At 38.3% G+C, this 72,089-nt stretch overlaps 1 protein-coding gene and 2 long non-coding RNA genes across 3 annotated transcripts; all 3 read left to right on the top strand.

Annotated features, from left to right (window-relative positions):
- Nucleotides 1-12,089: 12,089 nt before the first annotated feature.
- LOC139192146 (uncharacterized) lies at nt 12,090-25,643 on the top strand. Its single transcript, XR_011576013.1, has 4 exons — nt 12,090-12,285; nt 21,794-21,976; nt 23,021-23,076; nt 25,357-25,643. It is a non-coding gene; the product is annotated as an uncharacterized lncRNA (long non-coding RNA).
- Nucleotides 25,644-46,815: 21,172 nt separating this feature from the next.
- Nucleotides 46,816-51,950, top strand: LOC103454203 (probable WRKY transcription factor 13). Its single transcript, XM_008393795.4, has 3 exons — nt 46,816-47,413; nt 47,590-47,835; nt 51,301-51,950. Exons 1-3 carry the CDS (start codon nt 47,022-47,024, stop codon nt 51,476-51,478), a joined length of 816 nt encoding a protein of 271 aa, XP_008392017.3. The 5' UTR covers nt 46,816-47,021; the 3' UTR covers nt 51,479-51,950.
- A 351-nt stretch (nt 51,951-52,301) lies between these two features.
- On the top strand, nt 52,302-54,560 carry LOC114821721 (uncharacterized). The gene is made up of 2 exons (XR_011576012.1): nt 52,302-53,007; nt 53,420-54,560. It is a non-coding gene; the product is annotated as an uncharacterized lncRNA (long non-coding RNA).
- Nucleotides 54,561-72,089: the final 17,529 nt, after the last annotated feature.

The raw sequence follows: 72,089 nt of genomic DNA, 5'->3' as shown, positions 1-72,089 counted from the left end.
CGTATGCATATGTTCATGTGTGGATAAGGAACCCTCTAACTAGTTTCTCACCATTCTATTTCATCACAATCTGTTTTGTTTGAAGTTTGTTTACAAGTCTCTGTTTTAATTTCAATTTCGTCAAAATCAATCCCCCATTTATTTTAAAGTGTTAGATTAGTTAGAAATCAATTTAGTTTGTGTTTCTAAGTGTCTTGAGTCAAGTTTTAGTCCAATTTCGTCCAAATTAGTGTTAGGTACTCAAAACTGCCCAGAAAGTGGTTTTAAGGCAGTTTTGAGTCTTTTAGTTGCTGTTTTGAGTTTTTGGTTGATTTAAGTGTTTTAAACTCTAGTTTTGCATTAATTGAGTCTAGTTTAGTGTTCTACATTATGTTTTTATGTTCTTGAGTCAGTTTCACATTGATTAGCATCCCTAGTTAATCCCCGGTTTAGAACGATCCCTATTTGCTCATATACTACAATTGTCATCCATAGGGTTTAATTTGTGTGTCAACATAATTTTCACATCAATTGAGTCCATACTAGATGTATGGACTCTAAAAAACAATCAATTAAAACATGACATTTAATTTTCGGTGGGGTTTTCAAAAGCCAAAACCGAAACCAAACCGTTTCACTACATTGCGGTTCGGTTTCAAAACCGCAAAACCGAACTATTCGGTGCGGTCTGATTTGGTTCGTGTTTTGGTTTCGGTTTTTGGTTCCAAGTGCCCACCTCTAATAGATACCATTTAGTTTCCCACTAGCTCTATAATTAACACAGCCAAATTTGTACAAATAAAAACCAGGACTTACCTCGAACGCCCATCCTAGGGAGTCACCCAAGTCACGGCAACGGACGAGGAATTGCATCAACATCAACTAATAACTTCTTGGGTATTCCTCCAGCCTCTTCAGATTCACAATTCTTTATTTCATGCAATTGCTCATTCTTCTTCCATAATGATGCGAGTTATCCACCCTAGAAATCTCTTCACACAAAAGGAATCGATTATGTGCAAAAGTCGAACCATCTAGCCCTAATTTTCTACTGCAACCAACACTAAGTGAAACTTTCACCCACCCTATTTATCAAACTAGTTAACCAAGGAACAACTAATAAGTTAGAATTTGCAAGAAAACACCAAATGGCTATGAGAATTGAACGAATTGGAGTAAACCCTAACCCTATAAGTTTTCCGCTTTTCCACTCTCATTCTTTTTTTTTTCTTTTTTTTAATATAATTATTATATAACCGTCGTACATAATTTATGTGATTATATAAATTGAGTAAATTGTAGCTATGATTCTTTAACTTTAACTCAATTGGAGCAATAGTCCCTCAACTAAAAATCCATTACCACTCTCAAAACGTGTAGCTATGGTCTCTCAACTAAAAATTTATTATCATTGGTCCCTCAACTTTCATTCAACTGAAGAAATTGTCTCTTAACTTTAACCAAATTGTAGCAATAATCCTTCCAACATAACTCGTTTTGACCAATTTTTTGACATAGTTGACGAAAATGACTATAATTACACACTTTGATGAGTTGAGGGACCCTAATTATATAAATGGTTATTCCAACATAACTTATTTTGACAAAATTTTGACGAAATTGATGAAAATGACTATAGCTACACATTTTGATAAGTTGAGGGACCAATAGGAATGGATTTTTAGTTGAGGGACCATTGCTCCAATTTGATTAAAATTGAGGGACCATTGCTACAATTTACTCATATAAATTTAATATAATTATTATAAACGTCCAGTTAATAATTGTATTAAATATATATAAGTTCATATTTATATCAAAAGGTAAGAAAGTGAATATATATATATATATACACACATATTCATATCAATATAAACGTTGAGATAATAATTGTATTAAATATGTATAAGTTCAAATGTATATCAAAAGGTAAAAAAATGAATTAAATATATATAAGTTCATATCTATATCACTAGTACAAAAACATGTTTACGCGACAGAGCAAATTTCGTCGCGCAAAGTATATGTCACATCTCGACCCGGGCCCCCACCACATTCCGGGTTCGACTCCGTCGTAGCACGATATTGTCCACTTTAGGCCCCGACCACGCCCTCATGGTTTTGTTTCTGGGAACTCACACGAGAACTTCCCAGTGTGTCACCCATCATGAGATTGCTCTCGCGCGAACTCGCTTAACTTCGAAGTTCTGATGGAACCCGAAGCCAGTGAGCTTCCAAAAAACCTCGTACTAGGTAGAGATGGGAATATACATATAAGGCTTACAGGATCCTCACCCCTGGGCGATGTGGGATCTTACAATCCACCCCCCTTAAGGGCTCGACGTCCTCGTCGGCACACTTCCAGCAAGGGATTGACTCTAATACCAAATTGTCACATCCCGACCTGGGCCCTCACCACATCCCGAGCTCAACTCTGCCATAGCACGATATTGTCCGCTTTAGGCCCCGACCACGCCCTCACGGTTTTGTTTTTGGGAACTCACATGAGAACTTCCTACTGGTCACCCATCATGGGATTGCTCTCGCGCAAACTTGCTTAACTTTGAAATTCCAATCGAACCCGAAGCCAGTGAGCTCCCAAAAGGCCTCGTCTTAGGTAGAGATGAGAATATACATATAAGGCTTACAGGATCCTCACCCCTAGGCGATGTGGGATCTTACAGTATGTTTGTTCAACGCTAAACACAAAACATCGCGTAAACAGCCTTTGCGACGAAGATTAGCGTCGTGCAAGATTTTGGCTCCAAACCAAGAATGCTTTCCATTTTTTCCCCAACATTGCGTGACGTAGGTACACCTTCGTCGTGCAAAACAACATAGTCGCGCAAAGCTGTTTTGCTATAGGGGAATTGTCAAGCTGAAATTATGATTTAATACAGTTTTTAAATTAAAATGTTGTTACCTCTTGGTCAGATTGGTTTATTTATGCATTGTGACGCCGCGCAAGGTATTTTTTTTATAAAAAAAAATTATTATAAAATTTATTGAAAATGTTACCTTACTCCTTCAAATTCAATTTTTTTTACATAAAACCCACAATAATATATTTTTATAACAAAAACCTGACCCGAACTACAATAAATTTAAAGCAACTTAATAAATATACATACCATTCAATCTCTTAAGTGTTAGACGTACAAAATAAATAAATTTGAATCTACTTAATAAATATATATACCATTGAAATTTAAATATACTTAATAAATATATATACGTGCAAAACAACTTTGTGTGACGTAGGTGGCGTTGCGCAAAGCTGTTTTACTATAGGGGAATTGTGAAGCTGAAATTATGATTTAATGTAGTTTTAAATTAAAATGTTGTTACCTCTTGCTCAGATTGGTTTATTTATGCATCTTTGAGTTATGAATTTTATTGAGATCCATTTAATTAATATTTACATTCACGTAAACCAGTCTACATATGTTGTTGATACTTGGTGGGGGAGGATCACTATCTTCATTTACTTTTCATTGATTCATTTATGTTTGAGGCGACGTAAACGATGTACCGGAAGTGAGGCATTTATGAAAAATAGTATTCATATGTTAAATAGCCACTTTGGCAAGCAAAGTTTTCAGATGTTAAGTAGAAACAAGTTGTATTCAGATGTTAGGTTTTGAACACAATTATTTTTAGAACTCATTGCCTCTAAGTTGTTTATTTGAATGGGTTTTAACTTTTTCCTAAGTAACTGTTGGCAACTAGCAGATATTAACATCCACAATTTGATTTATTTTTCATAAATTAACGATTGAATTAGTTCATTGTATTCATATAGGATCAAGGAGTGTAGCTGTAAAAAATCATCAAAATCGGAGTTAAAACTACGGTTAAATCATGATTTTTCATTTATAACTGTCGAAAATGATTGTTCCATTACTTAATCTCTAAATGTTTGTTTTTTGCGATTTTTTTTAATATGCGATCTCGAAGTATATACAAACAAGTTTGATGGTTGAATTGTTGAAATTAGTTTGTACAATGCATATTCTATCAAAACGATAGATTCACGAACACTTGGAGTTTATTTATACTTTCATTAAGTATAGCATAAGATTTTGTGGTATCCACTAGTGTAAATATTTTAAATTCAAGATCGAAATAGTTCATTGTATTCATATAGGGTCAAAGAGTGTAGTTGTAAAAAATCATCAAAATCGGAGTTAAAATAACAGTTAAATCGTAATTTTTCGTTTATAACCGTCGAAAGGTTTGTCTCGTTACTTGATCTCTAAATGTTTGTTTTCTGCGATTTTTTGCATAAGCGATCTCGAAGCATGTGCAAATAAGTTTGACGGTTCGATCGTTGAAATTAGTTTTGTACAATATGTATCATATCAAAACGATAGAATCACTAACAATTGAAGTTTATTTATACTTTCATTAAGTATATCATAAGATTTTGTGGTATCCACTAGTGTAAATATTTTAAATTGAAGATTGAATTATATCATTGTATTCATATAGGGTAAAGGAGTATAGCTGTAAACAATCATAAAAATCAGAGTTAAAATAATCGTTAGATTGTGACTTTTAAGTTTATAACCGTCAAAAAGGTTTGTCTCGTTAATTGATCTCTAAATGTTTGTTTTTGGTGATTTTTTGCATATGCGATCTCGAAGCATATACAAACAAGTTTGACGGTTGGATCGTTGACATTAGTTTCGTACAATGTGTATCCTATCAAAACAATAGATTCACTAACACTTGGAGTTTATTTATAGTTTTATTAAGTATAACATAAGATTTTGTGGTATCCACTAGTGTAAATATTTTAAATTGAAGATCGAATTATATCATTGTATTCATATAGGGTAAAGGAGTGTAGCTGTAAAAAATCATCAAAATCGGAAAATAATAGTTAAATCGTGATTTTTCGTTTATAACCGTCGAAAAGGTTTGTCTTGATACTTGATCTGTAAATGTTTGTTTTTTGCAATTTTTTGCGTAAGCAATCTCGAAGCATATACAAATAAGTTTTACGGTTGGATCGTTGAAATTAGTTCCATACAATGCGTATCCTATCAAAACAATAAACTCACTAACACTTGGAGTTTATGTATACTTTCACTAAGTATAACATAATATTTTGTGGTATCCACTAGTGTAAATATTTTAAATTGAAAATTGAATTAGTTTATTGTATTCATATAGGATCAAGGAGTGTAGCTGTAAAAAATCATCAAAATCAGAGTTAAAACAATTGTTAAATCGTGATTTTTCATTTATAACCGTCAAAAGATCTCTAAATGTTTTTTTTTTTTGCGTATGCGATCTCGAAGTATATACAAACAAGTTTGACGATTGGATCGTTGAAACTAGTTTCGTACAATGCATATCCCATCAATTTCAATGGTATATATATTTATTAAGTAGATTTAAATTTATTTATTTTGTACATATATGACACACCCCGATCCTAGAATCAAGGCGTGATGGCCGTCACGTGGGCGTGACGTAACCAAAAGTGCAACGCGGAAGCAATAGGTAAGAGAATTACGAAGAAATAAAAACCAAATACTAGCAATAATATCCAACTAGCATGCTAAAGTGAATTTAAGTATGAAACACACATATTCAGAGCATAAGTACTAGGTGCAGTCAAGTAGGACCATAACTAAATTACAACACCCGAAGGTGAGTCCTACATTTATGTAGTCTGTCATTATGCCGTGGAAATCCTCGTGGGCCACCAACGCTGCTAACTAGAACCTGGAGGGGCGCAAAACAAAATTGAGTGGGTCAGTAAAATAAAGCCTTTTGAAAACATTTCAATTAATAACATTCTAACCCCTCGCTGTAAAACCTGTATACTTTCCCAGAAAATAACATAATATACATATAAATCTTCATATATCTCAAATCACCAATCTATATCAAAACCAGAAAGTATGCCATGCTATAAATGTCAATAACAGAATAAGGATGCATCAATATAACAGGTGAAATAATGAATCAACCGGAGACCCTACAGTTGGTCCTGTACGGTTAATTCTAAAGCTCAATATCCAATCCAACCGGAGTCACTGCAGTGACCTGTACGGCGCTACTCTGCACATAAATCAGAACTACCTAAAGTAATCTGTACGATAAGAAAGCTGTAAGAATACGCTCTAGTGCTTCTCTCATCAACAGCTGTATAATAATCTAAAATCACCTACAGTCGGAACCACTCTATGGTCTGTACGACATGTCGGAACCCTCTCATGGTCTGTACGACATGTCAGAACCCTCTCATGGTTTGTACGACATGCACCTGGATCCAAGGTGAGCGTGTGGTGCGGGGTGAATAATATAAGCACTAACACCAGGGGTACAGGTTTGAGCTCTCAATACAATTCACATCATCAATAAACCATATGAATAACATAAAACTCACCTGTGCATCCACAGCACCAATTCACATATATGCATCAAATACTAATTCATATATTTCATATAATATGCATGCATGACATTTTAAAACATACTTTCATTTATTTTCAATTTCTGGGAAAAATCAATAGTATATAGGTAAATACAGAAAATACTGCCCACTCACTGGTAAGTCGAAGGGTCGTAACCCCCGTGACGTCCTTGAATGCGCTCATCCTCGGGATAGGTATCACCTATATACGAAACAACTATAAAAACGTTAATTAAAGCACATAACCGACAATTCGAAATAACTTCTCATACGATACTCAATTTGGGTATATGAATATACCACAGTGACCTACTTGACGTCACGGACATCGAGGTATTTTTAGAAAAAAATTTTGAGGCCGCACGCGCCGGGAGGGGCACGGACCCACGCGCGTCACCTTCTTTCTCCAGTCGCCGGACTGGTTTTGCCGGTTGCCGGAAAACTGGAGATTTTTCAATCTCCTTGTTCTCTGTCATTTCTCAACCATTTTTCACGCATTTTATATCAAAATGAAGCCCTAAGCATGAAGAATCACGTTGTACTAGTTTAAGGTTAAAAAACATACGAAATCTCACCAGAGAAATTCCAAGAAAACCGGCCAACTTCGAACCCGACAATCCCGACGTCCAAAACTTTCAAACTAAACACTCCAAGCTTCCTTGGGACCTCACTAAGCTCCCTATAAGCTTAGAATTCCCTGAAAGTCAACAATTCACGTGTGCATGAATAGTGACATCAAACTGGGATTCGGATTTCACGTGATTTCGAAGGTTCTAAGTTCCAAAAATGGTACCATTCAACTCAGGAGGTTGCAAGGATGAAGAAACTCACCTTATTGGCATCGATCCGTGATGTTTTGAGGGATTTTGGGTTCTTGTCTGTACGGTTCGAGAGAGAGAGAGAGAAACTGAGAGGGAAGAGAGAGAGCACGGGATAGGAGAGAGAGATGAGTCTGATAGTGAGGGTATATGGTCCACCTAAGTCCCTAACCACATAAAAATAATGCATACAATTTTAATCCAATTAAATTTCTAAAACTTAGAAAAGTATGCACTATTTAAATAATATGTCACACATACCTTAGCAACCGCTAAGGACAATTCTGTCATTTCACACCCACGATAACCGAATTTTTGGGACAGGCTGTGACATATAACATTTAAGAAATTGAATGATATGTAATTTATTAAGTAGCTTTAAATTTAGGGAGTTTTAACAAAACACTCCAGGTACTGTTTACTTTTAACGAAAAACCACATTTATACCTTTCCCTGGTACTATTCACTATACCTTTAAAAAGGGCTTTTCATTAAACCAAATTTTTTTTGGACTTTTCGTTAGTTTTCCTTTAAATTTATTGTAGTTTGGGTTGGATTTTTGTTATAAAATATATTATTGTGCGTTTTATGTAAAAAAAAGTTGAATTTGAAGGAGTTAAGTCACAATTCCAGTAAATTTTATAATAATATTTTTTTGGGACACTTTGGATGCAGTCCCTAGCTATCAATATTCTTTGATTGAAACCTTCTTAGTTTTTAGTTTTTTATTGAGGTCCCTGACATTAATGTAATAATGTAAGTTACTATATTTTTTTAATTAAAAATTAAAAACTGAAATTTGTAATTGTTTATATTAATGAGATTTTATGAAACCCATAATTTCTGGGATTAAAAATAATAAAATATAAATTATACTCTCTATTATATTGTGTGTGTGTGTGTGTGTGTGTGTGTGTGTGTGTGTGTGTACATATATGTATGGGTACATTAACCAAAATTAACAAAAAAAGTTATTGTACCAAAACATGGATACATTCTCAAATCAACGAAAAAGAATGTACCCATATAAGTTTAAACATGGATTAAAAAATTTGAATGGATTTTATATTAAAAAAAGGGTACATTTTACATATAACAAATTGATATATTTGAGAATGGGTACATTTAAGATTAAAAAAAATGAAAAATTATATGAATGTGTGACAGCCCGTCCCTGATTTTAAGAGTTTTAAAGTTTTAATAAAGGATTTTACAAAAATGCCCTTTCAGGCACGCGCATTATTCGAGGTTAATTGTTGTGTCGTGCCATCTAAGATTTGTTTTCTTGAAATATCCTCATAGTACTCGTCACTACGGACGCGTCGGCGCGACGGTGCGTGATTTGGAGTTATATCGAAGAATTTATTAACGTTTGAAATTTGGGCATTTTAGAAATTATAATTTAGTAAAATCTGGAATTTCTTTTATGAAAATGGACGGCCCAGATTTAATGAAGAATTAAATGGATGGTTGGAATGAGAGAAAGAAGGTTTTGTGTGTGTGTGTGTGCGTGTGTGAAAGAAGAAGCCGTCGGGGAGGAAGGAAATCAGAGGCAGAAACGGGATTGGGCAAGGCTGCCCAATCTGGAAGAAAAGATGAGGCCGAATGGGGAGAAGAGAGAGGAAGATGAGTGACGAATCAGGGAAGAGAACAAGAGGGAAAGGAGAGAAGAAGAAAATGAGGGAACCCAGCCGGGTTAACCCGTTCCTCCCACGGACCCGCACGACCTAGAAGGATTTCTGGCCAAATTAGGCCATTTTTCAGGCGATTTTTATCCAGTTTTCACTTGGTATCATCATGGAGTCATCCCAGCTTCCATTTCCACCTGAGTTTGATGGTTATTGGTCGTGATTTCACGACAAAAGTTCATGTCGAGCCCGAAGGCACCCACGGTGGAATCCGCCAATTCTGAAGCAATTTCTTCCAATTGACACTACACCTACACTTCCCTTGAGGCCTAGAACAATGCCCAATTTTTGGTTAGGACGACGGAGTTGATTTGAAGATGAATTGGAACTCACCAAATTCTAGGGTTCCGCACATATTTTGGTGAAATTGAAGTGTTTCCAGGAAACATTGGCCTTGGCCTCAGGTATAAAGTTTACTCTACTCATCGATATCTTCAATTCTGTATTTTTTGAGAATTTTTGGAAATAGTTGGATTTTCCGGCAAGCTGGGGCGGCCGACCGCCACCCGCAGCGGCGCTTGCGGCAGCGCATGGCCAATGGCCAGCCAATGTCATTCTTAGCATGTTTTTAAGGTTCTAGGTTCAGTTTTGATAATTGATGGACGTAAATTGAGTAATTGAACCTAAGTTCGTTACGATTCGTGGTTAGGCCAAAAGGTGAATCGATGATCCAACCGTCGGATCGTCACCAAAATTTGATACGTTGTAATACGTAATATTTGAGAATTATAGGAACTTACAGATCGGGAGTCCGATTTACGGATCTTTCGGAATTGGAGTTGTAAGTTCATAAAATAGAATGTTAACCGTCACTGGTTTTGGAAATTGACGGAGATCCGACCGTTGGATGGTAATGAAATTTTAGGATGTTGTCCTAGAGGTATATTGTGGACCTCTGGAAGTTATGGATTTGAAATCTAAGTTGCAGATCGTCCGGATCGAACTACGTAGCGACGTGTTTTATATAAGTTATATATTCTATCGATATGATTTCTGAGGTTGAATTTGTTTATTGTTTTAGGCGCCCATCGTCATGACGCCTTGATGTGTTGTGCTAGGGAGTTGTTGGGCGAACTCCAAGTGAGTGGGCAGTTATTTTCTGTATTTACCTATATACTATTGATTTTTCCCAGAAATTGAATTTAAATGAAGTATGTTTTAAAATGCCATGCATGCATATCATGAGATATATGAATTGATAATTGATGCATATATATATGTGAATTGGTGTTGTGGACGCACATGTGAGTATCAGGTGAGTTTTATGTTATTCATGTGAATCATTGATGATGTGAATTGTGTTGAGAGCTCATAACCTGCACCCCTAGTGTTAGTGCTTATATTATTCACCGCACCGCACGTTCACCTTGGATCCAAGTTGGTGCTGGTCGTACAGACCGATAGAGGGTTCCGACATGCTAGTTGTACAGACCACTAGAGGTGGTTCCGACTGGTAGGTGACCTTAGATTATGTGCACAAATGATTGATGAGAGAAGCACTAGAGCGTATTATTACACCATTCTTGTCGTACAGACTACTTCAGGTGGTTCCGACTTATGTGCAGAGTAGCGCCGTACAAGTCACCGTGGTGACTCCGGTTGGATTGGATATTGAGCTATAGAATTAACCGTACAGGACCAACTGCAGGGTTTCCGGTTGATTCCTTATTTCACCTGTTATATTGATGCATCCATATTCTGTTTTTGACATTATGACATGGCATACTTTCTGGTTTTGATAAAGATTGATGATTTGAGATATTTGAAGATATATGCTATTATGTTATTTTCTGGGAAAGTATACAGGTTTTACAACAAGGGGTTAGAAATGTTTTAAATGAAATGTTTTCGAAAAACTTTGTTTTACTGACCCACTCAATTTTGTTTTGCGCCCCTCCAAGTTCTAGATAGCAGAGCTTTGGTGGCCACGAGGAATCCAACGGTGTTCTGACAGAATTTACAAAAGTAGGACTCACCCTCGGGTGTTTCATCTTAGTAATTGTATTTTTAAAGCTTCCGAACTGTGTAAATGGTTACGTTACTCTCATGTGACGGCCAGCACGCCCTCCTTCGGGACGAGGTGTGTCAGTTGTTACATCCTGGCCTGGGGCGGACCACTTCCCAGGTGTGCTCCACCACCGTAGCACGATATTGTCCGCTTTGGGCCCCGACTACGCCCTCACGGTTTTGTTTCTGGGAACTCACCAGCAACTTCCCAATGGGTCACCCATCTTAGGAGTGCTCTGGCCTCCTTCTCGCTTAACTTCGGAGTTCTTACGGAACTCGAAGCCAGTGAGCTCCCAAAAGGCCTCGTGTTAGGTAGGGATGAGAATATACATTGAAGGATCACTCCTCTGGGCGATGTGAGATGTTACAATCCACCCCTCTTAGGGGCCCGACGTCCTCGTCGGCACACACGCGGCCAGGGTTATGCTCTGATACCAAATTGTCACATCCCGGCTCGGGGCGGACCACTTCCCGGGTGCGCTCCACCACTGTAGCATGATATTGTTCGCTTTGGGCCCCAACTACGCCCTCACGATTTTGTTTCTGGGAACTCACCAACAACTTCCCAGTGGGTCACCCATCTTGGGAGTGCTCTGGCCTCCTTCTCGCTTATCTTCGGAGTTCCTACGGAACCCGAAGCTAGTGAGCTCCCAAAAGGCCTCGTACTAGGTAGGGATGGGAATATACATTTAAGGATCACTCCCCTGGCCGATGTGCGATGTTACAATTGGGTACATTTAAGATTAAAAAATTGAGAATCTTTTTATATATAAAAAATACTAATAGGTACAAACTTAATTTAATTTAATTTTTTATTATTTTGGAAATGTTTGAATTGAAAATTAATTAGAAGTTTGATAGAGGTGTGAGTATTAAACCCTAAATTAATTACTAATTTTTATATTAAAAAAATTATATAATAAACATGTAAATTCATTATCAAATTAATGCTAGGAACTTAAATCAAAATTTGAGAACTAATAAGATCTTAGTTAATAAACAATAAAAACTAAGGATCAGATACTAATTTTTTCATATTATTTTTTTAAAATACCTTGTTCGACGTGACAAAGTTGTCGTCGCTCAAAAACACTTTGCGCGACAGTCAAAATGTATCCGTCTAGCCATTTGTAATAATTTTGGCGGTGCAGTTTTTAAAATTAGGCGTTGTTTTTAAAAGTTTCACAACTGGATACTAGTCTCTCTTCACTCTCGCTCATATCGCCCTCTCTCTTCCCTCTCACTCATATCGCCTTACTCCTCATCGTTCATCCTCATCCTCTCCTCATCCTCTCTCGACTGCACTACTGGATGTCAGAATCAAGCTTAATTCTTTTCCCGTAGCCAGCAGGTATAGACCCAGGTCAGAATCAAGCTTAATTCTTTATTTTTCTTCTTTCTAAGGTTAGAATCAAGCTTTAATGCCTTAATTTGAAGATTGTTGGTATTGTAATTAGATTCAATTTGGAAAATTAAATTAGAAATTGGGGGTTTTAGTGTTAAATCGAATTTTAGGGTGGTGGGTTTCTCTGAGTGTGTGTTAGGGAAGGAGGGGTAGATGATTTGTAGCTCACCATAGCCAGTTATGATTACATTATTCATGCTATTGAGAGACCAAGGTTTGTATTGTCTTGAAACTGTAAAAACAATTGCAAGTAGCAATTATGTATCGCGTGCGAATGGCCATTTCTGGTGCTGCCTCATCATGTTTTATTCTCAATTAGGGGAGATGAAGGACTCTTAGGTGGTCATGGTGCTAAGGCGCGGCATGACAGGTAGTGAGAAATGGTAATCTAAGAGATCTTGAATAGGCGAAATAAGGTTAAGTTATTTATGATAATCTAAAATTGTCAGCTGTGATAACTTGTTTTCTCAATTCAAGTAGTCCAAGCTCATTGAGCAAGATTTGACCAAAAAGAAAAAACTCATTGTGGGAGATGATTTTTTTGCTGTTGACCCAGTACCCTCATGCAAAGCTGCTAAACCAAAGTATGTTAAAATTTTGTGCACTTGACTGTCCTTTCAATAACTCCGCCTATGTCTTACATGGCCGGTCCCAAGCCCGGATAAAGGAGGAGGGGGAGGGCGTCAGGTAGTCGACAGCCGGCACTCCATGATCACGTCGAATCCTTATGAAAATGAATCCAGAACAAAATCGCGCTAAAGCTAGGGCGTCACCCGTAAGTGGCGCGCTGTGTGGCCTGAGCACAGTGATAAGTGAGCAAGGGTCGCTGCATCTCCATCGGCACCCGGATGCAGTGTTAAATGAGCAAGGGGGCCATAGAAACTTCTTTTCGAACGACTCCACTCAAAGTTGTTTGGGAGCATATGCTCCTATCAATTTTACCCGGGACACACAAAAGAAGTACTTTGATCCTATTAGACGGGGGAGGGTGAAGAAGCTAGGACAGAAGGGTAGAGTTCAAGAGAGCAAAATGCGTTTAGGAACGTGGAATATAGGAACCTTAACGGGAAAATCTATGGAAATAGTGGAAGTTATGGTGAGGAGAAGGATAAATATTATGTGCCTACAAGAAACTAAGTGGGTTGGTAGTAAGGCAAAGGATCTAGAAAACTCAGGGTTTAAACTTTGGTATTCGGGCACAAATAGAACGAGAAACGGTGTTGGCATCATCGTGGACAAGACCTTGGTACAAGATGTTGTAGATGTCAAGAGGGTAGGAGATAGAATCATGGCAATCAAGATTGTAATAGGACAAGAACTTATCAATGTGATTAGTGCGTACGCACCTCAAGTAGGGTTGGATACGAGTTCGAAGGAGAAATTTTGGGAAGATCTTGGAGACTTGGTGCAAGGAATTGCTCAGACGGAGAAGTTATTTATAGGAGGAGATTTAAATGGACACGTGGGCAGGGAGACAGGCAACTATGGAGGTTTTCATGGTGGCCATGGTTTTGGGGAGAGAAACGAGGATGGGGAAGCTATCTTGGATTTTGCAATGGCATATGATCTCTTCTTAGCCAACACCTTCTTTAAGAAGAGAGAAGAACATGTGATCACCTACAAGAGTGGGTCGTCAAAAACACAAATAGATTTTCTTCTAATGAGGAAAGGGGATCGTATAACTTGTAAGGATTGCAAAGTTATACCAGGAGAGAGCGTGGCTAATCAACATCGCTTGTTGGTGATGGATGTACATATCAAAAGAGTAAGACAAAAGAACAAGACTTGGAAGTGCCCAAGGACTAGATGGTGGAATCTAAAAGAAGAAAAACAAGTCATTTTCAAAGAGAAGGTAATCACCCAATGTGTGTGGGATAGAGAGGGGGAAGCTAGCCAAATGTGGGATTCCATGGCTAGTTGTATCCGAAAAGTAGCAAAAGAGGTATTAGGAGAGTCCAAGGGCTTTGCCCCACACCAAAAGGAATCTTGGTGGTGGAATGAGGAGGTACAAACAAAGGTGAAGGCTAAGAAGGAATGTTGTAAAGCCTTATACAAGGAGAGGACCGATGAAAATGGTGAAAAGTATAGAAAAGCGAAGCAAGAGGCGAAAAAAGCTGTCAGAGAAGCTAAGTTAGCGGCCTACGACGATATGTATAAACGACTAGATACCAAAGAAGGAGAGTTGGATATCTATAAACTATCTAGAGCAAGGGAAAAGAAGACAAGGGATCTAAACCAAGTGAGGTGCATCAAGGATGAGGATGGAAAGGTTCTTGCTACAGAGAACGCGGTTAAAGACAGATGGAGAGGTTATTTTCATAATCTTTTCAATGAAGGACATGAAATGAGCGATTCTTTAGGGGAGTTGAGTAACTCAGAAGAGTGTAGAAACTACTCTTTTTATCGTCGAATCCGGAAGGAAGAAGTGGTTGTAGCTTTGAAGAAGATGAAGCATAAAAAAGCAATAGGCCCAGACAATATACCAATCGAAGTGTGGAAACTTTTGGGAGAGACAGGTATAACATGGCTCACTGACCTTTTCAATAGGATTTTGAAAACGAAGAAGATGCCAAATGAGTGGCGAACGAGCACTTTGGTGCCTATCTACAAGAACAAGGGCGACGTACAAAATTGCATGAACTATAGGGGTATTAAGCTAATGAGTCATACAATGAAGCTCTGGGAGAGAGTCATTGAGCATAGATTGAGGCAAGAGACACGGGTTTCGGATAACCAATTCGGGTTCATGCCAGGGCGCTCAACCATGGAGGCAATCTATCTCTTACGAAGATTGATGGAAAGATATAGAGATGGGAAAAAGGATTTACACATGGTCTTTATAGATTTGGAAAAAGCGTATGATAGGGTCCCAAGAGACATTCTTTGGAGGATTTTAGAGAAGAAAGGAGTACGAGTAGCATATATCCAAGCTATAAAGGATATGTATGAAGGAGCAAAGACTGCCGTAAGAACTCATGAAGGACAAACCGAAAGCTTCCCCATAACTGTAGGATTACATCAAGGCTCATCCTTAAGTCCTTACCTTTTTGCGTTGGTAATGGATGAGTTAACAGGACATATTCAAGATGATATTCCTTGGTGTATGCTTTTCGCAGACGATATAGTGTTGATAGATGAAACTCAGGAAGGGGTAAATGCAAAGCTTAACCTTTGGAGAGAAGTGTTGGAATCTAAAGGTCTTCGCCTAAGCCGATCAAAGACAGAATATATGGAGTGCAAGTTCAGTGCAAATGGAGGCCAAAACGAGTTAGGGGTGAGGATCGGAGATCAAGAAATACCAAAAAGCGACCGTTTTCGTTACCTAGGATCTATCTTGCAAAAGAACGGAGAATTAGATGGAGATCTCAACCATAGAATACAAGCTGGATGGATGAAGTGGAAGAGTGCATCCGGTGTGTTGTGTGACCGCCGTATGCCATTGAAGCTCAAGGGAAAATTTTATAGGACGGCAATAAGGCCGGCGATGCTGTATGGCACAGAATGTTGGGCGGTGAAACATCAACACGTACACAAAATGGGTGTAGCGGAGATGAGGATGCTTCGTTGGATGTGTGGGCACACGAGAAAGGATAAGATTAGGAATGAGGATATCCGGGGTAAAGTAGGAGTAGCCGAAATTGAAGGAAAGATGAGAGAAAATCGGTTACGGTGGTTTGGACATGTGCAAAGAAGGCCTACTGACGCTCCGATTAGAAGATGCGACTATGGGACAGAGGTTCAGGGCCGAAGGGGTAGAGGAAGACCTAGGAAAACTTTGGAAGAGACTCTAAGAAAAGACTTAGAGTACTTGGATCTAACGGAGGACATGACACAGGATCGAGCACAATGGCGTTCTAAGATTCATATAGCCGATCCCACTCAGTGACTTGGATTTTCCAAGTCTCCAATCGAGAAGTTTTCCTCACTCGGGAAATTAAGGGAACACTACCCCAACCTACATGCTCCACTCAGAAAGCTTCAACATACAAGCTTCAACAAAAGAAAATTCAAAGAACTTAGCGAAGAAGGCTTTGGTGTATTTAACACAATACGTTGAAATGAAGGAAAGCTTATTTATTGATATCCCCGATCAGCTACAAATATGTACATATACATGAGTCAAAATAAACACACAAGACGGAGCCTTCACAAAGGTTGCTTAGGAGAAGTCTCAGCAGTCGGTAGAGCCCCAGAAAGAGAAGGCACCGGAGGGGGATCATTTGGAGCCTCAGTACTGGACAGAACCCTAGAAGGAGGAGGCATCAGAGGTTGATCATTCGGAGCTTCATTACGCGGTACAGCCCCAGAAGACGAAGGCAATAAATGCCTTTGGAACAAACCCACAAATCTCTGATGATCAAGTAAAACCTGACCATCAGTTTCCTTCATCTGGTCAAGCTTCCTCTTCATGTTTGTAGCATAGTCATGTGCGAGCCGGTGCAACTGTTTATTCTCATGCTTGAGCCCTCTAATCTCCTGTTTGAGACTCATCACTTCAGCCGCCAAGGATTCAACTTGGCGGGTTCGAGCAAATAGGCGTTGGGCCATATTAGACACAGAACCTGCACACTGAACACTGAGAGCCAACGAATCCTTAACAGCTAACTCATCAGACCGTTTGGAAAGTAGTCTGTTATCTTTGGGAGTGAGAAGGTTCCTGGCCACCACCGCAGCGGTCATATCATTCTTCATCACGGAATCCCCAACGGTAAGAGGACCAGTAGGGGAGACGAAGGATGGGCGCCATATGTTGTCTGGAGAAGGCGGGGCTGCCTCTTCAACAAGGTTCAAGTCAAAACGACGGTCGGAGGGGCCAGACATTTTCAAAGGTGTTGAAGAGAGAAGAGGTCGGACAAATCAAGATCTTAGAAGTGCAAGAATGAAGCTTCTACTGGTGGAGATTCAAGTGTGCTTTGGAACTTAATGTCAGCCTCTATAAAAATCTGCACTCGACGGAGCTTCGGAAATCGAAGAGGCGCCTGCTCAGAAATCGAAGAGGCGTTTGCTTTCTCAAAAGCTGGGCTGCTTAGAGATCACGAGGGTTGATCTCAGAAATCGAAGAGGCGTTTGCTTTCTCAAAAGTTGGGCTTCTCAAAGACCACGAAGGCCGATCTCAGAAATCGAAGAGGCGCTCGCTTTCTCAAAAGCTGGGCTCCCCAGAGACCACGAGGGCCGATCTCAGAAATCGAAGAGGCACCTACTTTTCCAGCCTTGTCAGCACCCGTCACACGCACACTCAGCTTTGCAGAAATTATGGGCATTCTGTCGAAGACTTCTAGGGAAGTAGAAAACACATGAATCTTACTGTTCAATCACCCACTTCCCACACGCAACAATAGCTCATGGGTACCACAGATAACTTTGCCAAAGTTCTCTGCCAAAGTTGAGCACGTGAAGCTTGCAGCTCCCACTACATCGCTCTGACCAAGAAGGGTAAAAGAATAGCAAAGAAACAGCACTAACAAAGTTTAGACCCATAAATTTTGAAGGTCTAGCTACCATATTATTACCCACAAGGGTAAAGGAACAGTATTATTGCTGGATAATTGGAAAGTCCCTGTGTGTCAACCTCTGTGCTTCGTGGCAAGGTAGACTAGCAAACATGCCCAACCTTTACTCACATTCGAGAAAACACTCCCAATAAGATTGCTTGCTCCAAAATCGAAGAGGCACCGTCCTCCGAATCTCGAGAGCCAGACTCCCAACATGACTACTTTCTTAAAAATCGAAGAGAGGGTAAAGGAACAGTACCATTGCTGGATAATTGGAAAGTCCCTGTGTGTCAACCTCTGTGCTTCGTGGCAAGGTAGACTAGCAAACATGCCCAACCTTTACTCACATTCGAGAAAACACTTCCAACAAGATTGCTTGCTCCAAAATCGAAGAGGCACCGCCCTCCGAATCTCGAGAGCCAGACTCCCAACGTGATTACTTTCTCAAAAATCGAAGAGACACTGCTCCCCGAATCCTCGAGAGCCAGACCCCCAGCATGATTGCTTTCTCAAAAATCGATGAGGCATCGTTCTCCGAATCAATCGAAGAGGCGCTCGCTTTCTCAAAAGCTGGGCTGCTCAGAGACCACGAGGGCCGATCTCAGAAATCGAAGAGGCACCTACTTTTCTAGCCTTGTCAGCACCTGTCACACGCACACTCAGCTTTGCAGAAATTATGGGCATTCTGTCGAAGACTTCTGGTGAAGTAGAAAGCACATGAATCTTACTGTTCAATCACCCACTTCCCACACGCAACAATAGCTCATGGGTACCACAGATAACTTTGCCAAAGTTCTCTGCCAAAGTTGAGCACGTGAAGCTTGCAGCTCCCACTACATCGCTCTGACCAAGAAAGGTAAAAGAATAGCAAAGAAACAGCACTAACAAAGTTTAGACACATAAATTTTGAAGGTCTAGCTACCATATTATTACCCACAAGGGTAAAGGAACAGTACCACTGCTGGATAATTGGAAAGTCCCTGTGTGTCAACCTCTGTGCTTCGTGGCAAGGTAGACTAGCAAACATGCCCAACCTTTACTCACTTTCGAGAAAACACTCCCAACAAGATTGCTTGCTCCAAAATCGAAGAGGCACCGTCCTCCGAATCTCGAGAGCCAGACTCCCAACATGACTACTTTCTCAAAAGCGAAGAGAGGGTAAAGGAACAGTACCATTGCTGGATAATTGGAAAGTCTCTGTGTGTCAACCTTTGTGCTTCGTGGCAAGGTAGACTAGCAAACATGCCCAACCTTTACTCACATTCGAGACAACACTCCCAACAGGATTGCTTGCTCCAAAATCGAAGAGGCACCGCCCTCCGAATCTCGAGAGCCAGACTCCCAACATGATTACTTCCTCAAAAATCGAAGAGACACTGCTCTACGAATCTCGAGAGCCAGACCCCCAGCATGATTGCTTTCTCAAAAATCGAAAAGGCATCGTTCTCCGAATCTCGAGAGCCAGATACCACAGACCACTTTTTCAAAGTGCTCTGACAGAGTTAAAACATGTGAAACTGGCAGCTCCCACTACCGTGCTATGACCAAGCAGGGTAAAGGAATAGCATTACTACTTGTTGTTAGGGAGACTCCTATATATGTCGACCTCCATCCCCAACGGACAGGCAGACCTGCAAAAATGCTCAACCTTTCATCATATCTGAGAGGGCACTCCCAACGAAGCCTTTCGAAATATTCAGCTTTCTTTCCCCCCGATAATACCTCTGCAAACAAGCTATACTAGAGCAAGAATATCTCATATCATCAGGGTTAAAAGCAAGAGTATCCCATATCATGCTTTTTCCCTGTCTTTTCCTTTGGCCTTGTTTTTACCTGCAAGACAAGGAGAAAGAGAGCAATCAGTCAGCACTTGGATCAAGCTTCCAGCCAGGAACTGACTGCCTGGAACCCCTTACCTGATTACTTACCTGGCATTGCTCTCGAGTACTCATCTTCAACATCTTATGTTTCCAGGGAAGATTCCGCATCTGCTTGAGGAACAGATAGGGCAAGTGCGAAGGATACAAGGAAGCATGTGGAGACAAGCGTAACAGCACACGTGCCGATACACCCATTACTCTGTCAAAAGCAAAAGTATCCCATATCAGTAGGGTGGAACGTACTCTAGATTTGATGGACTTGTTTTGACCCTCAAATTCTTCAGTCGGCCTTATACTCTGGAGGAAACCAGAAAACCCTCCAGCTCAGTTCAAGAATAAGCCTGTGGAAAGTTACTTCTTCAAAAGCAAAAGTATCTCATATCATCTCTTCTCATTTTTCTTCTCTTTATCCTTCATGCTGCTGCAAGATGGGGAGAAGGTGAACAATCAGTCGGAGCTCTGATTGCTTACCTTGTTTGTCACCTCTTTCAGCAGACCCCCTAGCTCGGCGACTTGGGGGACTCCTACTACATGGTTTGTATCGCGCTTGACCAAGCCTGAGACTACAAGTAAGCTTCAAGTGAAATTGATACATTACCTTGTGCATCTCCACCAGTTAAAGATACCACCCCTGGATGGAGGAAGAGTACTTCCAGAGAAGATGCCACATCTACCTATGAGACAGATAAGGCAAGTCAAGACGACACCACACTCCGATACTTAGAAGTTTCGTGATTACGAGATCATTCTCCCACAATATTTCCTAATGTCATTTGTACTAAATCATTCACTTGTACTCACTAAAGGAGAGCTTGAACCTATGTACTTGTGTAAACCCTTCACAATTAATGAGAACTCTTCTATTCCGTGGACGTAGCCAATCTGGGTGAACCACGTACATCTTGTGTTTGCTTTCCTATCTCTATCCATTTATATACTTATCCACACTAATGACCGGAGCAATCTAGCGAAGATCACAAAAAGCGACCGTTTTCGCTACCTAGGATCTATCTTGCAAGAGAACGGAGAATTAGATGGAGATCTCAACCATAGAATACGAGCTGGATGGATGAAGTGTAAGAGTGCATCCGGCGTGTTGTGTGACCGTCGTAGGCCACTGAAGCTCAAGGGAAAATTTTATAGGACGGCAATAAGGCCAGCGATGTTGTATGGCACAGAATGTTGGGCGGTGAAGCATCAACACGTACACAAAATGGGTGTAGCGGAGATGAGGATGCTTCGTGGGATGTGTGGGCACACGAGAAATGATAAGATTGGGAATGAGGATATCCGAGGTAAAGTAGGAGTAGCCGAAATTGTAGGAAAGATGAGAGAAAATCGGCTCCGATGATTTGGACATGTGCAAAGAAGGCCGACTGACGCTCCGGTTCGAAGATGTGACTACGGGACAGAGGTTCAGGGCCAAAGGGGTAGAGGAAGACCTAGGAAAACTTTGGAAGAGACTCTAAGAAAAGACTTAGAGTACTTGGATCTAACGGAGGACATGACACAAAACCGAGCGCAATGGCGTTCTAGGATTCATATAGCCGACCCCACTTAGTGGGAAAAGGCTTTGTTGTTGTTGTTGTTGTTGTTGACTGTCCTTTCAATGGACTATTACGTAGTGTCCTGTATAGTGGTTATAGTGTCACCCAATCCGACTTTACAAAAAGAAGATTTCTTTCTGTTCATTTTATGCATGTATAGAGTTGATAGTAGATCTATTACAAGCTTGTCGAATTTCAAACCTCTTCTTCTTTTCGGAATACCTTCATATTGAAGAATAATTACAGGCATCAACGTTTGTAAACCAATTCATGAATACATATTACTTTATATATCTTGGTGTTGTGAGCAGTAGGATTGAGGATACAGTAGGATTCATAAGCTGTTTTTCTGCTGATGCGTGGGAGACAACCTTCACCTTAATCTTAATCATCTTTGTTACTTGGATTTTGTTTGCCTTCATAATTTCATGCAAGAACATATGAATCATTGAACTTTGTACACAACTGTGTTATTTATACATCTCAATTTGGTATGCATTGACTTTAGATGATTGATTCCCTTAATCAAAATTATGTAAATCCACAGGAAAAGGGTGTACCGTTGCCAAAATTTGGTGAATGGGATGTCAATGATCCAGTATCAGCTGAGGGATTCACTGTAATCTTCAACAAGGCTAGGATTGAGAAGAAGACAGGTGGCAGACCTGACTCACCATCAAAGAAGGATCGCACATATAATCATGAAGCAGTTCTCAGAAAGCCTCCATCTGTAAGTTGGATTCGCTGACCTTATAGTTCTCCGCACTTTGGAACACCTTTATCTCTTTTATACTTGACATTGTGTGTATTACATAGTCATATCTTTCCCTAAAGCCTAGAGGGTGGTTTAGGTTGAGAACATAGAAGAATTACTTGAACCATTACGAGCTTTGGATGCACAGTACATTGGAATATTTACATCTTTAGCATCACATTTTGCATGTGACTAAGTTTGCATTTAATCCTTTAATTTCAAAATTAGATTGCTGAAACTCAAAATATGATTAACTACCCTTTTTTATCCTCCCTGGAAATTGCATTTTTATCACTTCCAACTTCATATTCTGATTTCTCTGAACTCTTCTCAACATGTTTTGTTTCTCTCTTAAATTTGGATTTTTTGGGTGCTGAGTAGTTCGTATTTTCCCAATCAATCTATGTGCAACTGGGAAATTATCCCTTTGTGGTTTCACAACATACATAATAATAATATTGTTCATTCATAGTAGTGAACTGCAAGTGACCTCAAAATGACTTGACAATTTCCTAATCCAAGCTTAGGGCTAGTTATAAATCTTTATTATACATGCCCCTGTGGATACTGCATATTACTTCGCTATCAGATCACTAAATCACCTTAGCACTTACTCTTTTCCTGTCTCATTAGTTTTTGTTACGTGCAACTTTTATTCTCTCAATTTTGAAAATGTCTGCATCCACCCTCACTGAACCATATTAAACAAATTTCTCTTTTGCTGTCCTCACTCTGGTGGCACCCATTGATTTTATATACGTATCTGTTTCATATTTTTATCTTTTCGCTTGCAAAATTTTAACATCCTGATTTTGGTAAAGCACGAATCTTGCTTTGCCGTTCCTCGCATTTTCTTGGGTCAAAACTAAAGTATGCAGATTCCTTTCATACTAAAATTTCCTATGTCCATTCCTGGATGGGGTATCACTTTCTTGGCAGCCAAACACATCTCTAGGTCCCTGAACTCTTTATAATAATGAAATTTTTTCTAATATTTGATTTGGGGTTATCGAATTTCAGGGTATCAGAAGGTAGCTAAAGGGAAATCTAGTCTCTAAGCTCTTATTTTTACTCAGGTACTCAATTTCTCTCCTCCTCTTTGTCTCTCTTCAATGTTGTCTCTGTAATTTCTTGAAGTATGGGTTCTTTAAATAATCTTGTATTGAAATATCACTGCTCTAATTAAACTGGTTTAGTTATTTTCTGAACATTGTATTTAACTGGGTTAATGTGCATGAACTTTTCAAGAATTTATTAGTGAATTTTGTTGTGTAAGAAAACCTAATTGTGGTTGGTAATAGAGTTAAATAGTTTGAGAATTTCAAGTAGAAATGAACAATCAATAGACAACCCGAGGCAATTTATATGGTTCCGCCATTGTTCTATGTTCATAGGCAAAAAAAATGGCATAAGCTAATTGTTGTTGAACTGTATGTTGGAAATGTGCCCTAAAGCCAATCATGTGATGATACTTTACGGACATTTCACATGTTAAACTAATCTAGTTTTACATATAAAGGGCAAAGATTATTGTTTGAGCCGTCTCATATAAATGTTATATGCTTAAACGATAAAGTCCAAGGAATATGTGATTGGGAGAATGTAATCTAATGAAGTTAGATTCATGAGACCATTCTTTCGTAGACACATCCTAAATGTTCCTGATCATAGGATTGCCAATTGGGCATTGACAGTCCGTTAAGATCAGTACGTACTATGTCTTCTCTCAGGGAGAGTGATCAGTCTCGAATCATTGGTGTGTGTGACATCAAGACAAGTACGGTAGGTGCTCAATAGAGAATGAGTTCACTGAACGCGATCAACGAAGAGTTCTCATATTCCATGTCACATGAGAACTCATGGTTGGGATAATGCAAAGTAGTCATTTGACCTGAGGCATCATAGTTGTCTTGTGGTTAAGTCCTTGATCTTTGATTATGTCAAAGTCACTCCATCAGGAGGGTGTCCACGGCATCGTTGGGGTCAAGCCACTTAGCTATGGAGACAAGTGAATGCGCAACAAGGGATCTCTAACCTTCAAACCGTTTGAGGGAGAATACTCTATGATATGATTTGAATCTCTGGCCAGAGTATGAATGAGATTGGGGAATGCGTTCCAAATCACATTCAAGGTAATCATATAAGCACAAGACACACATTGGATAGTAGACATGAGTAAATAAACTATCAAACCAAACAATGTGGTCAAGAGTATTAGATTAGAGAAAGACCGTATTGCATTTGTAATCCAGAACTGAATAGGTTCTCTAACCTCTTCTGATTAGCTTGGGTAACCATGATATGCTGCTAGGTGTCACTCATGGTTTGTGGAAGCCCTAAACGTGTGTAATCACTAAAGGGAGAATTGAAAATAGTTTCAATTCACAATCGATGTAAAATGGTTTTAATCGCCCACTACCTCGCTAAAAGGAACCTAATGGATCGCACACCATAAAAGGTAGAGATTGGAGATTAAACGGAAATGAGTAAGAATGATTAAATGGTTTAATCATTTATTTATGGCAAGGATTAATTAATATGTTAATTAATCAAACGAATAAGTTCGTTAAATGACTTCGGGATAGTTTTGGACCTTAAGGCCCAATGGGCTTCGAACGTCAAGCCCATTAACTTAAGTTGTATGACAATTTAATGAATAAAGATTCATTAAAGCCCAAAAGCCCAAAAATCCCTAAATGGCCGGCCATGAAGATGAATTAGGGTTTTGGTTGTTTAGGTCACTTAAAGAAGTGACTATATAAATGACTTTATAGCCAAATATTCAAAAAGGATTAAAAGGGTTTATTTTGGGGAAAATTGGTGAGAATTGTCTCTCCATTTTCTCTCTAAAGAGGCCAACACCTTGGAGGGTACATCTAGCAATCCTACTACTCCAAGGTCACTCATTTCTTCTACAATCTAACCTTGGTGAAGAGACTTAGAGGTTCTCAATTTTGGGAACTTAGAGAACCTATTCTTCCATCCAAATCCATGGATCTAAGAAGCAAGGAATGAAGGCCCTATCTCTTTGGGTGATTAGCCTTTGCTTATGCAAAGAGGAATCTACAAAGGTATTAATTTCAACTCACTTTGTTTTGAGTTGATTAATTGGTTCACCAATCTACTAGGCTTTGAATTTCATGGTAATGTTTTGTTTTTGAGTGCATACAAGCATGATTCCGCCTTTAATTGTTAATTGCATGCTATATGATGTTGCTCAAATGAACATGTTTTCCCAAAAGATTTCCTTCACTGTATAGGTTGGTTTAGTGGGTTTTTCTGTCCCTTAAAATGTAGGAGATGATGCACAAGATATAGTCGGACTGGTACTATGATATATTCCGGTTATGTTGCAGAAATAGATGCCTTGAAGGAGAAAGTGACAACTCTAGAAGGTCAGCTTGCGACCTAGGGCGAGCAGATGAGTATGATTGTACGGGCCTTATAGATGTCCGGCCTCTAAATCCTGATGCTAGCATCTGATCTTGCTCCACCTTCGACCTTCCAGCCATTTTGCCCAGTCGATACCCAGTAGCAGGATGTATAAAACCTAGAAGACTACTTGTTGTAACTTTTTCTTTTTTGTTCGGACATCTTGTATGTACATTTTTATATATTTTATATTAAATACTTTTTTGGTTTATTAATTATTGTTTAGAATTTAATTATAATATTTATTTAAAATTAAATAAAACATATTTTTGCCAAAAAATGAAAAATAAACACAAGGGTTTGCGGGACGAAGAAGTTGATAACCAGACCAAAGGAATTGAATGAAGTACTAAGGTTAGAGAGAAACATGAAAGCTCGAGAGAAAGAAAGAAAGAGAGAGAGAGAGAGAGGAATATGATCTTTGTATTATTTTCCAGAATACTACAAATGAATCACAATCTGTTCTTTTATATCCCAAGTCAGTCGGCTACAATGCTAACTAACTCTTTAACAAGCTTCTAACAATTCTAACAACTACTGCTAACATGGCTGTGCTGATGTGGTTGATGTGTCATCCCAACATCCCCTCTCAATCTCAACTGGGATTCCCAGGCTTGAGATTGTAACAGTGTCGAATAAACGTAGGATTGTGAAGGCCTTTTGTTAAAATGTCTGCAGTTTGGTCATCAGTAGGAATGTATACCACTTCCAAATCTCCGTTTTGAACTCGCTCTCGAACAAAGTGATAATCCGAGTCTAAGTGTTTAATTCTTGAATGGAAGACATGATTGGCACTTAAGGCTATAGCTGACATGTTATCACAGTGTATAACCGGAGGTGTAAGCAACCCAACACCTAAATCTTTCAAAATATTTCGCACCTAGGCAACATCCGTTGCAGTGTGAGCTAATGCTTTATACTCAGCTTCTGTAGAACTTCTGGAAACTAAGTTCTGTCGTTTTGACTGCCAAGATATCGGATTGTTTCCCAAGTATACAACATAGCCAGTAACTGATCGTCTAGTATTGAGATCAGATGCCCAATCCGAGTCTGAAAATGCATTAAGATCAGGCACCGTGTATGAGGAATATAGAATGCCATTGTGCATTGTACCGTGAAGATATCGCAATATTCGTTTGACAGCTGCAAAATGTGTTTCTGTTGGCAAAGAAATAAACTGACAGACTGTATTAACTGCATATGCAATATCTGGCCTTGTGAAGGTCAAATACTGCAATGAACCAACCAGACTCCTATACAATGTGGGATTGGTCAAAACAGTGCCTTCTGCATCAATTAACTGCTAATGTGGCTTACATGGAGTTGTTGCAGGTTTACAGGAATCCATTCCTGCCTTGTGAATCAAATCTTTAATGTATTTAGATTGATTTAGAAATATGTCTCCATGGGTTTTGTAGTCAACTTGCAATCCCAAGAAATAAGTCAGTTTGCCCATATTTTTGAGCTCAAACACAACAGACAATTCTTGAATAACTTCTTGAACCTTTGAAGAATTTGACCATGTGAGAATGATGTCATCCATATAAAGTAATAGGATTATCTTATCTGCGCCATCTGTCTTGACAAACAAACTCGTATCAGATGATGAAGCAACAAATTGTAGAGCTGTCAAATAACTAGTGAACTTGGAATTCCATACCCATGGGGCTTGCTTTAATCCATATAAGGACTTTATTAACTTACACACATGTGTAGGATGAGAAGCATTGACAAATCCCTGAGGTTGTTTCATAAACACCTCATCTTGCAAATCACCATGCAAGAATGCATTTTTGATATCAAGTTGTCTAAAATCCCAATGCTTTATTGTTGCCAAAGTTAGAATCATTTGAACAATTGTATGCCTTACCACAGGGCTAAAAGTGTCCGAATAATCAATACCATGCTCTTGTGAGAACCCCTGAGCCACTAATCGTGCCTTATATCTTGCAATACTCCTATCTGGATTCTTTTTAACCTTGTATACCCATTTACTCCCAACAATTGCCCTATTCTCTGGAGGTGGTACCAAAGTCCAAGTTCCTTGTGCTCTAAGTGAATCATACTCCTCTTGCATTGCTGCCTGCCATTAAGGCAATGTTGCAGCTTTTCTAAATGATGAGGGCTCTGAAGCATCAACAATCTCAAATATGAAGGAAAAACCACCAACAAATGGTGCATCCTCAGTTAATTGAAGAGAATGTAGTTCAGGACATGATGCAATTAATGCTGCATAATTCTTTCTAAACATAGTACCACTCTTTAATCTTGTGGTCATAGAGTGTGTAGATAACCCATTGTCTGTAGATGAATTAGATTGCATAGAGACAAGAAGAATTGCCTCGAGTTGTGTGGAGGAATGGACAGGCAACATTGATGATGTACCAGAGTGATGATGGAGTGAATGATGGTGCTGTTGTAATTCTGGAGACACTGCATTAATATCTGAATTATACTGCTGTGAATCTGAAATCCCCTCATTACCATTAGAACACACATTTGTATTGTTTGAATCATTGGTGGCAACTGTATGAATTTCCTGTGAATTTTGATCAGTGCTTGTTGAGGTTCCAAGTGTATCAGGTAAATGAATCACAACATGAGACTGCTGTGCTGATGTATGATTTGATATACCTTCGGAACCAGACTGATGTAAAATCTGAAATGGATACACATCTTCAGCATGTATTACATGCCTAGAGACAATAAACTTTATGGATTTAATATCATAACAGATGGCCCCTTTATATCCCATAAAAAAACCCATAAACACACATTGAATGGCTCTAGGTTGCAGTTTATTTACCTTAGAAGGCCTGAGTAATGGATACACAGCAGATCCAAAGATTTTGAGATTATGAACTTCTGTATTCTGTCCAAAAAGAACCTGATAAGGTGATTTCATCTCTAAACCTTTACAGGGCATTCTGTTAACTAGAAAAGCTGCATGTGTGAAGGAATATTTTGTGAAAACATGTTCATTTAAGCAACATCAATAAGCATGCAATTAACAATTAAAGGCGGAATCATGCTTGCATGCACTTAAAAACAAAACATTAACCATGAAATTCAAAGCCTAGTAGATTGGTGAACCATGACTCAACTCAAATCAAAGTGAGTTGAGAAATATACCTTTGTAGATTCCTCTTTTCATAAGCAAAGGCTAATCACTCAAAGAGAGGGCCTTCATTCCTTGCATCTTAAATCTATGGATTTGGATAGATGAATAGGTTTCTCCAAGTTCCCAAAATAGGGAACCTCTAAGTCTCTTCACCAAGGAGAGATTGGAGAAGAAATGAGTGACCTTGGAGTAGTGGGATTGCAAGATGCACCCCCAAGGTGGCCGGCCTCTTTAGAGAGAAATGGAGAGACATGTTCTCTCCAATTTTCTCCAAAACAAAACCCTAATGAATTTTAGGCTATAAAGTTATATTTATACCTTTATTCATTTGAGTGGCAAACTTGTAAATAAGTCCAAGTTCACTACCCTTAGCATCATGGCCGGCCCTAGGGTATTTTTGGGCTAATTAGGCCTTTGTGAATCATTATTCATTAAGTTGTCATACAACTTAAGTCAATGGGCTTGACGTTCGAAGCCCATTGGGCCTTAATGTCCAAAACTATCCCGAGGTCTTTAACGAACTTATTCGTTTGATTAATTAACATATTAAATAATCCTTGCCATAAATAAATGATTAAACCATTTAATCATTCTTACTCATCTCCATTGTTTCTTCAATCTCCACCTTACACGGTGTGCGATCCATTAGGTTCCTTTTAGCGAGGCAGTGGGCGATTAAAACCATTTTATATCGATTGTGAATTGAAACTTACTTTCAATTCTCCCTTTAGTGATTACACACGTTTAGGGCTTCCACAAACCATGAGTGACACCTTGCAGCATATCATGGTTACCCAAGCTAATCAGAAGAGGTAGAGAAAACCTATTCAGTTTGGGATTACAAATGCAATACGGTCTTTCTCTAATACAATACTCTTGACCACATTGTTTGGTTTGATAGTTTATTTATTCATGTCTACTATCCAATGTGATTCATGTGCTTATATGATCACCTTGAATGTGATTTAGAACGACTTTTCTAAATCTCATTCATACTCTGGCCAGAGATTCTAAATCATATCATAGAGTATTCTCCCTCAAACAGTTTGAAGGTTAAAGATCCCTTGTTGCGCATTCACTTGCCTCCATGGTTAAGTGGCTTAACCCCAACGATGCCATGGACACCCCGATGGGGTGACTTTGACATAATCAAAGATCAAGGACTTAACCACAAGACAACTGTGATGCCTCAAGTCAAATGACTACTTTGCATTATCCCAACCATGAGTTCTCATGTGACATGAGTATGAGAACTCTTCGTTGATCGCGTTCAGTGAACTCATTCTCTACTGAGCACCTACGTACTTGTCTTGATGTCACACACACCAATGACTCGAGACTAGTCACTCTCCCTGAGAGAAGACATAGCACGTACCGATCTTGACGGACTGTCAATGCCCAATTGGCAATCCTATGATCAGGAACATTTAGGATGTGTCTACGAAAGAATGGTCTCATGAATCTAACTTCATTAGATTACATTCTCCCAATCACATATTCCTTGGACTTTATCGTTTAAGCATATAACATTTATATGAGACGGCTCAAACAATAATCTTTGCCCTTTATATTAAACTAGATTAGTTTAACATGTGAAATGTCCGTAAAGCATCATCACATGATTGGTTTTAGGGCACATTTCCAACAATCTCCCACTTGCACTAGAGCCAATCAGCTTGGTCATCAGTGATGATACCTCTTCTGTAGTCATTTCATAAATGGCTGAGTAGTAGGCCTAGACAATGGATATCTATATGTTATCCATAGAAGCAACCTTGAGAATATCGACGTCACCATTATACATGATTCTCAATCATGTGGTTCAGTCTCTCATTTGTGTTCGGACCTTGATGAGACCTTGATTCCCTGGCTTGAGCTATCGCCCCATTAGTGTCATAGTGTCGATACACTAGATACACTTTCTGGTTGGAACCGAATAGAGAGTTCATAAATGAACTTTCCCATCCAAACAACATTGTTGCAAACTTCTATATGGCAATATACCTTGCATTCATAATGGAACACACTAAAGTCATTACTTTAATGTTTCCATCCAAATATCTCTTTAGTCATAATAAAGAGATATCTATTTATCTCTTCATTCATAATGAAGAAACATCCAATGATGGATTAGATTCATAATCTAATACATTTACGCTTCCATTACGTTACTCTAATTCTTCCTCATTATTTGAGGAATCTTTCCTTTAGTATTTCTTAAATACTTAAGGACTCACTTGACAGTTGCCATGGTTCTGATCCTGGGCTTGCACTGATATCGTCTTGTACCGTTCTAGGTACAACTCATATCAATGTTTTTCATACAATATGAAATACATAAATCACCTTTATGCGTATGCATAAATGATTCTATTTACGCATTATTTCTTTGGGAGTCAAAGGGTACGTTCCCTTTGAGAAGGGCAACTTGCTAGTCACACTAGAGTCATCCTTCTAATTGAAGTTTATCATCATATGAGAAACTTCCTAGCAACTCTTGTCTATTATTTAGGGCTTGATATAATCCAATTATATCCTAAAATCTATCATTATAGATTTCCATCCCATGTTTATAGACTATGTCTCCCATATACATTATATCGTTATAGAATGCTTAAAGTCATAACTTTAACGAAGAAGTATTCTTTTCATTTCCAAAATTAATATATCATATATATATTTATATTTTAGGAACATGATTAACTCCCATAAACATTCTATCTTCATATAATGTTTTAAAGTCATAACTTTAACGAAGAAGTATTTATTTCATTTCCAAAATTAATATATCATATATATATTTAAATTTTAGGAACATGATTAACTCCCACTAATCTTTTGTAAACCTAGTAAACAAAAGATTCATTTACATCTTTATGAGAAATCAAACGATTTGATCCTTTTTCTCATAAGATGCTTATAGCTCCCACTAGCTTGCTAAGATCCATGATGGATAGATCTCTACAACTTACATGTCTTGTGATTCATAGTTTTAGACATATATTATCAAGACTATCTTAATAATGGTTTCGGAAACCTATATTATGTCCAAACATTAAATCACCATTTAGTTGTAGCTAGCAATCTTCGAATTAATTGAAACTAAGACTACGTCAAAAATGGTTCCTTCAAAGTCAACCATTCTCTTTGATTGTAGTCACCTTAAGCTACCAATTAGCTATGAAGGTTTCATTATTTCGGGTTAAATGGTACTTTACCATTTCCTTGAGTATATATCATATATACACTCAATGTAGTCATAAGGATTTTCATTCTTATTTCTTTCGAATTAAGAGGTGCAACTCTATGACATAGTCATAAAGTTCAAACCATTCAACTGAGACGGTTTATAAATCCTTCTCGACTACCTTGGAGCTTGTGGTATAGGAACTAGGTTGTTATATTTGTTGATTACTTTCTTGTCACTCAAAGAACCCATTCTTTGAGTTCTATCTCTCGTTCATTTGCTCTTAGGCAAATCACATTGTAGGATTACAATGAACTACCCAACAAAACAACATTTGTTAGTTGGTTTATAGAAGCGATATCCAAAAGTTAATTTAAGGATATCCTACAAGATTGTTATCAAACAAATATTGCTTATAAGCACACAACCCCAAATCTTAACATGCTTAAGATTTGTCTTTCTTTCCAACTACATCTTATGGAGTCATGAAAAATTTGGAAGATCTTCTAATTGACAATCATATTGTCTTAGAAGCATATATATCCTATATATGGGTAATTGATAATATCCAACGAACTAAATCTTATTCAAGTTCGTTCTTCTCCTAATGGAGAAATCCATTATCTTATGATGCTTCTTTCCTTGATATCTTTCAAGAAAACTATTCTAAAGTGTTACCATTCCTTGGATCAAATCTAAGGATGTAAATACTTTAGACGCCTTACTCATCAACTTACATTTCTTGAATTCTTTGAAACCTTTTGCAAAGTATTCGGACTTGTGTTTATTCAAGATAAACTATAGTCCAACCGAGAGTGATCTTCGGTGAACGTCATCCAACATGAGTAGTATTATGTTGTGGACAAGTGCCACTGACATCTAAGTGAATTAACCTCAACAACTTTGTGATTCTTTCTTCTTTCCAAAAGAATAAAGATTCAAACATTTCGCCTCTATACAATTTTAACAAGACGGTATTGGATCCGGATCTAACAATCCAAAGCATCCATTTATTACCAACTCGTAATTTATGTTTTTAGAGGAATCACAACTTAGTTGGGATTAGTCACTACCTTGCAACCTTTTTGGGTTTTAAGCATCATTATATTCTAAACAGTTAACACCACCATATTATCTCTACTATAGAGATAATCAATTAGATTACCATAATCCAATCATTGATTAATAAAGAACAATGTTTTGTCAAACAAAACATTTATCCATTTCACACAGTGACGGAATTTAGTTCCTTAAAATTGGAATATAAAGACAATCTATGTTTTTCCAATTTCTTTGGTAGTTCATATGAGAAAGTAAGTACCATCTGCTTTCGCAGAGATCTACATTTGATTCACGTTTCGAATGTGAAGTACTTTCTATTCTCTCATTTATCTTCTACTTCTTATTAGTCACACTTTTACAACGATTGTAAAACATAGTTACTAATACGGATTCAAGCATTCAAGTAGAAGAACCAACTGTTTTGAACTTTTCAAGAACAATTTACAACACCTTCGAAAGGTGTGTTCTTGACATTTGCAAGACATTTCTTGCAAATACCCCTTCCAATGTCCATCCTTTCATAAAGAAAGTTTGTTCCCTTGGAGTTATTTCGCTTTCTTCATTTGACTTCTCCTTTGACTACAATAGTCATGGTCCCTAAACTTGCACTATCTCTCTTGAAACTTATTTCAATTGTGTTATACACATCAAACAATTTGGAGAGTGTGTGGTTATTGTTCACTACATAGTTTACAATAAACTTAGTGAACCATTTGGATAGGGACACAAAGGTGAAGTCCTTGCCTAGTTCCTGTCTCTAGAAGTGTTTTAACACTTCAACACTTAATGATTCAAAATCATCATAAGTCCATGTTGATGGACTATTTTTGTCAACCAACCATTATGTTCTAAACATAATTACAAACTTTAAAGAGTTGTACAAGGCAACTCTTATTTCTTCACACAACAAATTGTAAGTGAAGAGTCATGGCACATTAAGTGTCCATGCCTTTGTGCTTTCTTCTCAAGTTTTTTGTTCATGTAACAAAGAAACAAGCACTAAGTGTTTGCATTGACTAAGGGTTGTTCAAAACAACTCATTATTTCTTCATACAACGATTTATAAGTGAAGAACTAATAACACTAAAAGTGTCCTTTTCTTTATGCTAATCTTCGTAAGTTCCTTTGTTCATTTAACAAAGGATTAAGCATTGGTTGTTTGTGTTGTCCTCTTCATGATAGACTTTTCTAACATGTTCTTCCAATGATACATTATCATTAGGAAGATTGTGAGGATGAGACTACTTAGATACATATACAATCCATTTAAGACAATCTTTGGGATTGTGGTACCAAGTCCGGAAACTAAAGCTTTCGGCTTTTATTTGTCAAGTGTTGGATAGCGTTTGCAAATATATTGGTAAACAAATACATAACGAATATAAATTGATTGATTTTAAGCCATTTGATTCGGGTCTTTAAATCAAATAGCACCACCCACTATTTTTGGCAAATTCCATATCCCTCATTGGAATTCGAGAGTTTTGGAAGAAACTCTTAGTAGGTTATGGGAGACTCACTATTACCAAGCCCACCTCACAATGATATGATTTTGGCTAGCATTAATAATAATGAGAGAGTACGCTTACTCATTTGCAACTAATGCAAGTACCCATCTTATTTGGCCTCTAGAGAATGTCACCTCACAATGATATGATGTTGGCTCCATTGCACTTAGTTAAGTCATTCCCACCATGCTTAGTTCGTGAAGGGGTTCAAAAATAGCCTCACGATGATACGATGTCGGCCATCCTCGTTGCCTACACTAACCTCATCATATGTTTATGGATTCCTCCTGAGTATAAGCATGCACTTTGTACTCCCCCATGATAGGGTGAAGCCGGTGTACAAGTCATAAACGATTGGAGCCACCACGGTGGAAGGCCTACGAAAGAATGTTCAAAGCACTCTCACGCTTATCAACTTAATAATGGTTTGGTTGAGGGTTTTAGGTCTCATCACATAAACATATATTTTAATCTCTATTAAAACAACTTTGGTCCTATTACAACTATTGGTCCATATAATTGTTTTAGTTGTATATAATACTCCCACTATGCTTATAAAACGGTTTTTAAAGCAAGAGTATATGATACTACTAACATAAACTTTGCATTCATTTTATGGACTATATAGTTGCCTTAGGGCCTTAGGATGACTATGAACCTTTGTTTAGATTCAACAGGAGTCTTGTGTTGAATCTCGGTCTAGGGATGGTGATTGATTTTAGTTACGCGTTTAATCACATTAAGGCGTGTTGTCTTAGGGCGTTGGACCCAACTACTTCATTTTCATGCATATCAAATAAAGCATGAAAGAAGTACTTCAAAGTAAAGGTGAGCTTATGCTCATTACAACATTTGCATAAAACAAATTACTTTAAAGTAAAGAAGAGCTTAAGCCCTTTTACAACATTTGATCAAATCAAATTACAACCAAAATTAATCTACACATTCCCATGGTTCAAACAAATTTGAAACGGCCTTTCACATAGCTCAATTATATTAGGCTTAGGTTCATAATCACCCTTTAATTAATTAACACTTTAACTAATTAAATTGAATGCAACATTTTCATTTGGTTTTTGTATCCATAAATTTGATTTAAATGGAGCTAAACAAAATGAAAATTCAATTCTCATTTAAAGAGACAAAACAATTTTGTTCTCTACCTAATTTGGGCCATCATGCAATAACCACAACTTATTTGGGCTATAAAGCAATTAACCTCAACTTTTGGGCTATATTGCAAAACTTTTGGGGTCACTTTGTAAAAACACAAAAGTCCACTACTTCATGTAATTACAATAGAACCCAAAATTTAATCAATGCAAAAACTTCATTAAAGGATCAAAACAATTTGTCCTTTAGCGTTTTTGGACCTTAACGTAAAAACGTAAACTTTTGAGCCAAAGTGCAAATACACAAAAGTGTCAAAACTTTATGTAATTGCATAAAAGCCCCAAAAGTACCCCACTTGATAGGGTGGCCGGTTTTGGAGACCAAAGAGAGTGATGTGTGTGTTGATTTCTAGTTTGACATAAAGCATGCAAGTGGTGTGTGTGAAAGGAAATTAATCCTTTCACACCCACCAATATCTCTTACACCTTTCAAATAAAAATCTAATGCATTTAAACATTTGAAAATTATAAAACATAAACTTTATGAAATAAATCAAAACTTTGAATCAAAACACAAACCTTTTTGTTCTTGGAAAAAATGTCAAGAACAATGAAGAACACTCATGAAAAAACTCAAAATTTTCCATGAACATTTTTCACCCAAAAAAATTCCAAAACCATTCAAACTTTAGGGAAATAACATCTAACCAAACTAGGGTACATAGGGGTTCCAAAAGTCACCTTAAAACACTTTTAACAAGTCAAACAAGAACCCAAAAATCCACCCTTTGGATTTGGCCGAAAATCCCCAAAGTCATGGCACCAAATTTTAGCTCCAATATTCATGCTCATATGAACTACATCTACAACATTTGAGATGACAAATTTTCTAACAAAATTTACATTCACAAAACAAGAATAAAGCTTGTAACATATTACAACTTTTAAATCACAAACTATGAACCACAAAACCCAAAAGGATTCATCAACTACTAGACCTAGGCTCTGATACCACTTGAAGGAATATTTTGTGAAAACATGTTCATTTAAGCAACATCAATAAGCATGCAATTAACAATTAAAGGCGGAATCATGCTTGCATGCACTTAAAAACAAAACATTAACCATGAAATTCAAAGCCTAGTAGATTGGTGAACCATGACTCAACTCAAATCAAAGTGAGTTGAGAAATATACCTTTGTAGATTCCTCTTTTCATAAGCAAAGGCTAATCACCCAAAGAGAGGGCCTTCATTCCTTGCATCTTAAATCTATGGATTTGGATAGATGAATAGGTTTCTCCAAGTTCCCAAAATAGGGAACCTCTAAGTCTCTTCACCAAGGAGAGATTGGAGAAGAAATGAGTGACCTTGGAGTAGTGGGATTCCAAGATGCACCCCCAAGGTGGCCGGCCTTTTTAGAGAGAAATGGAGAGACATGTTCTCTCCAATTTTCTCCAAAACAAAACCCTAATGAATTTTAGGCTATAAAGTCATATTTATACCTTTATTCATTTGAGTGGCAAACTTGTAAATAAGTCCAATTTCACTACCCTTAGCATCATGGCCGGCCCTAGGGTATTTTTGGGCTAATTAGGCCTTTGTGAATCATTATTCATTAAGTTGTCATACAACTTAAGTCAATGGGCTTGACGTTCGAAGCCCATTGGGCCTTAATGTCCAAAACTATCCCGAGGTCTTTAACGAACTTATTCGTTTGATTAATTAACATATTAATTAATCCTTGCCATAAATAAATGATTAAACCATTTAATCATTCTTACTCATCTCCATTGTTTCTTCAATCTCCACCTTACACGGTGTGCGATCCATTAGGTTCCTTTTAGCGAGGCAGTGGGCGATTAAAACCATTTTATATCGATTGTGAATTGAAACTTACTTTCAATTCTCCCTTTAGTGATTACACACGTTTAGGGCTTCCACAAACCATGAGTGACACCTTGCAGCATATCATGGTTACCCAAGCTAATCAGAAGAGGTAGAGAAAACCTATTCAGTTTGGGATTACAAATGCAATACAGTCTTTCTCTAATACAATACTCTTGACCACATTGTTTGGTTTGATAGTTTATTTATTCATGTCTACTATCCAATGTGATTCATGTGCTTATATGATCACCTTGAATGTGATTTAGAACGACTTTTCTAAATCTCATTCATACTCTGGCCAGAGATTCTAAATCATATCATAGAGTATTCTCCCTCAAACAGTTTGAAGGTTAGAGATCCCTTGTTGCGCATTCACTTGCCTCCATGGTTAAATGGCTTAACCCCAACGATGCCGTGGACACCCCGATGGGGTGACTTTGACATAATCAAAGATCAAGGACTTAACCACAAGACAACTGTGATGCCTCAGGTCAAAGGACTACTTTGCATTATCCCAACCATGAGTTCTCATGTGACATGAGTATGAGAACTCTTCGTTGATCGCGTTCAGTGAACTCATTCTCTACTGAGCACCTACGTACTTGTCTTGATGTCACACATACCAATGGCTCGAGACTAGTCACTCTCCCTGAGAGAAGACATAGCACGTACCGATCTTGACGGACTGTCAATGCCCAATTGGCAATCCTATGATCAGGAACATTTAGGATGTGTCTACGAAAGAATGGTCTCATGAATCTAACTTCATTAGATTACATTCTCCCAATCACATATTCCTTGGACTTTATCGTTTAAGCATATAACATTTATATGAGACGGCTCAAACAATAATCTTTGCCCTTTATATTAAACTAGATTAGTTTAACATGTGAAATGTCCGTAAAGCATCATCACATGATTGGTTTTAGGGCACATTTCCAACAATGTGAACATGAATGATACCAGAACGAAATTGGAATGCTTGCTTCTATCATCAAAGTCAAAGCTGTCTCAACTTAGTGTCTATGTTTTCTCTCAACAACCCCATTTTGCTGAGGGGTATAAGGACAAGACACTTGATGAGTAATTCTTTTATCTGCCAGAAAATTCTTGAACATGTTATTCAAATACTCCCCTTCACCATCAGATTGAATACATTTAATAATGGTATTAAACTGATTCAATACAAAATTGTAGAACTTGACAAATACTGAGAAGGTATCTGATTTATTCATCATAGGGTAAATCCATACAAACCTAGAGAAATCATCTATAAAACTGATGTAATATGTATAACCTTTTATAGATTTTTGAGGTGAAGGACCTCAGACATCTGAATGTATCTTTTGATATATAGATTTTGGTCTCTCTTGATTTACATGGAAAGGCAACTCATCTTGCCTTGAATACATGTTGAACATATAGAAGGAGATGAATCAACACTAACTGGTAATTGTGCACTCTGCAACATGGAACTTAATACTGCTTCTGTAGGATAGTCCAGTCTTCTATGCCATACTGATGTCTTTATTTTCTTCCCTAAGAACGCATCACACCTTCCCAACTTTGCTGCAAATGAATGAGAAAACACACTGACTAGTATCTTGAACAGCTCACCATCATTACTCTTTCCCTGGTACAAAATCACTCTTGTTGCCTTGTCCTGTACAAAGAATACCAAATCATCACAGACAAACCAACAACCATTATCTCTGCATAATTTGTTAAATGACAACAAATTCATAGTTATTTGGGGAACATGTAAAACATTATGCAAAATAAGATCATTAGATGGTGTTCGTATAATCGAAAACCCAATATGTTTAACTTGCAAACCTTCACCGTTACCAACAGTAATCTTAGCATCACCATTTTAAGGAGTAGCCCGATTGATGATATCAAGGTTAGCTGTCATGAAGTGGCTCCTGTGTCCATTACCCATGTATCAACTACAGAAAAACCATGAACGCTTGAATTGGGATCAATATCATTTGATCCGTGAGCAGTCATACTAACAAGTGATGGAGGTGGTGGAGGATTGCTTTGATAAGAGTAGTTGTTTCTGTGGTAGCAATCCAGTGCTATGTGCCCCATTTTCCCACAAATTCGACACACATTCACATGTCCAAATGATTGATTCTGATGCTGAGTACTTTTGTAATAGCAGGTATTAGCAGTGTGCCCTTTTCTAAAGCATATATGACATTTTGGTGATACTGGTGACCTGTAATTCATATTACCCTGCCAACCACTGCCTTGTCTTGAGCCATTTCCTGAAAAAGACCCAGTTGAACCATTCCCACCAAAACTGGTTTGAGAGCCTTTAGTATTTGAGCCCTCACCTCTATCAAAAGTAAAGCTTCCTGTCTAATCCCCAAAATTAGAGTATGATCTAAAACTGTTGTTGTGATGACCAGAGTACCTTCTATTATTGTAGTTTTGGTAATTATTTTGCTGCTGTGGCTGAAAGAACTTTCCCCCATTTCCAACATAACCAGATCTGCCACCAAAATAGACTTCTCCTTGTGATCTGTTAGTATTAGAGCTATCTCCTTGTTCATACCCTTGAGAGCCTCCTTGATATCGCAATGAATTATTAGACTGATCTTAAACACATATAGCTGACATGGTTGATGACAGACTTGTAACCTTGGATTCTATGTAAGCCTCAGCATCAAGAAACTGTGCTCGAAAATCTTTCAGAGAAATTGGTGTATCTCTAGCCAGCAACACTGTTTTAATAACCTCAAAATCTGTTGGTAAGCCAGATAGCACTGCAATCATAAAATCATTATCTGTTATCTTTTCTCCAGTTGATACTAACTGATCTCGGAGCCCTTTCAACCTGAGTATGAACTTATCCACAGAGTCAGTTCCTTTTTGTGCAGTATGAAACTTTGTCTTTAACTGATTCACTCGCACCATTGAAACAGACATAAACCTGAAGGCACTCCCAGGCTTCTTGTGATGTCTTACAGCCAATAACATGATCCATGGCTTCATCAGAGAGTGTTGCAATTAGTAGACTTAACAAAGCTAAATCCTTCTTGACCCATTCCTTATAGGTAGTGGTAATTTCTTTAGTGACACCGCATTCAGAAGTGATGCAGAACTTAGGTGGGCACTGAAATTCTCCAGTAAAGAAGTCGAACAAATCATACCCTCTGAGAACCGATTGAAATTGATAACCCCACTTGACAAAATTGTCATCTTGGAGCTTTATAGTTATCATTCCTAGCAAACTTTCGACCTTGACATTATTGGATGCCATAGTGACTCAAGAACTGCAACGTATCACTCTTCACATAGAACAATCTTCAACACAATTGCTACAGCAACAACCTTAACACCAAGCAATCTTCAATTCACAATCTTTAATTCACAATGTCTAAGCAACAACCTTAACACCAAGCAATCTTCAATTCACAATCTTCATTTCACAATTTTTCAATTCACAACCTTTAATTTCACAATCTTCAATTCACAATCTTTAAGAAAATTCTTATGCTCTTGATACAAACTTTATGAAATTTCATTGACTTTCACACAATTTCTAAGAAAATTTGATAGAAAACTCAATGCGGCAATTTATCAAACACCGATGATGTATAAAAGTTCAAGAATCACCTGAGAACTTAACAACCATGAATCGAAACCCCAATCTTGAATCGATAAACTCAGATGAAGAAACCCAGATCAAGAAACTCAAAAAGATCTTCAGTCGTTATGCTTCAGCGGAAGAAAACGGCACCAAGGATCGTCCGGGCAATTGATACCATGATAACCAAACCAAAGGAATTGAATGAAGTACTAAGGTTAGAGAGAAAGATGAAAGCTCGAGAGAAAGAAAGAAAGAGAGAGAGAGAGGAATCTAATCTTTGTATTATTTTCCAAAATACCTCAAATGAATCACAATTTGTTCTTTTATATCCCAAGTCAGTCGGCTACAATGCTAACTAACTCTTTAACAACCTTCTAACAATTCTAACAACTACTGCTGACATAGTTGTGCTGATGTGGCTGGATGATGTGGCTGATGTGTCATCCCAATAGAAGTAACATGCGTCATGCAAAGAATCTTGCACGATGGAAGTCCCTATGTTGCGCAATGTGGTTTTGCGCGACGTAGGCCACTTCTTTGTCGTGCAAACCCTGCTTTCACTACTTTGGCGCGACGTTTTTTGACTCTGCGCAACGAGAGACCTACGTCGCGCAAAGTGTTTTTTGTACTAGCGTATAAACGTTGAGATAATAATTGTATTATACAATCCTGGACCAAAACAAAAAAATTGAAATAGACAAACTTAATGCTTTTTTGCCCAAAACAAGTTCCAGACTTCATATTTATATTACTTCTGCCCACCAGAAGTAACCGACAGTGTCATACTCGCAATTAAATTTTCTTAGACCTATTCATGAAGCTTGGAAATTTGAAATAAACATATACTTTGGCCACTAAGGACATGCAAATAACGGTCACAGTCTCGCGCTGTAATTGTATATTTTATTTCATCTTCCTTTGGCTTTTTGAGGGAAAGCAAAGAAAGAAATCGATATCCAGATTTTTTTATTTTTGTTTTTTAAACAAAAAGAAAGGTAAGAAAGAAATTGATGAATTAAATAATAAATAGGGGATGTGAATCTGAGTGGAATAATGACCACCTATAAACAGAGACAAAAAGAAATGATGTTTGTTTCCCACCACACTCTCCATCTCCAACTTTCACAGGGCCAAGCCAGCCCTAGATATTATTCCATTTTTCTACGTATTATGCTGACATCATAGGTACGTTAGCCTCACGCCAGCAATAGTTAACCTAATTATAAAACGTCTCACTCCCACAAATTATATGTACATTTCTACACCTCTTCCGTTCTCACTTTATTCTTAGAGCATTTCCACCTAGTCGATGTTTGCCATGACAAGGGGCCAAATCCACTCCAAAACCCCTTCACCCATCTTTCCAAGTCTGGGCAGTTTGGAGCCTTGACAGCAGCTCGGGCGGTCCTACCCCAAATCAACCCGTTTTGGTTGACGTCAGCCATATTTCTTGTTTTTGTCAAGAGTGTGTTGGAGGTGTTTGGCGGGACAAAAAACAGGGCACGTGGAATATGTGACACTGTCATATAAGGTTGAAGATAAGATAAGGGCACGTGACTCGATGATAATGACATCTTAACAAGATTTCTCATAGATATGAACACGTGGCATAGCCATAGAAACATATTCTAAATTAACTTTGGCCGTTAAAGAATTATTAAATAATTGAATCATAGACGAAAATAAAAATAAACTATTGAGAATAGTAACTATTCACAATAGGTGGTGAGTGATAAAAGATTAGCTAAGGTAGTTCATTATTCACGTGAAAAAGAATTTCCCCAACCCTGCTCCTAGACCCACATCCACCCAAATGAGAAACAGTTTGTTATTTTTTTAAATTTTTTTTTTACTTCCTTAGGAGAGACGAAACATCTTATAGTAATAGATCCTATGACTATTAAAAGGGTGATGCAATATTGTATACAAAAGTATGACTTAGCATTACTCGACTCCTTAAGTAGTATACATTACAACCGTAGATCACAACATTCAAGAAATACCCAAATCCAAAACTTTACAACTCACAATAAACAAAACTAATGTAACTCATAAACTTAAACCTTGGCCGCCACAACTACGAAACGAAGTCGCGTTGCCAGAGAACCCATTGCATCTTGCCATAAATTTATTTTTTTATATTTTTTTTACTTCTTTAGGAGAGACGAGACATCATATATTAATAGATCCTATGACTATTAAAAGGGTGATAATACACAAAAGTATGACATAGCATTACTCGACTCCTTAAGTAGTATACATTACAACTGCAGATCACAACATTCAAGGAATACCCAAATCCAAAACTTTACAACTCACAATAAACAAAACCAATGTAACTCATAAACTTAAACCTTGGTCACCACAACTACGAAAGGAAGTCGAGTTGCTAGAGAACTCATTGCATCTTGCCATAAAGAATAAGTCTTATTTTGACTTAGTAGGCAAAAAACATACATATCGTTACAAAGACTGATAGATCAAAGTTTAGCGAATATAAGATATATATCAAGGGGTGGACTTCGCATGAAGGAGAAGCAGAAAAGCAGTGGTGGGGAGCTCAGTTATGGGCATGCATCAAATCAAACCACCACGAGAAAAATTAGTGTAATTCTATTTAGACACATAAAATTAACTCTATAATAGAGTTGATCTCTGTGTTGTATGTAGGATTCACCAATATTATAATATGTGTCAATAAATGTGTAAGTTTTACAAATCCAAATAACATTGCTAATAATCATCAAGTGATTAACAAATTTATTTATGAAGGTCAAAGCATTTGAAGTCCAACATTTCTAAGTCATTTCAAATAAGTAATTATGTAACCATAATCTTATCTTGCATGCTACATAATACATCATTAAAATGTGAGCGTTTGTTGGAATGAAATCATTTCTTCATATGGACTACAAATCTATATCCCTACATTTCCCTACATTTCTCTAATGATCACTTTCGTACCATGATACTGCCCGTCATATATGAATGAGTCACAATGTAATTGTATTCATTTGATGAGGCAATCTCCAAACTAAAATTTGGACTCAAATATTATATTTAAGTTAAAGTATAGCAATTGTTTCATGTACATACCCAATCCGGTGAAACTTTAACTTTGAGTCAAACTGAAACATAAATTCAACTCTCTCTAATGAACATACTCAAATTATTAAACACAAATTTGAGTTTTTACTCCATCGAACATACCGAAATGTTTAAACTCAAAATGAAAATACTTAAATCTCATACCCACCCTCTCCACATAACACCTAAAATTTGTACACTAAATACACATGTCTAACTGTAAATTGAAAACAAAATTTAAAACACAAACTCATCTTCACCGCAGATAATTTTGGTGAGTACTACTGAAAACTTGAACAATTTCGACTTGCAGTTGTTACTAACTTATTGAAGAATTTTCGGTGTGGACCTGCTGCCATAAAATTTCAGTAGATTCTAGTTGTAAAGTTGAATAGTTTTGTATAGACATACCAAAATATTTTCATGCTTTTGGTAGAGCACTGCTGAAAATTGTATCTTGATCACATTTTACGATCACCATATTATGAGCATCTTTAAAGTTAATACATAATAGAAATTATATAAAGCGAAACTTCTTGTGAAGCATTCAACTAATCGATTCCGTGTTCCACTAGACAAATTAGATCTAAATTGTGGGGTGTTCAATAAAATCACCCATATGTAATATGTTAATCATTTTATCTTAAGTTTAACAAGAGGATGAAGTACAAAAAGGCCATTATTCTTAAATTATAGTTGGGAAAATAATTAATCAGCAGATTGCTAGTATTATGCCAATAAATCGATTAATAAGGCCCACCAAACATTTCTAACTTAGGAAGAAACCTCAAAGGCATTGAAAGATTACCAAGCCTAATTGAAGAGATGATAACAATATCATACGGTGGTTTGGAATTTGAGAAATTATGTGGTAGACGTGGGGGTTGGGTGAGGCATAAACAAAAGTAAATAGCAAAAGCGAGATTAGAAAGGTGAGAAGCTTTTTCTCTGCATAAAGTCAAATAGGGCCTCTTTCACAAAAATCGTAATGATACCTTCACGGCCGATGCAGAGGAGGTAGATTTGCACCCAAGATTCATCATCATTACCTCTAATATTTCTTTCTTTTTGGTGCCCCCAAATAAACCCTACAAAAATAATCCAGAGAAATTGATTAGTTAGACATATGAATTATAACCCCTCACTTTCCTTTTTCCTTTCTTTTTGAAAGCTTTTGCAGCGAGTGATTATTTTCAATTGTAGTTGTATGCACACTTATATTTCAGATCTTTTGTTCTATTATTGTGTACTCATCTATATGTCCACTGTCGGTTCTCTCCAGTCAAAATAAAAATAAAAATAAAAACAACCCTTCATTTTTATGCTTGAGGGAGTTTCCACATGCTCTCCATGCAACCAAATTAAACGACAAACTTTGGTAATTAAGCAGGCAAATAAACCTTGTAACAACGTGAAATTTTGGTGATTAAGCATACTAGTCCTATATTGTTGACCTCCACAAAACAGTGAAACAACACTAACAAGGACTTGTGAGACATGTATTTTCCATGCTTTTGAGGTCAAATGGCAACCTGTGTTGCACTATTTACTTATTTAGTACTCTATGTGAGCGGGACATGTTTAGTTTGAACTGATTGTAGAAACTGGTTTGGATATATTTAACCTATTAACAGTTAACTTTATTTAATATAACGTAAAAATAACCCTTGTTGGTGAAGATGTAATGCTAATTAATTCAGTTTTTAAATAGTACTAAGGACCTTTATCCCACTGTGTTCCTGTTCAAACTCTGCATCTCCCTTGATAAAGTTTCATCTTTAAATTTGAAAATATTTCTTTTGGGTCGAAATTGAAAGGGTCTTTAGAGACACAAAAAACAAAACAGAACGAGAACAAAAAAAAGGGTGTCAATAAGACACTCCACACAAATACACCTTACTTAAAATTTACGATTTATGGACTTATATATCCTAATATGAAATGCTTATTTAGGCCCTAGATATTTTATGAATACACCCCAAGGCATTTCTAACGTTAGATAACTTGCATCCTAAGGTTCTTTTTCTTTAAGTTCTTCAACCTACTCCATTCTTCATTGTAGAACAAAACCATATAACTATAAAAGGACAACACGTTCATGAAAAAAAACTTGTTTTAATGAATAAAACATGAAATCGATTGTATGGAGGCTCCACACAAGTTATGAATTCATATATATATATATATATATATAATATAAAGATGACTTCATATATATATATATATATATATATAAGGACAACACGTTCATGAGAAAAAAAACTTGTTTTAATGAATAAAACATGAAATCAATTGTTTGGAGGCTCCACACAAGTTATGAATTCATATATATATATAAAATATAAAATATAAAGATGACTTCATATATATATAACTCCCAGTACAGGTTTTCGGTAGGTCTCTACTGTAAACACGATGATATTTTGGTAGGTTTCCACTGAAGAGGTGAAGATAATTTCTGAGAATACTAGCTGAAAATTGAACTGTTTCATGCGTTACTTACTCTTAGTTTAGAGCATACTGACAACATACACAGCTACTTCTCTAAGCATTTACTGGAATTTTATATTATTTCGGCAAACATCTGTTGCAGTTTCGGTGGATACTTGTTGAAATTTGTTTAGTAAGTGTAGTGTGAGTGTAATGTGGATAAGTAATTAAAGTGAGAGGAGGATAATATTTAATTTAAAAAGAGATGTTGGTAATTTTAGTATGTATGATGTATTAATACAATGCGGGGTGTGAATAAAACAGTCCAAAAACAAAAGAGGGGAAAAGTAACAAAGGGAAAGTGGTAGTCATGTGTTATTTATAGGTGATTCCTTTTCCATGTATATATCCTTGAAGTTTGAGTGAGACCCTCCTGCCTCCCTGGTGCTTTTAATCTAAACTTTGCGTATGGTTGTTTCCCAGATAGATTTACTTGGATTATCATCTCCCTACAAGGCTAATAACCTTAATTATATTTCTTATCGATCCTCTACACCATATATACAAGAAGAGAGAGAGAGAGAGAGAGAGAGATGGCATCTAGAACGTCCCAGGCAGCCATTCTCAACCACCACCACCACCAGCAGCCGCTGGGTTTGTTTGAGAATCAAGAGGGAGAGGGCTGTAATACACAGACGGATTTCTTTCCTTTCCCACAAAACTTGACCTTTTCATCGTTGCCCTTGGTAGGTCACCAATCTCTCAAAGGCGGCTTGAGCACGGCTAGCATAGCTTCTGATGATGCACCTTCAACTACCACTCTCTCTGAAACCCTAGTCCCCCGGCCATCACTTACTCCTCCTCTGAGGCATAAACAAGATCATAACATCACTACTAGTTCTGAATTTGGCGGAGGAGGAGGAGGAGGAGGAGGAGGACCCCATGGCCATCTCCTTTCTCTGCAAAGATCCACCGCAAATCTCTGGTAAACTAATATATAGTATGTCACACTTAATTATTTCCCCTTCTAATTAATCTCCATGCACTCTTCTTGAACATTTTCTTTAATTTAACACCTTATAATTATACTTTTGCATAACATGCACTACTATTAATCATGTAAATATGTGTTGAAACCATTTCTGTGTATTTATATTCTAGGGCATGGGGAGACGTGAGTGATGAGTACTGCCTGAGCAGCAAGAGATCAAGCGGCGGAGACGACAGCCATCATCCTTATTTAGGAGGGCTTTCGGCAATGAAGATGAAGAAGATGAAGGCAATTAGGAGGAAGGTAAGGGAGCCTAGGTTTTGCTTCAAAACCCTGAGCGATGTCGATGTGCTTGATGATGGTTACAAGTGGAGAAAGTACGGACAGAAAGTGGTAAAGAACACACAGCATCCAAGGTATAATTGCAAAAATTCAGATTGTACTGATCATTTTCCTCACCCTTTTCCTTCCTTTTTTGCTTTAATCAGTCCAAAAAAAAATTTAGTTGCATGTCTCGTTGGAAATATTAGCTCTACTGCTTGTACCCATTACACATGATGTGTTCCCTCTTTTCTCCTTTTTCTCTCTTTCTTTCTCTCTCTTTTATTATTGTCATTGGTATCATTGTCTGTCATCATTAGGCTTTTACAGGCTAGGCTTGGTGCTGGAGATTTGATGGTAAATGTAGCCATTGCAAAAGCAATTCCAAAAAGAGCTATAATTATTACTACTCTTCAAAAATGAAATTCATATGATGTAAAATTCATTATAGTGTGCAAAGATTGATCAATTATACAAAGTTTACCAGTTAATCATCATATATATGCCAAAGCAGAATAATTAAGGGGGTGGATAATATTGGGGTACGGGAAATGACTCTTTTTCATGAAATATTGAATTAATGTACCTTCCACAAATTAGATTCCATTGAAGAAATCTGTTCAGTATAACTGAGTAAACAAATTTCTCTAGGATACCCAATGAATGACATACTAACTTGTGTTAATAATGAGTGATACGGCTTAGGCTTATTACTTAGGATGAATTACCTTAAAATATATAAAGATATATGTATTATATTTTTATTTAAAAAAAAAAAAAGGCTACCCGGGTTATTGCTCATTGTAGCCCTCATGCTGGTGGAAAGAGGTGGAGAAAATAGAGCATGAGTCAAAAACATAATAAGAAAGAAAGAGATTAATGTGAAATGATTTTAGTTTGCATGTATGTCTCCTTTTACGCACCACCACTGCATATACTTCTTCAAGATCCTCCCATTTGTTATATTTTTCTTTCTCACTATCTTGCTTTTTCAAAGTTTGAGACAAAAATATTACCAAATGGCCCAAAGTTACATCGAAATTTCGGAATCTATATACGTATTGCTTGAATGGAAAAGTTCTTGTTCTCTGAAAACATTGCATGGCTCTAGTGCATGCCTGTGTACAGACATTCTACTGATTCACTGCAGCTTCAAATGTCAAAATATATGCATATATATGAATTTCTCCTGCAAGTGTCAATCGAGATTGTTGATCTTAGTTAGGTATAATCTTGTTTAAATCTGTGCATTGCACACAATTCAACAGTCTGTCAACTTATAACTTGTCAAATTATTAGAGAAGAGAATATTACCTTAATTACGTATATTATATGACATTTTCTGAAGCAGTTTGTTTTATTGCTTTTATATTGGCATTGAGATTCATGCCCCACTTTATCACCATAGTGTTGCAATTAAGTGCAGCAAAATTCTACAGATATGATTTGAAGTTTGAATGTGTCTATATATAGCCTGCATAATCATATGTACATAGGCCTCATTTGTTGAATTGTATGGTCTCCTGTTTTCTTCAGGAATGATTAATTGTGGTGTTCAATTATATTGTATGCAATGTCTTTTTTTTTTTTGGAAAGAAATGTATACAATGTCAAAAGTAGGAATAATGATTGACATCTATTTAGAATATCTTACAAATATTGAAAAACCCTACCCGAAGCTGAACTTGACAAGGATTTTTTACTGTTGATGAATAATGAGTCAATAAATCCAACTTTAAAATGGTCTGTCCAAGTACTTAAACTTTTCCATAAGAATTAGGTGTGTTAAGTTAGATAGAGCAGTTTGGCTATAAAAAAAAAAAAAAAAAAAAGAAGATCATTTTGTCGAACTCGACGACGGATCAGAGTAAAACTTAAGGCCTTACACTTATAAGTGCAAAAGAATATTATTGAATCATAGTACTTAGTGGTTCAAACCGTCTAGGTTTTAGGAATAGCAAGAATTGGGGGAATGTAGGAAGAGAGTTTTAACTTTTATTTGACGTGTTACAATATTAGTGGACCATTTAAGAACACAATATATTTGGATATTGATTGATTAGTACGCACATGTTGTCTTCTTTGAAATACAATGTTAAGTTGGCCCTATAAAAGTGTCCCTCAAATAAGTTTATGTGAGAGATCCGTAGACTGAAGCTCACTATATATTCAAAAAAGATATCCCATTCAAAAAAATAACCCAAGTCATGGTGATATAAGATTCTTATGCTATGGGTTGACTGACGATTTAGAACTCAATTAGAAGTGATTTTAAAATGACTGAAAACATTTTTTGTGAAAATATTTTTGAAACTAATATTTAGTAAAAATCCGAGTAGATCTTGAAAAAGCACTTTAAGTCCTGTTTTCAATTAGAAATTAGCTAGTTTGCTGCCAGGGTTAGAGAGCTCATAAATAAAAGTTAGCTGTCTATAATCTGCTTGTTATGTAACACAGAAACATAGAGAGCACTTCTTCCATTTCCTCTCAAGGTTCTAAAAAGGTACTATTCGGGCGACAGGTATAGAGACCTAGTACTAGACATTTAGGCATGATGTACGCCTTTTTTTTAAACCCTATTTGAATTTATTATATAACATATAAATAAATGTCTACTTATATTAAAAAAAATACATAAATGTATTAGAATACAAAAATTGTAAAATAGAATGACACATAAATTTTAAAAGTACTACAGAACATGGGGAACAAGCATATATAATAAGTGTTCATCCAATATATCCAACAAGTCTTTTACTATTTATTTAAAACATAAAATGCAAAGTGGAAGTTATCTATCTTTTGTTTAAATTAGAGTTGCGACTTAGGCGGGCTAGACCTATTTTCTGTCTAAGTTACAGTCGCGACCCAGGCGGTCGAGGCGGGTATGTAAGTGGGCGCTTAGGCAAGTATAGGCGTCCTCTCTTATCTTTTTAAACGCCGAGAGATTAATCGTGATGGTGGGTAGCCCCTTAGCCAGGGCTTTTAAAACGCTGTCTCTATCCTTTGATCTTTCTAGATATATATTCTCTCCATTTCACTACCAACTTTAATTAAATTTGTATCATTGATCAGATTAATTCTTTCCCGAATGTGTAGTTCAAATTCGTATTCTAGCCATATGGGCATCTATTTTCAAATACAAGTCCGGCTAGAGATGACTTTCCATAGGAGATCAATTAATAGATGAAGATTTTGAGTAAGAGTTTGTAGGGAAGAAAAATTAAGATTTTGTAAAAGCCGATAGTCAATAAATTGAATCATAAGCATACATGTGCAACTTTAGCCTTCAGGTGAGTGCTGCATGTATATAATTAAGGGGAAATCGTTTTTATTTTGCTAAAGTAACCAGGAATCATATTTTGACTTGGAATTTCGAGGTTAAATAGGTCCCATAAGTAGGTCCCCTGAAAATTTTAAACCTAACGTACTACTAACTAGGGCAGTTGAAGAGCTTTTGACATTTCCCAGACCTGAAGTTCAATTAGTCTATAGCACCAATTATTATGAGAATTTCAATTGTTACTGAACTAAGTACGTTTTTGTTTACTGAATTGCAGGAGTTATTATCGTTGTACGATGGATAACTGCCGCGTAAAGAAACGAGTAGAGCGATTAGCCGAGGACCCGAGGATGGTGATCACAACGTATGAAGGGAGACACGTACATTCTCCATCTCATGATCTTGATGATCAAGATTCACGATCTCCGTCGCACCTGAACAACTTCTTCTGGTAGCTACCCAGACTGCTACCTACTACTGTATATTAACTCATAATAGCCTCATGAGCTCTCGTTTTCGTTTTTGTTTTCAGTTCTAGTTTTTGTTTGGTGTTTTTTTTTTTTTTTGGTTATGGATTCAAACGATCACCCTCATATTATACCTAGCTTGCTGCACTGTGGTTGTGTATGCATGTGTCTTTGACTGCATGTATTTGAGAAATTTTATGTGTATCTGGAATATAAGGTGGTATATGAAGTGGAGGGACATCGAAAAATATACTCTAGATGTATCAATCATGTCGTTCACTTGTATTATAATAATACATCGTATATCACTTTATGTTCGGATTACAATAAAAAGTTCTCAATGCATTGGAGATCCATAATTAACATGCATCGGCTTTGATAACCGGTTTTGTTCGATAACCGGTTTTGTTAAGCCTCCTATTCTAATACGCTAATGAAAATAACACTATTGTTTCTTTTACTCCCAACTTTTCCACAGCTTTCACCATTTAATTAATATCGTTCTGAGTCTTCATTCATGGATTTTACTCTGTAAAATATTCATTTGGGATTAAGATTTCTTCTAAGAGCGATTGTGGAAATTGAAGAAAGTTAAGGTCATATTTGACAATGTAAGAAATGACTCAACTTTTTATAAATCTATCATTTGTTTTCGTAATCCAAAATAATTGTAACTACATGTCATTCTATCTTAATTCAACGGTACATGAGAAAGCGAAACAATAAACTGTTTCTGCATTAAGATTAAATTGTGAGTGATCACAATTTTCTTTTGACTTTAGGGTCTCGTAGAGGGGACTAGGTTAAACATACGTAAGGTCATATCAAATGGAGTGGCTACATGGCCGGAATATGGCCCGATTTGGACAAAAATCAACTCCAACTAAATTCTGGGCTAAAAATCAATGGAAGCCGAGCCATCATGCCAAAACATGATGACCAAAGGGGCATTGGGCTGTTCAAGCTAAGCCTGATACCCAGCTCGTTTGCGGGGGACCAGTCGCTGCTAATCCAATCCACCATGGATCCAATGGCCAGATTTGAATCCCAATGACTAGCTAACAAGAGATGTACAGATTAGCAAGAGACGGTTTTGACAGATATGTACACATCAGCAAAGGATAGTTTTGTCAGATTGGCTACACGTCAACTAAGGTTGTTAGGATTGTGGTTACACAGCTAAAAGGATAAGAAAAGTTAGTTTCTGGTGACTTAGCTATGAAACTAAGGTTGTAGCATAAATAATAGTCTCTCTATAATTCTCATTCAATCAATACATTCATAGCAGTTCATTCTTCGTTCTCTCTCTCTCTTCTTTCTTTCTTTCTTTCACTACATTCTTCTAAGAAGGTTTTCTTTGCTTTCTTCTTCCTTTCGAGATACTTAGCTTAGTGTTAATATGGTATCATCGGCGGTGGTCGTTCCCTGGTGGTTCTGTGTTTTCCGATTGATTACAAGTTTTTTGCTGTTCGTGGAGAAGTTTTGGGGTTTGAATTCTGCAATTTCAACAACGAAAGGTCTGTGCACTCTCACTGTTCGATGTTTTGTGTCAGTGGGTTTTCTTTCTACTAGATGAATTGTTTGCTTATAAGGTCGATTGCCATTATATTGTTTGACATTGTGATGGATTATAAAGTTGATAGCCGTTATTTCTGGATTTGTGTGTGATAATATACTCCATTGAAGGCCAATTGCCGGAGTATGCAATCTTGATTGAAGGCTGATAGCCAAAATCTTTGTTTCCTATAAATTGTCTCTTTGAAGGTCGATTGCCGAATAGGGTTTATGGTTCTTGGAAGTGTTTTATATAATCTTGATATTTGTGAGTGTTTTGGAAGTGGTTTGATAATTCTTGGTTGTGCAAGAGGAAGAATCTGGTGCATGTAGTCAAAATGTCTGATCATATAGTGGAATATGTGAAAATTGAAGGTCTTCTGGGAATGCTAACTGTGGAGCCAAAAATAATCCCAAAAATTCTAAAAGCGGCACATGAACTTTTAATTAAGAAGGACAAGATTGCCCTCACTTCTCAGATTCTCCCACACGCAGCTCACATTCCTGAAGGACTTAACGATTGACTCTAATAAAGTAAGTAATACTAATTTAAATCAATTAAGGATTATTATCCTATTATCTCAAGATATTATCTCATATTAAATATCTTGGGAATATTTAGAGAATATTTCTCCATTAAACCCTATAAGGCAGGCCCTTGCCCTATAAATACCCCATATTCTACCAATTTTAGGGGGCTTTTGCAACCCTAAAAAGTCTTAAACACTTTACTCTTTCAGAGAAACTAACTTAGGCATCGGAGATCCGTTGACCTAACCCCCCCACCTTGTGGGCGCGTGAGGCTTAGGTCTTTGATTAAAGGTGTTGATTGTTTTACAGGTGGATTTTTGTCCAAACTGAAGACAATGAAAATTCATTGACAAATTGGTGCTTTCATTAAGAGATGATTCAAGATACTCGAAGAAGCCTCTCGCATTAGTTTCTTGAATTTTCCGTTATGTTGAATTTCTCACACGTTGTATGAATTAATTTTTCCTAGAAAAGTTTCTTGATCAATCCCTGGAGAAGGGATACAATGGTAGGAAATTCAGAAACTACGAGGAACGGAACCCCATACGTGGAAGGATTTGGACCGGAGAATGGAGACGAGGACATAGCCCCACCACGGAGATCCTCAAGGCTCAACACGATGGCAGGAGGAGCCCTATTGCCGCGGAGCTGCACCACCACTATCACCATTGTGACCTAGCATCCACTAGACATGACATTCGTGTCGAGTTTCTCGTGTTCGTGTTATTTTCGTGTCATACTCGATAGCTTAACGGGTTGTGTCGTGTAATACCTGTTAAAGTAAACGGGTAATATGATCTGACCCGTTAAGAAAAATATATTTTAAATCAATAAAAATGAAAATGAAAAACATAATTTGACCTCAAAAAATGTAAAACATAATACTAAATTAGTATATACATACTACATTTCAGAGTTGACCCTTTCATGAAAGTTGTAAAGCTTTTCATTATGAGTGATTACATTTTTCACACTTCTACAATAATTATTATTAATTTTGCACTCAAATAAAAAACACTGTTCATGAGATTTGGAGGGTTTTAAAAATCTAAATGACCATGTAACCATTGTCTAAGCGTTGAGGATGCAATTATGAACGTTTATTATGCTTTCGCATCTTTCAGACTTATAAATTAATGATTATGAATTTTGTTTATTTTGAACTCTTAAAATACTATTCATGAGAGTTTGTATGGTTTTAAAAATTCAAACGATACCTATCCTCAAAGCGTAGATGATGTGACTACAAGCGTTTGCATATTTTTTTCATATTTTTCGCACATGTAAATTAATTATTATAATTTTTTAATGTGTTTGGTATTTTTAAATTACTTGATTTTTTTATTTTTAATGTATTTTATGATTTTTAATCTCAATCCTTGCTTATAATATACTATAAAAATATATAAATAAATAAAACTTAAATTTTAAAATTTATATAGAATAATAATTAATAAACAAGATATATACATATTCATTATATCTATTGTATTTTATAGTAAGTTTTTTTTTAGTAGTTTAAAAAAATTAAAAGCATCAAAATAACTTTTTTCTTATCATGTCAAAACAGGTTACCCGCGTGTTACTCTCGTGTAAACATGTTAAGGGCCTGTTATTAACGAGTTATTATCGTGTGACCCAATAATGACCCAATTAGTTATCGTGTTGACCCGAAACTTGTTCTTTTCGTGTCGTGTTAACGGATCATGTAAGAAATTGCTAGGTCTAGCAGCCACGGCAAGGCTACCAGGCCACGACACCACTTCCACTAAATCTTAGACAACTAAACCCTAGGTAGAAGGCCCAGGTCCACTTCCAAACCCTTGGGCAGGAGGTCCTGAACTTGGCAGCTGCCACAGCAAGCCCTAGGCAAGAGGCCCTGCCCAATGCAATGGCAGGCCTTGTTGCACAGCAGGCCCAAACTCGAGCCCAGAATTCGGTAGCTGCTGCCAGTTAAGCAGCTCAGCTGGCCCAAGCCCCAGCCACTCAGCCAACAGGCCAAGATGTGATAGCCGAACGGCTAGGAGGGCCCACAGCCATGCAGATTCAAGGCGAGCAAGCGCCTGTCTAACGCGTTCTAACGACCCGACCTGCAGCCCAATCCATTCCAAGGCTACCTCTAACGATCCAAATTCCAACCACAGGTCCCGCGATCGATTCAAGGTTTCTGTAGGATTGCCCGCTTTGGGCTCAAGCTTTGTACTTGCAGTCCACTATACTTCCATCGCTCATGGAGACACCCATCATCCAAGCTTTTCCAATCTAAATGGCGAGCACCCATTGACCCAGCAGATTACCAATTTGACGAACGCCCTTGCCCAGCAGACCACCTTGGTGAACCAACTTCTCAAGCGCATCGAGATGCAGCGCGCCCCAGATGAGGTGTTCCGAAGCAAGACAAGGGCAGAAGAACATGACTCATTCCAGTGACGTCTTGGCAAAGAACCGCTCAGCCTGCCAAGAACCAAGTGTTCGGGTAGTGTACACTCTCGTTTGGGCCCTTGGGGAAATGTCTTCTCCTGTCTAGATGCATAGAGAAGTGTTCATTCCTGACTCGGCTCACGAGTCAATGTGCATTCGAGGTTGGGTTCACACTCTGATGAGCATTCAGGACATTCCAGGTGAAGCATCCACATGAGGCTAGGCCCACAACGAGATCTTCCAATGAGGTAATAGAGTAAGCAACCGCATGACACCTAGAGAAGAGCACGTGAGCAGGCCAGCTCAAATTTCACTGGTAGCCCACGCCCAGAGTGACTGCAAGTAGCACAAGGCAAACCACGTGCATCGCAACCGTAGCACAGACGAGAAGGACGAGCCGAAGAGCAACATGGACCAGCAGGTTAACACCAGGGGTAGTTGGAGGCTCCACTTCCTCACCAGGCATAAATCCACGATGAAGTACAAGGGCTCGTTGCAGAGCAACTGTGCGGATTCTAGTGCATTGACACTATCGACGATGCCCTCCGTAGAGACGTGGCCAACCTAAGTAGGTCACCATTTATAGACGAGATCGAGCAGGCAAAGCCACCACGGAAGTTCAACCCGTCACATTTCACCTTGTTTAGGGGAGATGAAGATTAGAACATACACTTGATGCACTACCGAAGTGCCATGACCCTTTACGCTACAATGACGCTCTCATGTGCAAGATCTTTGCCATAATGCTACAAGGCGAGGCGCAAGACTGGTTCCACACTCTGTCGCCACATTCAAACCAGTGCTTCGACGGACTTTCTTTGGTTTTCACTAAGGAATATTCGTTTTACCGCTCAATCAAGAAGAAATCTGACCACTTTTTTAGCATGAAGAAGGACCCGAAGGAGTCACTCTGCACTTATGTCAAGAGATTTAAGGCGGAAAAGGCAAAGATCGTCAGATGCGATGATAGCATCGCATGCTTAGCTTTCAGAAAATGAGTCTTAGCACATCACCCGTTCTTCGGAGAACTGATTATAGGTGAGAACCTGTTCCTAGCGAACTTTTATGCTTTGGCAGAAAAAGCACTTTCTCTGGGATGAGGAGAAGCACTCCCAGAAGCCGTCTGAGCAGCCACACAGAGCTAAGGAACCGACTCAGAAGAAGACGAGCGATAAGCCACTCAACATCAAAAGCAAGCTAGGAGATAAACGCAGGGACTAGTCCCCAGTAAAGGGAGGCACGACGCCCAAGACATACACCAGGTTCTCAATCCCGATCAGCTAAATCCTTCGCGACCTCAAGGACAAGCCATGGTTCAAGTTGTTACCACCTTTAAAGGGCGACACCTCAAAGATGGACCAAACCAAATATTGTGCATTCCACAGGGGTCCTGGGCACACAACTAATGATTGCACCATATGGAGGAGGTACTTTGAGCAACTTGTGAAAAAAGGCAAGTGTGACCAGTATGTTGACATACTAGCTATTTGACCAAGGCGAGAAGCAGATGCCAATGCTGAACCCCCAACCAAGACAATCCGAATCAACGGAATCTTTGTCGAATCCGAGCATTTGGGGGTCACCAATAACTCCAAGAAGAGGAAAATCCAGCAGGCGAGATCGGTCAATCAGGTTCAAGCCACAGATGTTGTACCTGGACCAATCATCAGCTTCATCGAACTGGACACTGAGGGAGTAGACTTTCCCCTCCCTAGTGATTTCTGTACAATTAGCCCACGCCATCGTTGACAGAGTCATGGTGGATAATGGCAGCTCAATCAACCTTCTACAACTGTCGGTCATCCAGAAGATGGGCCTGAAAAGTATGATCCAACGCAAAGCAAAGGTCTTAACCGAATTTAATGAACTCACCTCAACTACTATGACACTATCACACTTGATGTAACCAGCCCACCGGTTGTCTCATAACAGACCTTCATGATTGTTAGCGACCCATTTCCTATAATGGGATATTGGGCTGTCCCTGGATGGTGAAGATTGGAGTTGTGACATCGATTAAGTATCAGAATATCATATTCTGCATCCCAGGAAGAGCAGTCAAAGAGATTAAAGATGACCAGGCCATGTCCAGGCGATGCACTGTACAAGTTCTCAAGGAGTCGAAGAAGAAATCTTTTGCCCCAGCAGTAGCAGCTGAAGTGCAGAAAGAAGATTCTACCTCTGCAAAATAGCAATTACAGCAGGTATGTCAAGAAGATTGCGTCAAGGTCGACAATGCCTTGGAAGATGAATTAGGATGAAAACCCGAAAAAGGCGTCGAAAACATCATTCTTGACCCCCATCACCACGAAAAGACAGCTAGAATCGGTTGACGTCTAAACCCAGCGGAGAAGGAAGAGCTCACGGCTTTCCTTAGGGAGAATCGTGATGTCTTCACATGGTTACCTTTTGACATGCCTGACATTGATCCAACGATAGCTTGTCCCAAGCTGCACGTCGATCCCGTTGCCAAACCTGTGATTATAAAAAAGGCGACATTTCACACCCGAGCGAGTAGTGATTATTGAGGCAGAGATCAACAAGCTACTGGAGGCCGAATTCATTGAAGAAGTTACACATTTAGCATGGTTGGCCAACGTCGTGCTAGTGATGAAAAAAGAGAAGGGCAAATAAGGAATGTGTATGGATTACACCGACCTCAGCAAGGCATGCCCTAAAAACAACTACCCGGTTCCCCGAATTGACCTTCTCGTTGACTTAACATCTGGGAACCAGCTGCTCAGCTTTTTAGACGCGTATTCAGGTTACAATCAAATTGCCATGCACAAGCCTAACAAAGAAAAGACTGCATTTGTGATCGAGCGAGGCACATACTGCTACAAGGTCATGCCTTTTGACCTCAAGAACGCAAGGGCAACCTACCAACGACTCGTAAACACGATGTTCAAGAAGAAGATCAAAGTCACCATGAAAGTTTACGTCAACGACATCATAGTGAAAGTCAAGCAGTGGTCAGACCACATTCACAACTTGGCAGAAGCTTTTGCCATTCTCAGAGAATACAACATGAAGCTCAACCCAGCCAAGTGCACATTTGGCGTATCTTCAGGCCGATTCTTAGGGTACCTTGTAACCTAACGAGGAATCGAGGCTAATCCAAGGCAGATCAAAGTGATCCCGGACATGAAATCGCCTACAACTCTGAAGGAGATCCAAAGTTTGATCGGACGAGTGGCCACACTTAATCGCTTCCTTTCGCGATCTATCGACCGATGCAAGCCTTTCTTCAAGGCAATAAAAAGGCGTAGAAGGACAAGTGGGACGATGAGTGCTAGAAAGCATTTTAGAACCTGATGCAGTACTTGACATCACCTCCACTACTATCCAAACTGGAAGCAGTGTAGAACTTATACATTTATTTGGCAGCATCAGAAGTAGCAGTGAGCTTTGCCCTTATACGAGAAGGGATGGGGGCCGAACTGCCTGTATTCTACACATCCAAAGCTCTCCTTGATGCGGAAACCAGATACCCGAAGATCAAAAAACTAATTTTGGCGCTAGTTGATGCAGCTCGGAAGCTCAGACTTTACTTTCAAGGGCATTTGGTCATCGTTATGACCTAATACCCACTGTGATCAGTTTTGCACAGTCCAGACGCTTTTCAATGAGTAATGAAGTGAGTGTTGGAGCTTGGTCAATACGGCCTAGTATACCAACCCCGCACGGCAATAAAAGCCTAGGCATTGGTGAACTTCATAGTAGAATTCACCCAAGCTTGAAAGATACAACAGCACAGCCTGAAAGCACCCAGAGGTAGGTGAGCACACCATAACCGTACCTGCCCCACCTGATGGAGATTATTGGCGTTTGCAAGTCGATGGATCATCTAACCATCAAGGATCGGGGGCAGGCCTAGTTCTCACTACCTCAGACGGCTCGATACTTAAGCAAGCGATCACTCTGTGCTTTAAAGCATCAAACAACGAAGCAGAGTATGAAGCCTTACTAGCAGGTCTTCGATTGGCGAAAGACCTAGCGGTGAAGAAGCTTGCAATCTATTCAGATTCCCAGCTGATCACTAACCAAACTTCATGGGAGTACATAGCAAAACATCCAAAGATGGCCTAATACCTCGAAAAGATACAAGAGCAGTTAGTAACATTCCAAGCGTACACACTCACTCAGGTTCCACAAGCAGAAAATGCCCATGCAGATGCACTAGTAAGCCTAGGCTTCTCATTAGACCATCAACTCAAGCGTTCAATCTTGGTTGAGTACCTGGAAAATCCAAGCATAGATGAGGAACCAGCAAGTGAAGTGGTGCAGATCAATACGACCTCGAGTTGGTAAGATCCCATCATCGACTACATAGTTAATGGGACACTCCCCGCGGACAGACTGGAGTCCAGGAAGCTCCAAATGAAGGCAGCATGGTACTACATGTCGAACGACTTGCTCGTTCGAAGATCCTTTTCAGGACCGCATCTCCGCTGTCCATCGTCTCCTGATGACCTGAAAATTCTTAGCTCAATCCATGAAGGCGTCTGTAGAAACCACTTTGGAGGCCATTCTTTGGCTGAAAAAACTCTCAACGCTGGCTATTATTGGCCAACCATGCATCAAGACATCATGGAGTATGTACAAAGGTGCGACAGTTGCCAGCGCTTCAAGCCCGTGCCCGCATTACCTGCCAACAAACTCCATCTGCAGACGAGCCCATGGCCATTCATGCAATGAGCGATTGACCTGGTAAGATCAATGCTGCCTGCTACTGGGGGTAGGGGCATGATGATTGTAGCAATTGACTACTTCACAAAATGGGTCGAAGCCGAACCCATGATCACAACTATCCAGATGGACATAGAGTGCTTTATATGGAAGAACATCATTTGTCGGTTCGGCATCCCACACTCCATTGTCATCGATAATGGTCCACAATTCGTGGGCAAAGACTTGGCGAGGTTCTTCGAAAAATATGGCATCAGGCAACACATGTCCACGCCTCGATATCCACAAGGCAACAGGCAGGCCGAAGCGTCTAATAAAACCATCATCGAATGCCTTAAGAAGGCTCTCTCAAACAAAAAGGGCAAGTGGCCAGACGAGCTCCCAGGTGTTCTGTAGGCATATCGCACCACCAAAAGGCGAGCAACCAGTGAAGACTCCGTTTTCCCTGGCGTATGGTTCTGAGGCGATCACTTCTCCGAACGTCGTAGTGCCAAACATCAGCACTGTACTGCCGAACCTCGAGCAGAACGAAAAGAAGATGGCCACCAACTTAGACCTGGCAGTGGAATGCTTACAACCTGAGAAAGTACTACGTGTGATCTCCCACCATTCCTTGGATCATGTTCAAGACGAAAAAGTTCGAATACTCAAACAGCTCGATGGACAGAGACCTCGCATGCTGAAGATTATCAGTTGTTATGACATTATTGCCTATGAGTAAAGTTAATAAAAGCCTCTATTTTCAATGAAGATTGAAAGAATTATTTGCATGCCTGGGCTAAATGCATAAACAAGCCAACTACCTCCTGTGATAAGCAGAAGACATCCGCTACTCGGCAGACATGGTGTAAGACACCCGCTGCCTTACAGACATGGTGTAAAACACCGTTACCTGCAAACATGGCGTGAAAATGCCCTCTGCCCTGTAGACATGGCGTAAGATGCCCTCTGCCATGCAGACATGGCATAACCACCCCTGTGATAAGTAGAATACGCCATTTGTACGTTCAGACATGGCGTATCCAGAATATCCAGACGTGGATGGGTAGTACAATTGCTCAGTTTCCCTTGATGTCTGCGACTACCTGAGCCAGAAGGCTCCCAGAATTGGCCAAAATAGTCCTTCCACGGGAATGGACTTAGCTAACTGAAGGATTCAATTCCACGGGACCTGGGTCTTTAACCAGAAGAGACAATTAAGAGCATGACCTTTACTCATGAAAGATCTCGCGTGAACAAGATGGTCCATCCTCGACGTGCAGATCTTCATGAAGTGGCTATATTTTAAAGTGTTGCAATACTAGTTAAGTGACCTGAAGGATCAAAGTTGCAACTCGAAAGGATATGGCCTATAAGGAGTGATTTTGCCTACACTTCACACACAAAAAATGCCTTCGAGAGCCAGGGATGATGCCTGAAGTGGTTACGTGGGTTGTCTACTTCTATAAGTAAGAAGCCTGGCTGACAACCCTACGGCTAAAAGCCCAAGGTAGCCCGTAAGTTGAGACTTACACCTGCTATGACTACACGGACTTGCCTGCTTATTTACAAGTAGCACTTCCGGCTGACGGTTTAAGTTTTTCTAGGACAAAGTCAAGTGTCACGACTTATAGCAGCTACGCGGACCTCCTCTGTTTTCTACGAGAAGCACGAGTACTGCCGACGACTCTATAAGTTAAAAATCTTGCATAACGCCCCGGGAGGGCCAAAGCTCAAAATGCCACAAAGTTGAGTGTCACGACTATAGAAACTATGCGAACTTCATCTGCTTCCTACGAGAAGCCCGAGTTCGCCTGACTGCTCTATAAGTTAAAAATCTTGCATCGCGTCCTGGAAGGGCCAAAGCTCAAGAAGCCATAAAGTTGAGTGTCACAACTATAACAGCTACGCAGACCTTCTCTACTTCCTACTAGAAGTACGAGTCATTCTGACGGCTCTATAAGTCAAAAATCTCGCAGTACGCCCCGGAAGGGCTAAAGCTCACGAAGCTACCTAAACCCGAGATCCACAGCTATAGTAGCTACGCTAACTTGCTTGTCTCATATGAAGACAACGAGTTTGGCCACCGACTATATAAGTTTGAAATCTCGCATTTCTTCCTTTCACAGGTAAAGCTCTAGAAGCCCCAAAGCCAAAACTGAAGCCTAAAGTGAACGCATGAGTTAACTGCTCCATCGAAGTAGCCAACTCAATTGCCCGACAAAGTTTTGTAAGACACCTCAAGCAGGCAAGGCTCCCAAAGCCCCGAAGCCAAAACTATAATCTAAGTGACGACGTGGGATCAACTGCTTCATCGAAGCAACTCGCCCAGCCCTCGTCCTACGGTAAAGTTTTGCAAAAGACATGGTGAAATAGAAGGATGAAGCAAAAACAAGGAAAGTTTTTTATTAAATTTCTAGCAAATTGATAAACCAGCTTGAAGGCTAACAAAGTTCAAGCAAAGTAGAACAAAAAGGAAAAGAAGAAAACTCCTAAGTTTAAGCAAAAAGATTACTCCTTGGCAGCCTGCGCAACCATTGGTTCATTGACTGCCACACCTTCAGTAGCCGCACCACTCCCAACAGCTAAAGCTTCCATCAGCTCATCCTTAGCCACCCTTACCTAGACCGCCTGACCCTCAGTTGCTCGACCAAAGGTAGCCTCAAACGAGAAATCAAGCATATCAATTGGAGAATTAGAAAAAGTCTCGAAGTCCTTCTTGGAAAACTCATAATATGATGGCCTGCCCTGAAGATGGTTTACATAGCCAAACTTGTAGAAATTGGCCTGACAAGAAGCAAGTGCCACTTCATGACCAACTTTCTCATTCTTCAGCTACACATTCTCCTCAACAAGCCCAGTATGAGCACCTTGTAGCTCATCTAACTCATTTTTCTGGTTCACACTAGCAGACAGTGCACCTTGTAGATCCACTTCCTTGGACTTAAGCTTACTTGCAATCTCCTTGAGACTAGACACTTCAGCATGTATGAAGATAAGCTTCTCGTCTTTGGCAAAACAAGCAGATTGTAGCTCCGAATTGACATGTTCAAGGTCCTTGACCATAGGAGAAACATGACTGATTTCCTTCTCTGCAACTTCCAACATCGCTTAAGTTGCACTAAGCCTAACATTCAAACAGGCGGCCTCCTCACAAATGATTTCCAACTGCAAAGAAGTGAGGACAGAGACATCAGACCTCTTCAAAATGGTGAGTTCAGATTCGAGCTGCTCGATCTTTTCAGCAGCTAAGCGAAGTTGAGCCACCAACTCCATTTCGATTTCTTTAGCTCACTTGACAACTTCTAATCAATGCACATAGACTCAACTGTCAGGATCAAGGTCTTATACATTGTAGCAATCAGGGATGACCTTCTCGAGTAGGTAGGACGCTTCGCAAATGAGTCTGAGAGGATAACAATTTTCCCAACATTGTCAATAAACTTAGTACATGCATCGACGTCCTCAAGCAGGTTAACATTTAGTAGCGCACAAACCTTAGGAAACTCTCCAGCCTCAAACTTGGTGAATCTCTCAGAACTGCCTGTGCGAGCAGATTTCCACTTCTTAGCAGACAAGTCAATCATGACAGAATAAGGATGAGGCCTAGACGCCGCTTTAGCAGCATAATCCACATTTCCGTTCTTTATAGTGGCGAGCCTTTCAAAAGCTGATCCAGACTTAGCACCCGACGGATTTTTCGATACAAACTTGGACACCAGATGCACCACTGAAGTCTTCCACTAGGCAAGTCTCTCAGCAATGGATGCGGTCACCTTCGACGCAACAGGTTTCACAAGCTCAGGCTCAACGGTCATCTTTGCACCCTTCGGGGAAGTTAGATTAATGACAAGCTTCTCGGCAGCAGATGAGCTCCCATGAGCAGCAGGAGAAGTCCTTGGATTATTCTCAACTAAAGGCTCACAAGCAGGTGATGAAAACCTCTTCTTTCCACCACTATTGGTTGTAAGCTCTACAGCAGGGATCGGGCGAGCCAAAGCCTCGTCCTTTATTCGCTATATCTTTTCCCTCAGAGGCAAGCCACCTTTTTCCCGACGAAGATGGCTGAGTAGCCAACGCCACTCACGGTATTTAGCAAGAATGCCCAAGGCGACATGCACTTTCTTCATATCTTTCGAAGTCCTTGGAGTTGAGCCAAACTCCGAATCTACACAAAGCAAGAAAGATAATCAATAAATTGAAGTCATGGAGCAGCTCAACAAAAATTCAAGCAAGACAAGAATGAATCAGTTCACTTACCGTTGATAAAGGTAGTCAGGACACGCAACTCCAGAGAAGAGTCAGACTCTCACTCTCCACTTACCTCAAAGGTGTTTCTCGCCCACTCATGATCGCCTTTGCTAGAAGCATCAAATAGCCTATGGCGAGATATCAGCTGCCCCACGCCTTCCTTGTGGCTAATCTCAAAGAAGTACCAGAACTCATTTATGGCCAAGCCAAGATCAAAGAACTTGCTCAAGTTTGAGAATCCTACCATCGCACGAATTGTATTTGGGGAACATTGAGTAGGCGCGCATTTCATGGAGCATAGCACCTCCTAGAAAAGACGCGGTATGGGAAAAGTGAATCCTAACACAAAGTAATAAGGATGGAATTTGATAGCTCTCTTCCTAACAGAGGCACCTTCGTCGCATGGTTCATGGCTGCTATCATATGCTTGTACGCCTCAGACAAAATCGTACGCTTGTACGCCTCAAGAAAATCTTGAAACAGCTCGTCAAAATTGATCTTTATGTGCGCAGCCTTGAAGTAGCTTACCTTGCTAGAAGAACTACCTTGACGGTACAAAGGTGGAGGATATTCGTCACTTTTGCGATCAGAAAAAGACATCTCAAAGTCTTTGCAAAAATGACGAAGAAAAATATTCAGAAGGCAGCTCGCAAAAAAAAAAAAAAGTAAGAGAAAAGATGTTTGCATATATATATATATGCCCAAGAAAAGCAGCACAGATGTGGCCCAGCAGGAAGAAGGCGTAGACCTCCCTTCCTCTCATCTCCTCCAACACAAGGTGCCCCTAGAAAAAAACCCAAGCCTCATGGCCCAGGTCCCACACGTAGGAGGGTCGGCCCACGTCAGACCCTCTTTTTCTCTTCCCACTGCCCATGCACTAGCACAGCAGCCATAGAGACCCGGCCTGAGCCTGTATCCCCACGCTAACCAACACCTTTGCTGCTCCACCTGCAGCCCGTGGCCTCCTTACCACGCCATACATGCATCCTTAACATCAACCAAGCCAATTCCTCAAGCCCCAATGCTCCCAAAAATTCAAGAAGAAGAAAAATTCAAAATTTTCTTACCTTGGTGGACACGGAGGAGAAGAAGAACAACGAGAAATGACTCTTTGCAAGGGCAAGAAAAGAAGAACGCTAGGGGAGGGGGAAGAAAAAAATATCCTCTGGCTTTTCTTTCTTGTTGGAATAATGATTTTTCTCCAAATTTATTTAATCCCCTGCTTAAGGCAAAGTTAAATAGGTATTGGGGGAAATTATTTTCCTTTTCCTAGAAGAAGTCTATCTCTAAATCAAGAAAGAAGATCAAGTTCAAATTGGGGAACAACTCTACAAACCCAAGAAGCTTGGGATTTCTAGACCTACTGCCCTTTCCATACAAGCAGCATAGTAGGTGTGGGGGCATTTGTGGAGCCAAAAATAATCCCAAAAATTCTAGAGGCGATACGTGGATTTTTATTCAAGAAAGACAAGATTGACCTCAATAAATGGGCAGGCTTCTCAGATTCTCCCATGCGCAGCTCACATCTCTGAAGGACTCAGTAGCTGAACATAAATTCCCACAACTCACCTGCCCATGGCAAGGAATTAAAGATAAGGATTAATTACCCAAATCCTATCTTTAATACATTCCTATTTAAAGATTGACTCCAATCAAGTAAGTAATCCTAATTTAAATCAATTAAGGATTATTACTCTATTATCTCAAGATATTATCTCCTATTAAATATCTTGGGAATATTTAGAGAATATTTCTCCATTAAACCCTATATGGCCGGCCCTAGCCCTATAAATACCCCATATTCTACCAATTTTAGGGGGCTTTTGCAACCCTAAAAAGCCTTAAACACTTTACTCTCTTAGAGAAACTAACTTAGGCATTGGAGATCCGTTGACCTAACCCCCCCACCTTGTGGGTGTGTGAGGCTTAGGTCTTTGAACAAAGGTGTTGATTATTTTGCAGGTGCATTTTCGTCAAGACTGAAGATGGCGAAAATTTGCATCGACACTAACTGTAAAATTGCAAGATGACAACGTTGTTAAATGGAGCTTTCAATTTTAGTCAGTCTTGCATAGATATTATTTGTTTGATTTCTTTACTAGTGACAATCCATGTCCACCTAAATTTGTTATACATTCTGAAACTGGAGTTACTAAGGAGATTACTGCTGCATATAAGAATTAGGTGAAAATGGATATGGCTTTACTGAGCTTTTTAATTGCTACACTATTTGATGATGCCATACAAGATGTTATTGGCTGTTAAACCTCACAGGAAGGGCGGAATGTTCTGCAAGATCGCTTTGCTTCTGTGTCTGTCTCACGGATCAATTAGTTAAAAACTGAGTTTTACATTGCACAAAAAGGAGGTGATTCAATTGAAAATTTTCTGTTAAGATTGAAAGCTATAAAGGATCAGTTAATTTCTGTAGGAGAAAGGGTTTCAGACAATGATCTTGTTATTGTTGCATTAGCTAGTTTGCCACAAGAGTTTGATATGATCAAGATAGTAATATTGGCAAGAAAGACTCCAATCTCTCTAAAAGATTTTAGAGCACAACTTCTTAGTGTTGAGTTGACTATTGAGTCCAGGGTAAATTCTTTTACGAGTACCATGTCTGCAATGTATATGCATGGTGATATATCTGTTAATCATAGTAGTGGTACTAATGGGATTTTGTTGGAAATGTGCCCTAAAGCCAAGCATATGATGATACATTACGGACATTACACATGTTAAACTAATCTAGTTTAATATAAAGGGCAAAGATTATTGTTTAAAGTCGTCTCATATAAATGTTATAGCTTAAATGATAAGTCCAAGGAATATGTAATTGGGAGAATGTGATCTAAATAAGTTAGATTCATGAGACCATTCTCTTTCGTATACATATCATAAATGTTCCTGATTATAGGATTGCCTATTGGGCATTGACTGTCTGTTAAGATTAGTACATGATATGTCTTCTCTTAGAGAGATTGACTGGTCTCAAGTTATTGGTGTGACTGACACCAAGACAAGCATGTAGGTGCTTAATAGAGAATGAGTCCACTGAACGCGATCAACAAGGAGTTCTCATACTGATGTCACATGAAAATTCAAGGTTGGGATAATGCAAAGTAGTCATTTGACTTGATGCATCATAGTTGTCTTGTGGTTAGGTCCTTGATTTTTGACTATGTCAAAGTCACTCCGTCAAAGGGTGTTCACGGCATAGTTGGGATTAAGCCACTTAGCCATTGAGGCAAGTGAATGCACAACAAGGGGTCTCTAACCTTCAAATCGTTTGTGGGAGAAAACTCTATGATATGATTAAGAATCTTTGGCCAGAGTATGAATGAGATTTAGGAATTCAAGGGATCTCTAACTTTCAATCAACTTTCAAACAAACAAATCAATTCACACACACCATTACTGCTCACCATGACCGGCCACCCCTATAATGGGGGTACTATTGGGGCTTTTATGCAATTACATAAAGTTTTGATACTTTTGTGTATTTGCATTTGACCTGAAAGTTTACGTTTTTACATAAAGGCTCAAAATCACTAAAAGACAAATTGTTTTGCTCCTTTAATGAAGCTTTTGTATTTGTTGAAATTTTGTGTGTTATAGTTTTAATTACATGAAGTAGTGGACTTTTGTGTTTTTACAATGTAACCTCAAAAAGTTTTTATTTTGCAATATAGCCCAAAAGTTGAGGTTATTGCATTTTGGCCCTAATTAGTTGAGAACAAAATAGTTTTGTCTCTTTAAATGAGAATTGGATTTTCATTTCATTTAGCTTCATTTAAATCTATTCTATGGATACAAAAACCAAATGACAATGTTGCATTCAAGTTTATTTAGTTAAAGTGTTAATTAATTAAATAAAGGGTGATTATGAACCTAAGCCTACAATAATTGAGCTATGTGAAATTTGTTTGAACCATGGGAATGTGTAGAATAGATTTGGGTTGTAATTTGATATGATCAAATGTTGTAAAAGAGCATAAGCTCTTCTTTACTTTAAAGTAATTTGATTTGATCAAATGTTGTAATAGAGCATAAGCTCTTATTTACTTTGAAGTACTCCTTTCTAGTTTTATTTGATATGCATGAAATTGGAGTAGTAGGGTCCAACACCCAATAAGAAAACACGCCTTAATGTGATTAGACGCGTAAGTAAAATCAATCACCATCCTTAGACCGAGAACCAACACTAGGCTCGTGTTGGATCGAATCAAAGGTTTATAGTCATCCTAAGGCCCTACGACAACTATATAGTCCATCAATGAATGCAAAGCTTATGTTAGTAGTACCATATACTCTTGCTTTAAAAATCATTTTACAAGCATAGTGGGAGTATCATATACTACTAAATCAATCACATGGACCAATAATTGTAACATGACCAAATTGTTTTAATGAGATTAAAATGCATGCTTATATGTGATGAGACCTAAAAACCCTTAACTAAACCGTTATTAAGTTGACAAGTGTGAGAGTGCTTTGAACACTCTTTCATGGCCTTTCACCATGGTATACTCCGATCGTTTGTGACTCATACACCGACTTCACCCTATCATGGGGGAGTACAAAGTATGTGCTTACACTCAGGAGGAGTTCTATATGCATACATGATGTTGTGAAGGTAGGTAACAAGAATGATCAACATCATATCATTGTGAGGTTGTTCTTGAACCCCTACCCGAACTTACATGGTGGGAATGACTTAACTAAGTGCAATGGAGCCAACATCATATCATTGTGAGGCATCATTCTCTAGAGGCCAAATAAGATGGGTACTTACATGAGATGTAAATGAGTAAGCGTACTCTCTCATTATTATTGATGCTAGCCAACAACATATCATTGTGAAGTGGGCTTGGTAATAGTTAGTCTCCCATACCCTACTAAGAGTTTCCTCCAAAACTATCGAATTCCAATGAGGGATATGGAATTTGCCAAAAATAGTCGGTGGTGCTATTTGATTTAAAGACCCAGATCAAATAGATTAAAATCAATCAATTTATATTCGTTATGTATTTATTTACCGATATATTTGCGAACGCTATCCAAAAATTGACTAAGAAAAAGCCAAAGGCTTTAGTCTCCAGATTTGGTACCATAATCCCATAGATTGTCTCGAATGGATAGTATATGTACCTAAGTAGTCTCATCGTCACAATCTTCCTATTGATAATGTATCATTGGAAGAACCTGTTAGATAAGTCTATCATAAAGAGGACAACACAAACAACAAATGCTTATTCCTTTGTTTTATGAACAAAGGAACTTGAGAAGATTAGCACAAAGACATGGACACTTTTAGTGTCATAATTCTTCCATTACAAATCGTTGTATGAAGAAATAAGAGTTTCTTTGAACAACCCTTAGTTAATGCAAACACTCGTGCTTGTTTCTTTGTTAAATGAATAAGGAACTTGAGAAGTAAGCACAAAGGCATGGACACTTTATGTGCCATGATTCTTCACTTACAAATTGTTGTATGAAGAAATGAGAGTTGCCTTGAACAACTCTTGAAAGTTTGAAATCATGTTTACAACATAATGGTTGATTGACAAAAATAGTCCATTAACAAGGACTTATGATGATTTTGAATCATTGAGTGTTAAAGTGTTAAACCATTTCAGGAGACGGAAACTAGGCAAGGACTTCACCTTTGAGTCCCTATCGAAATAGTTCACTAAGTTTATTGTAAACTATATAGTGAACAATAATTGCACGCTCTCCAAATCATTTGATGTGTATAACACAATTGAAATAAGTTTGAAGAGAGATAGTGGGAGTTTAAGGGACCATGACTATTGTAGTCAATGGAGAAGTCAAATGAAGAAAGCAAAATAACTCCAAGGGAACAAACTTTCTTTACGAAAGGATGGACATTGGAAGGGGTATTTGCAAGAAATGTCTTGCAAGTGTCAAGAACACACCTTTCGAAGGTGTTGTAAATTGTTCTTGAATAGTTCAAAACAGTTGGTTCTTCTACTTGAATGCTTGAGTCTGAATTATTAACTATGTTTTATGATCGTTATAAAAGTTTGGCTATTAAGAAGTTGAAGATTAATGAGAGAAGGGAAAGTACTTCACATTCGGAACATGAATAAAATATAGATTTCTGCGAAAGCAGATATTATTTGGAAGGGGTATTAACCTCATATGAACTATCAAAGAAATTGGAAAAACAAAGATTGTCTTTACATTCCAATTTGAATAAGGAACTTAATTCCGTCACTATAATTTTAAGAGATGGATGAATGTTTTGTTTGACAAAACATTGTTCTTTATTAATGAATGATTGGATTATTGTAATTTGATTGATTGTCTCTATAGTAGAGATGATGTGGTAGTGTTAACTATTTAGAATATAACGATGCTTAAAACCCAAAGGGTTGCAAGGTAGGGACTAATCCCAATGAGTTGTGACACCTCTAAAACATAAATTACAAGTTGGTCATAAATGGATGCTTTGGATCGTTAGATCCGGATCCAATGCCTTCTTGTTAAAATTGTATAGAGGCGAAATGTTCGAATCTTTATTCTTTTGAAAAGATGAAAGAATCACAAAGTTGTTGAGGTGAATTCACTTAGATGTTAGTGGCACTTGTCCACAACATAATACTACTCATGTTGTATGACATTCACCAAAGATCACTCTTGGTTGGACTATCGTTTATTTTGAATAAACACAAGTCCGAATACTTTGCAAAAGGTTTCAAAGAATTCAAGAATGTAAGTTGATGAGTAAGACGTCTAAAGTATTTACCTCCTTAAATTTGATCCAAGGAAAAATAACACTTTAGAAGAGTTTCCTTGAAAGATATCAAGGAAAGTAGCATCATAAGATAATGGATTTCTCCACTGGGAGAAGAACAAACTTGAATAAGATGTAGTTCGTTGGATGTTATCAATTACCCATATATAGGATATATACTTCTAAGACAATATGATTGTCAATTAGAAGATCTTCCAAAATTTTCATAACTCCATAGGATGTAATTGGAAAGAAAGACAAGTCTTAATCGTGTTAAGATTTGGGGTTGTGTGCTAATAAGCAATATTTGTTTGAGAACAATCTTGTGGGATATCCTTAAATTAACCTTTGGATATCACTTCTATAAACCAACTAACAAATGTTATTTGTTGGGTAGTTCATTGTAATCCTACAATA

Source organism: Malus domestica, chromosome 15, assembly GCF_042453785.1.
Source record: "Malus domestica chromosome 15, GDT2T_hap1".
Taxonomy (NCBI): domain Eukaryota; kingdom Viridiplantae; phylum Streptophyta; class Magnoliopsida; order Rosales; family Rosaceae; genus Malus; species Malus domestica.
The sequence above is the reverse complement of the archived record's forward strand: the minus strand, read 5'-3'. Positions and strand labels throughout refer to the sequence as shown.

Excerpts from the sequence above, each read along its gene's own strand:
- LOC103454203 (XM_008393795.4), top strand. The coding sequence starts at position 47,022 with ATGGCATCTAGAACGTCCCAGGCAGCCATTCTCAACCACCACCACCAC. Across the intron at positions 47,414-47,589 it reads AGATCCACCGCAAATCTCTG|GGCATGGGGAGACGTGAGTG; the intron begins GTAAACTAATAT and ends TTTATATTCTAG. Across the intron at positions 47,836-51,300 it reads AAGAACACACAGCATCCAAG|GAGTTATTATCGTTGTACGA; the intron begins GTATAATTGCAA and ends ACTGAATTGCAG.